The sequence below is a fragment of the Mytilus californianus genome, unplaced genomic scaffold (assembly GCF_021869535.1).
Source record: "Mytilus californianus isolate M0D057914Y unplaced genomic scaffold, xbMytCali1.0.p SCAF_17, whole genome shotgun sequence".
NCBI classification, from domain to species: Eukaryota; Metazoa; Mollusca; class Bivalvia; order Mytilida; family Mytilidae; genus Mytilus; species Mytilus californianus.
Window position 1 is genome coordinate 6,306,591 of NW_026262659.1, and position 72,089 is coordinate 6,378,679.

Here is a 72,089-nt window from a genome sequence, read left to right on the forward strand (position 1 = left end):
CGTTTCTCATTGTTGGATGCCATACGGTGTTCTATATTTGTTAACTTATACGTCATTTGGTCTCTGATGGAAAGTTGTCTCATTGTCATTTTTCACGGGCTAAATTGCCTATTAGGTTGTTCTACGAAGACGAAGACGAAGATATTGGACGTTATAATGTTGCAAACCAGCTTTTATTTATAAAAAGAAATAATTCTTTCATGCAATGCTCAATGCTCATTTTAACAAAGGAAGGCATTATATTTGTTAAAATTTTAAAACCAAGCGTTAGCCAGGTATAAAATATTGACAAATATAATGCCTACCTATGTTAAAATGAGCGTAGAGCATGGCATGATAGAATTATTTTGTTTCTAATGGGGAAGTTTAGAACTTGTGTATTTCGAAGCGGACATAAAATACACGTTCGAAAGGCAACCATTTTGATTGAGATATCCAAAACGTTCTAATAGATATAAGAAAATGTGGTATGAGTGCCAATGAGACAACTCTCCATCCAAGTCACAATTTGTAAAAGTAAACCATTATAGGTCAAAGTACGGCCTTCAAAACGGAGCTTTTTCTCTCACTGTCCGTCAATGGATGAACGAATGAGTAAATATATTGTAAACATAGCGTATAGTGTAGTAAAGCATACTATCCTTACTCTTTTGATAAATTGATATGGTAACACAATCATTCCACATCTTCTTATTTTTACATCATTACAGTAGTATAGAAAACAAACAAACATTTTTGAGATGTATTTCTATTTGTATCCATCTGATGACTTAAGCCTTTTTCAACTGATTTTTATAGTTCGTTCTTATGTTGTACTGTTACACCAATTTCCTAGGTTAGGGGGAGGGTTGAGATACCGCTAAGATGTTTAACCCCGCCCCATTCTGTATATATTTACCTGTCCCAAGTCAGGAGCCTGTATTTCAGTGGTTGTCGTTTGTTGCTGTGTTACATATTTGTTTTTCGTTCATTTTTTTTGTACATAAATTAGGCCGTTAGTTTCCTCGTTTGAATTGTTTTACACTTGTCATTTGAGGGCCTTTATTGCTGACTATGTTGTATGAGCTTTGTTCATTGTTGAAGGCCGTACGGAGACCTATAGTTGTTAATTTCTGTGTAATTTGATCTCTTGTGACGAGATGTCTCATTGGCAATCACACCACATCTTCTTTTTTCTATCATAAGGAATTAATGTAAGTACATGATATAAAGTATTTATTTCCATTTAAACTTAGTTCGAAGATAAGATCAATAAGGTATACGTATAGCATTCAAAAATGTCTACTCCCTATTTCGAAAAGTTCCCGTTTGAAATATATTTTAACACATGTTTGTATTGCAATAACATCTTTATAACATCTTTTTGACTCAAACATTTAATTTCTTCCGATGGGCAATGTCCAGATCCGTGCTAACGTAACTTTTCATAAATTTGTGGTTTCAAAACAAAACAAAACCGGGTCCTATACTGAGACAAAACAGGGTCCTTGTGTAATAAACAACATTGACGAAACAGGGTCCTTCCATTTTGACATGACCCATTTATTTCGTTCCATGCACAGAAATACAAATATTGAGGTGCTCATAGTGACTAGCCATGCAATCTCTGTGTTAATATCTTTCTTTCCGTACTTTTCTGTCCGTACAATGTGCACAATTTAAAGAGAAATTAAACAAATTCGTAGCAAGTTTCACTCAATTCACCATTTTCGGGTGCCTTTTTACTTATTTCTCCATTAATCTAGAACGGTGGTAGAAAATATTACATCACACAATCGAAAATAGTTATATGTGTATGTTTATTCTTCAATGTTATTAAATAACAAATAAATAAACAGAAATTCTACCTTTTCTCTGTCTGTTGATTGTCCGTCACCGTACCGGACATTAGATACTATCGAGTCCAAACATTTTTTGCCGGGGTAGTTTAGACACAGTGTAGCTATTCAAAGAGATAATTTGTTATCAACTGTCTGCATCAATAGTCAATTGTTAAAAGCCGATTACCCGTTTTACATGAAGATATATAGGTATATAACTGTTTTTATCATGTAACATTTGGGGTTTGTATTAAATTGTTATGCGAACGTTAAAATAGCGACCAAATGCAGCAAGGCATGATTACATATGTCATGTTCAAGTAAAAATCTCTTTTCATCATTTCCGTTAAAAGTATGGCAATTGTAACATTATTCTTATATTCAGTAGCGTATTAATAAAAATGTCAGAAGAAAACAAGATCTAATTTCTTTTGGTACACTTTCATTCTAATAAAATCCATTTCCATTTGTTCTTTAAAAAATATCTTTATTTTGAAGATGCAATTTTTTGTTGTCCTTTCTTGGATTATCATCATATTTTATCCACATAAAATTGATTTTAAGAATCGTGAAGAAATTTGTGACCAGTTTTTAAAAAGCATTACTGTTTTACATATGGATTCCCTTATCTATTGCATAGTAACTTCAACAAGAATAATCTAAACATTCCAAAGAGAGGCGAAAGATACCAAAGGAGTGAAATGCTTTTTGAGCGTTATTAACGTCTATTAACTCAAACACTAACTTAAATTCATAAAGAAATGTTATAGAGAAGGGAGTTAATGTGTAATATGTGAATGTTCTGAAGTTGAGTTCTGACAAAAAAAAATGTTGTGCGCATAATATCCGATATATCCTTGTTACACTCAGTCTATGTGATTTGATAAAGATAAAGACGGATAGTGTTAAGTGTCTGCTGAGGAACATATGTCTATTTGCATTAGCATATGTTGATATGATGCCAAAAACGAACCCTGTTGTGTACTCTAATGGTTATATCAAAATTTTATTTATAAAAAGATGAAAACTAAATCAATTCTTCGTTTGTTTTGAAAATGTTTTTTTTTTCAAACAATTTGTTTCCTATTTAACATTGTACTAAAACAAGTTTTCAATTAATACATAATGTTATCAAATTAAACCCTCAAACAATATAATACAACATATCTTATAATGCAAGACAAAACTGATCTAATGATTAACTATTGATTGAAGTTATATCTGGAAATATTTGGAGCTCTTGAGAGTTAATCCAAAGAATAAATATATTAGACAAAAAATGAGCTAAAAAGTAAAGCTTCTAAACGTCAATTTCTCATTCCAATTTGAGTTTTTCCTTTTTTAAGATATATTTTATAAATTAAGAATAGTAAAATCGCGTTAATTGAATCAATCAAGAAATGACTGAAATAAAGAGTTCAAACCCGATTGGATTAGGAGACAATTTCTAGGTTTCAAAATGTCTTAACCAATCAACAACTTGAGCCATTAATATTGTCTAATCAGGTATGCTACAACATTAACTCCGACAAATTTGCATCGCTCACTCTTAATACAGTCCCTGGGGAGACTGTAATACAACTGTACCTACAGAGATAGAGAGGATACCAAAGTGAGCAATAAAAAAGCCCAAATGGAGCAGGCAAACAACAAACCACAAAACACTATACTAACAACTCGATATTGAGCACCACAAACATTAATCCAGGGTGCTGTAGAAAAGGAAGTCGTTCTTTCTCAATCAATCTCACCAGTCGTGTTCCTTGTCTCAAGCGAAAATATGGTGATTGATCGCATTCTGTAATGTTAAAAGAAAACAGGAAAAGATCAAGGAATAATGGCTACAACAACTGCAACTAATCATCTATGGTCATCCATTATTAACAGATATTCGATAATGGTCAACCGAATAATAATGGCCACTGTACAACTTTCGACAAGACCACTTTATTTTTTACCATTAAGAACCATTGGTTTAATAGGCAAACTAAGCAGCAACCCTTAAATAATTTACAGTAGTTCATTTATGATGTAAACTTCATATGAATAAATGAACTAGTCGGCTAAAAATGGGACACATGATTGGCTACTCTCGGCTGAAAACATAAACAATCATATGACATATGTCTTTCGATATTTTTAACAATACGAGAAGATAATTCTTAGTAAATCAAACAGTAATAGTTTCTAATGACCGTTCAGACAATGATATAACAATTATTCATGGTCATATCCAAACCGAAATTCATGATAAACGGGACAACTTCTATTCCATTATGATCATAGTTCGTTCTTTTTTAAATTAAACTTCTAAGTTAGTTTGATATGTGCGTTTTTTGCAATGAAACAACGGATTTCAATGAAAATGATTCGTTCATAATTCATCGAAAAAACTTTGTTGCCGGGAAAATTATATTATAAATAGGCTAACCGTTTACTAAATTTCATCACAACTATAGAGATTAATTATATATATTAAGTAAAATGTATGACTCCACGTGCATGAGTTTGATTAAAAAAAAAGGATAGTTCGCATCCAGCTTTAAACTGTAATGTATTTTTGATAAAGCTTACATATTATTATTCCTCAAATTGTCTCCTTTACTGTTGTTGTTTGCAGTAACGTATCACACATTAAATACCCATATCGTCATCATCAATTATCAAGACGAATATTATTATTACATTGTATAGTTGCACATTTCCCTTATGTCTACATTGCTTTGCTTTATTATTATTTTCTTTGTCTTTTATTGGTATTTATTTATTATTTTGCTATTTATTGTCTTCATGAATAAAATGTTTCGTATCATACAATATATAAATTAATCGTCATTTTTATGTACAAGTCACGCATTTTATTTTATTACGTTTCATGAATATTTTGTTTTTGACAGAAAAAGAAGGCGAAGGAAGTGGATATAGCATCAGTATAATGTTATTTGATCTTTGACATTAAACTACACAAACAATATAGTTATGTTATAATCCTACGTTTTATGCTTTTAGGTTAGTTTAAGATGTGTCTTAATACATATCTAACTACATATGCTCACGGCATATATAATTTAGGTGACATGCAGAAGGTGTTTTTTTTTTTAATCTAAACATGTATACATCCTTTCCTGATGACGTTAGATCAAGAAAAGCATGTCGGACGCACAAAAGTTTTAATGTATTAATTAAATTTAGAGCCAATTGAAGAAGATTAAATGCTTAGTGTTGATATAAATACAAATATTAAAAAAAAATGAATTTAAAGTGATAAACATGCATAAGAGCGCTTAAGATAGTTAAGCAATGTACAAAAACCGTGACTTTTTGCTGAAAATGTTTTTGTTTATTTAATTTTTCTTTCTCAAAAGTAAGTGTGACTCCAATAATATATTGTGACCAATGTTTCATTACCTTTTCTTGTACGCATCCGAACTATTCAGAGAGTGACTTCGATGATATATTGTGACCAATGTTTCATTACCTTTTCTTGTACACATCCGAACTATTCAGAGATCATATAATCATTTAATCAGGAACAATGTAATTTCGCTGCTTCATATAAACACTAAATACTTTTAAAATTTAATATTTGTCATGCTTATAATTTCCAACCGACCTGCTCTTGGAAATATGTATAAAGAACAGGCTTTTTATATAAAGACCCAAGAGAGAAGGAACATCTTCTACCATTCATATTAAATACAAACACAACTTTACTAGACTGTAAACTATTTATAGATTAACGTAATATTGTTTAGAAATTTGTCTTTTTTTTCAGACCGGATTATGTTCACACGATATCTTTTGATTTTACTTGTGATGATTTACTTGCCTCCAATACACGTTTTGCACATCTAATTTAAGATCAGTAAATATTATAAAATCAATTCAAAAGCCTATTCTTGTATACCTTTTTTCTATTTTATTTCATCATTATTTCATTGATTACATACAAGTTTTCCATTATTGAAACAGTAAAAATATTTCACAAATTAGATTTAACATAAATGAAACTTTAGAAGACTTATAAGACAAAAACAAAATGTTTTCATTACATTCTCATATCCATGATAGATCGGTAACTTTGCTACATACAATATACAAGGTGTAGGAACAAGATACTTCTTTTTCGTTCTCAAATATAGACCAAATCTGGTTTTAATCGATTATTCAAAATCCATTATCAAATGTTAGTTCTATATTTTCAGCTGTTAGGTCAACATTTAAAATGTGTTTTAATTAAAATTGTTAAGAGGCTGATAGTACCGTGAAATGGACACCAAATGAACTTGCTTGTACTCAGAAAATTTATTCTTTGTAAATAATCGTGGTTTAATATTAAAATAACATTTGCTAATAAGAGACGAATATCGCAATACTAACTTTGTATATCTTTATATGTATAACTGATTAAGCTGAAAATTTTTTTTTAATAGATTTAAATTCAAAATACATCATCTAAAATGCAAATATCAGTTTCACTTTATTTGTTGATATACTTGCAATAGTATTTGGTTGATGCCATCTTCTGTCTTCATGTTAAATGCGTTCTTTATAATGTGCTTTGAGCTTTTTTAAGGTTTATATTGCAAACATGTAAACATATGTGAATAATTGAATATTGTATACAGTGTAAATTTCTTGACCGCTATATGTATCTGTTATCAATCTTCACTGGTGAAATTTTACTTTTGACGGACACAGGAATGTTATAATCAATTAAAGATTGATCTTTGACCTTAATTATTTATTTTCATGGGAAAAACAGATTATAACAAAATGAATTAGCAATATAAATACGATATATAAATAATTGCTACCATACGAAAGGTTTCTCAATATAAACTGTTGTATGTTCATATTAATATAAAGTACTAAGACCCTGGCATTTCTTATTAAAATATAATATATCCAATATCTTATGGTTTCCTATTTGAGATTTGCTGCTACTATGGAAACAAGTATTTTAGAATCACATTCCGAGCATTTTATTTATAATTCCAATCATTATTTTATTGACTACCGTTCTTGTCAATTCTTATTTGCTGAGAAACTTAATCGTTAGGTCTAATTTGAGGATTAGAGAATTTAACATATACCCATGGTTTGTGATTTTTTTAATGTTTGAAGTTAAAGACGAGAAATTTACAAATTCGTTTTTCTTGATGTCAAATCACCCAACGTGGCTCTACAAATTGTATATATATATCAGTTAAAACTGGGCTTTAAACTAGCATTTAAAGTATACTATTTCAGTGGTCCTATAAGTAACTTATATGTGAAGATAAGTAAACATGGTAAAATACGTAGAATATTTTGTATCGTTGAAAATAGTTATTTGACTAAATTGAAAGAATGATAGAAATGAGCCTTCGTCATTTATTTTAGACACAAATCCTTGCCATTTGATCTTACTAGGGCTCTGAAGACAGCAATCGGTAAAGGGTTTTGTTGGAGGATGTAAATTTAATAAGACAAAATATATCATATAAGCAGTAAAATTATTTAATGTTTGAACAGTGTTTTATTCAATTTGACTTTTACAAATCAAGCCTTGTTAAAAGAAATGTGGTGTAAGGCCCGAACTATTGACCCTTCCAGAGCAACTGGCCTGGATTTGGGATATTTTTTGTTTGTACTAGTTCCTCGTATCGGTGTAGTGCTTTGTGGTCTGCTGTTTTTCTATTCGTTTGGGTGATCATGACGTTTGTAATGATTTTAATAAATATCGTTTTTGAGTGAATTCCTATTTTGTCTTTAGTATTACCATTACTGGAGAATAAAAAAGAAAGTAAAAAATACAATGTAGAAATTGTGGGGGACTCCTTGACAATCACAGAATATTCATCAGTCGATGAAATAACGTACAATATTTATATCTTTAAGATAGTAATTCAGTCTAAATTCTTTACGAATTAGAAAAAAACAACAATTTGACTTTACCGACTTAGAAATGTGATTATAATATTTAAGCGCCAAATACTTAGTCACCATTTCACTAGGAAATATTGTGGGTAAATGTAATATTATTGATGCCTATTTGTCATTGATAGAGGGAACACGAAGAGTGCTAGGAGTCATGATAGATTTGTATATGTCAAATAAGATATACTACAAAATATATAGCACTATATCATTTTTTTTATGTCAATTATTTGATTAATGTGCTTTATTTAGCCCTACGATTCTCACGGGAGTTAAATTATTGTACGACAAGGTGACGACACAGTTAATTATTCAGTACACCCTGGTTTGATTAACTGATTCGTCGTATTGTATTAGTTATCAAACATAGTAATTTCATTTGTTAAAATAAAGTTTAAATGTTGATGCTATACATCTTTACACCTACACAATTTGTTTAAATGCATCATCTTATATCCAACATCATGTTTTCTGTATCTTAACTATTAAATTTGTTTTGAACGTCTTAGAAATCTTGGTTTCTTCAAGGATAAATTTCTCCCCTGTGACAGTTTGTATTCCCTTCTCTTGATTAGTACGTCATTTTTAATAGAGATTGTCCATTAAAATAAAATTAACTTTCGATAAACTGAGTGACACTTTATTTATGACGTAAACACATAATAACAGTTCAAACATGGATGTTAAAAATATATCATTACAAAAACAAAAAAGATTTGGAGATATAAAAACATCCTTTTACATGACATATTTTAATTGGATAAGTGAGTGCTGCCTTTTACATATTAAACAAGGCGATGGGGGTATGATTGTAAATTAAACAACTATCCAGCAGAGTTAAAATGATGCGTATGTCAACCTCTAAAGGTCAACGTTTTCTCCTATAGTAAAGTGCAGTATCATTACTCTTATTTATTCTATGCAGAATTATTAGGAATGCTTATCAAAAATGTAGATTTATCAGAATATTTATTTCGTAAAACAGAGACGATATTTTTCTGATAATTGATCGGTCATTAATAGTCTTTTGCAGTGCATCGCTCCGTACTTTTATACAGTATGCTGGTTTGTAAGGCTTCAATATTAATGCAGACACTACCTAGATTGTTTGGATTTCAAAGTAACAATACATCCAAGATACCATATGTGTGAATTATAGTTCTTGCCTATTTTCATGTGTGGGATGTATTATAGTTCTTGAACAAAATGCATGTCTATCTAATTTCTCTGTGGATCTTACTGAAATAAAAGTCTAAATAAAGGTACAATGGGATTAAAATGTCATGGACAGTCACAAATTCAACAAATCAAATACTATCCCCCCCTGGAAAATTAATTCAAACAGTAATAATATCAATTTATTTGTATTGTATCAATTATATTCATCATTCCGAGTCATAATAATACAAAGCACAAAACTGAATAATACTCGTACTTTATCTTTTTCTTTTTATAATTAACGAGATGAAAAGAGATATTAATCAAAACGTTCTACAAATTATCAAATAATGCAAAACTAGTTTTTCGCTATTCAAATCTAGTAAATAGATTAGGGAGAGACAAATCGAAGTAACAAACAGAATCTGAGGCCATTGCATGAACTTCAAAAGGAGCGAGAACGGGTACGTCGACAGGATAAACGTCTTCTGCTATATATATGCACCACTCGCCAAGCGAATTCACAATCAGTTAAAATGTGAATACGATCGGGAAAGGGACACAATCGGGAAAGTTACAGATCAGACAAAAGAAAGGTCAAAGATACCAAAGGGACATTCAAACTCATAAGTCGAAAATAAACTGACAACTCCATGGTTAAAAAAACAAAAGACAAACAGACAAACAACAGTACACAAAACACAAAATAGAAAACAAAAGACTGAGTTACACGAACGTCACCAAAACTGGGGGTGATCTCAGATCTCAAATTTCACGATATCTAAAGATCTTAGAACTGAAAACATGTCTCTAGTGAGTTGAGACACGGACATATGGTATCGATCAACCATTTCGTGATTGTGACCGTAAAACTTATGTAGTGTAAAAAAAAAAAGAAAATTCCAATATAAGTTTAGAATTTATATAGAATAATTACACCTTATATAAGAATGCTGGATTTTGATTGGTTGGTAGCCAGTGCATTTTTCGCATATTCTAACCTTTTTTTTCATTTCAAACGAATTTGCATGTTTTTCACCACTGCCGGTGAATTTGCCTCAAATTCCCCTCTATGTCGTGGTATTTGCCATTTTGGATATTCCTTTTTTACCTTCGCGGGCTTCTTCCCGCCAAAATCATTCGGATTAAGACGTTACATAAAGACAGCGCTAACGCGTATAAGTACATGTATAATTCCCGCGGTATTATGATAGTCTCTACTTATCCTCAAAATTATGCATAAACATATTTATGGGTTACAGCTGACTAGTAAAAAAATATTTCCTTTCACCAGTACAGAGAGTTTCAATCAAAATCTATTCGGTGTAATTAAACAGATATATCATGTTATTATTGAGGGGTATTTGCGAAAAATACCAGTCTTGGGACCAAATTTCCCTTGCCTAGCAGCTCGGGAAATTTAACAGTCCCTCGACTGGTATTTTTGGCAAATACCCCTCCATAATATGATATATCTGTTCACAATCGTATACACAGAGGTGATTCAACATGTATGAAACTTGTCTTTTTTTCAACAATTAAAATCAATTAAGTGTATTTTTAGTCCCGTATAAACGTTAAATAGATGACTTTTGAAAAGAAGCATTAGATTCTTAGAATGATATTCAAATTAACCACAATATACAACTACTGAATCTCTCTATAAAATGTGTGGTGTATGGAACATAAAACGAATTGTGAACAAACGACAGTAATATGAAAAAATAGGGCAAAAAAAGTGTGAAATGGTACCGGTGAATCTAGGAAATTCAGGAATTAAAATGAATACTAAAAGCATGTACAATATCAACACATAATTTCTTAATGAATCAAAGTGGAATATCTGTGGTGAAAATACCAAGAAATATTACGTGTATTTACTACATATTCTAAGGGACAATTAAAGGGTCAGTAAGTCATATTTACTTGGTATACCACAAACAGATCAAAAGAAACATAAACGTTTATAATGAAAAGTAAAAATCCAAACTTAATCAAAAATGGTCTTTAATTCCCAATGAAATAATTGGAAAAATGTGCATGCATGTTATTTTATATAACAATGAATGCAACCTCACAGTGACTTCAAAAGAAAACATTGCCATTTTCGGCAAACATGTTTAACTCTTTAAAATAAAGCTGAAGGTCGCTAAGCTGAAGTATTGGATATAGTGATGTCAATAAAATATAACATATGTTCTTCTCTTTTCCGTTTATATCACGAGTATAAGAAGGCTTTAGCCAGTGGATTTTAAAAACAATGTCCTTACTTTCTTCTTGATAAAACTAATTAAAAGTATAGAGACACCTTAAAATTCGTGTGAAGACATTCCTAATGAAACGAAGCAAATACAAATAAGAATATATCAGTATAGCATCCCTTCAAAGTTATTTGAGAGAGACTATGTTTAAAGAAAAATATTTATTCTATAACAATTATTACATTACTTTTTATGTTGTATATCCTATATATAACAAGTGGTGACACTTAAACGAAGTATTATTCTTGTCTCGCCCTGACTTAGTATAATATGAAAGTATTAAACCCAACATAAGCTTTCAAAAATGACAAACGTTTTCACCTTCAGTCCTAATATTTGACAATTAGTACTATTGAAATGAGTTTGTAAGTTATATTCGTCATATTCTACTTTTATATAAAACATATATGTTATGAAATGCATAAAAGAATTAGGTGTTGCTCTTAACTAAACGATGTTTAATAAGATCAAATGTTTACATACATGTATAATACTTCTACTTTTACTGAGAATTGTTATTATCAAATACATTTATTCAACTTTGTATAAGAGAGGCGAAAGATACCAAAGGGACATTCAAATTCATAATTCGAAAATAAACTGACAACGCCATATCTAAAAAAGAAAAAACCAACAGACAATCTTAGGTATTAGGTATCTTGAGAATATCTGAATATTTTTTTTTTCGCTGCAACAATGGTCCCCATTATGAAATCGGTATCATAATATTCCGTTATTCGGAATGATTTCCTGTGCATATCAACCATATCAACTCAAAATGTCCTTGATAACTTGTTACATAATACCAGTATTTTTGTTACAGTAAACATGTAACATGTATCAAAACACTCAACTTAGACCCGTGTTAAATTTTATTTGACATACCACGGAAATAAGAAAATTAAGCTTCAGTTAAAGAGATTACTGTGATATAAATTAAATAATATACATGATTATCAACGTAGAATATTAAATATGCATGAACGTAGTTAAACAAAAGCTATAAATTATCTAAGAACAAACTGTTGAACAAGATTATGTAGTCTTATGAATCGTTATATGAAATCACTATTTTTAAGAAAGATTTGAGAAATGGGTGTTCAGTACAAGAAGTGATATGCCGAGATAATAACTAGTTTAAGGAAAAAGTCACGAGAGAATCAAAGTGATTTAACTCGTATCCAGTTTAGCATATTTTGTCTAACGTATCAGTAAAATTAGCACTTTTATAATTTCCAAAGTATACGCTATAACAACTATTGGATGAGTTGGACAATATGGTAAACATGTTAATTATTTGTCCAGAACACAGACACGATTTAACAAAAAATAAATCTAAGGTTGTCGTTATTGGCTGTCTATTACGTAATATAGATACGATGAATAAGCGTTGATTCTTGAAAAAGAAACCATGAGCCCGGAGGGCGAAATCAATGGTTTGTTTTTCATGAATCAACGCTTATCCATTGTATCTATAACTTAAACTATTGTGTTAATGTCTTTTCAAAATTAAAGTCTTTTCTTAATTAGAGATATTGTAAGTGAGTTTAAATAACCATGGTATCATGTTCAACGATGCATTACTAAATATAAGATCACAACTCACTGGTTAGAAAAATACAAATATAACACAACACGTCTGCCTTTAAATTATCAGGCATCTGAATATTATCTATGTTTACAAAATAAGACATATTCGAACTTATTTCTATTAAAATTGAGAATGGAAATGGGGAATGTGTCAAAGAGACAACAACCTGACCAACGATCATATATATAAAGTATAAGTATGTAACCGAAATTTCTATCAAGAAGCCTAATTCTAGGCACATCACGATTAACTCGCATAGGAATTTGCGAATAAACATTTGTAAAATTATGTAGCAAAACAGATGAAATCTTACTATATTTATAAAACAAAAGTTGACTAATTGAATGTAATCATTTTCGTTTCAAATATGTGAAATAGCCAATAATAATCCAAAAATAAACAATAACACTCACTATTACATTTTGTACTACAAAATTATCCACAATTACAAACAAAATAAGAAAAACACAGAAAAACTAAAGAATAGGGACAACAAAGACAATACAGGGATTCGAACCTAAACCGACAAGTCCCTACCTTTAACTTGACTCTAACTCATTGATCTTAACCATGCTAACCTCGCGGCTACCAACTTATACTACTAGTATACGATTGCTTATTATGTATATATAAAGGTACAAGCCCTGTGAGTCCGTTGTATATCATATGTTCATTTATATATATAAAATAGACATTTAAATTGTAACCAATTGGTAGCCGAGAGGTTTCGTCGATATGTTGATGTCAGTCACACATAACAAATTTCAAGGACGCGTTCGATTCCCAGTGAAGGCATATAAAAATAACAAAACTTAAAGGAAAGTTTTTAAATAAATTCAATTAGTGAACAGAAATCAGTAAATTAGCCAATTCAAACTTAATGAAATTATGCACACAAAGGAAACCATTGAATATAATTTGGTGAATTCATTTCAGCGACAGATTTAGAAAGCGTTGATTCTAGAAAAAGAATCCACGGTTAATGAATAGGCTGACGTCACGACAATGGTTTAAATTCGTTTTTCGTATATTGCTTTGTGCTTACACCCCAGTTCTATTGTTATACTTCATAGTTTCTATTTCTGAAACAAGTGTAAATTGAATAGATCTATTGTTTAGAATGACAATGGATTTTGACCACAGGGTGTGACGAGCGGGGTTTCTGGAAACCCCTGCTTCTACATCCTGAAAACACAGTCCATTGTTATTCATTACAATAGAAATTGTTTATTTTTTAAATAGCATGAACATAAGAAATTACTAATAGTGTTCACTACAAGTTGTTTCAAGATATTAAAATACACATTTTAGGAAATTCCAATAGCGAAAACAATTTTTGATTCCAGTCATATGTCTCTATTCTTAAGCATTGATCTTAAAAAAAAAGGGATTCTAGCTCCCGGACCCCCCCTGGATCCCGGTCGTCGGGTTTCTAATCCAGACACACCTATCGCTCAGTGTGTCCGAATAAGAATGTTTGTTTATTCTCGAGAAAGGGGGAGGCTTTTTTTTTATAAAACCGTAACATAAAAAATACATTTATGATTACCTTCATTAAAGTCATACAGGTAAGTACTTTGGGTTATAATATTGCCTTTATCTTTAGTCTCTTCTACCAAATCCAACGCTTGACTCAAAATGTCGTCCGTCTTATACCCGTCCATATTGACAACTGCATACAAGGACCATGATGCATTTTTTTTTGTGATAAGAATGCACGAAACGGTCAACCTTGAACTTCTGATCCATATTAGCACCAGGATTTAACGGGAATATGCAAAACAGCAACTTTGACATTTGTAAAATCTACTCACTTGTCATAGTTTGAAAGAACATAGCCAAAGTAAGGTTACTAGTGGGGTTTCATGTAAAAGAAAAATATTTTTCTTATAATTCATGGTTCGATTTTGTCAATAAATATGCTATCCATTCTTTTTCATTTAATAATCAATGTTAACAAATATAGGGTTTAGCATTGGGCGTAAGTTAGTTTTACTCCTCGGGATACGGTGTGTCTGGATAAGAAACCCCTCCGGCCTCCGGCCGTCGGGGTTTCTTACCCAGACACACCTATCCCTCGGTGTATAACTATTACATAAATCAGGCTGTTGGTTATTCTAGTTTGATTTTTTTTTACAGCGCATCCGTAACATTTTTGAGGAGAGGACTACAACCACTATCATTTAATATGTCTAGGTACATGTACCCTCGGTAAAAGGTTTTCTGTTAAGAAGCTATATTCTATCAAATTAAAAATCATTCCATCTGAGTGACAAATTAAACACCTCTTTTTGTTTTTCGTCGTTTAAGATTTAGTTAAAGAATAATAATTTAAATGTCATTTCCATCTGACAAAAAATATGTACCATTTCTATTTTCATGTATTTATTTCGTTTTTGCATGTATTTGTTATTGTCGTTTGCCATTGTTGTACGATTATGAGAACAAATGTTTTGTCTCTGATAGTTTAAATTTGTATAATTCAATAGCTGTCAATGTCTGCAAATAGCATTTAATAAAAATCGTCAAGGAAAGGCTAAAAGAAATAAAACGGCAGTACAAAGCTATGAATACAACATTAGAAGTGAGACAAAAATGCAAATTTAAAATCAGTTAAATTGTATATAGTACTTTCATATTACTAAAAAATGCTGTTTGAAGACTGTTAGCTCTTCACTTCCAAAAGTACAATCCGATTAGACAAATGCTTAATGACAATATACTTCAGTAAAGAAAATCGTTTACAAGCAGCAAAACACTGCAGATAATTGTACAAAACTAACCTCTACCAACTACTCAAAATCAAACCAATAGATTATAAAGAATACCTTAGATTAGCCAATCAAATGCAAATGTTTTGATACTGATTAAACGAAAACATAATTACGTTATATATAGTAGCTAGATAAGCATGGTAACAATCTGATTTTTTTCAAAGCGAATTTAGTTTTACCCTTCCATTTCTCCTCATTTGTTAAGATATCCTGTAATATATTTTATATAAACTGAAAACATATGGAAGCTCATACACAAAAATATAGACAAAATAGCATAACTTAGTTTTAATGTATAATATTGCGTCAAATAGACACGAATCTAAATGGTTACATCGATCCTGTGTGAGAGACGGTTTTACAAAGATATTTATCTCGAAATAATGAACTAGTTTTAAAGAGTAGATGCATTCTTACAGAATTGTGTTTATGCAATGACGTAGTCCTTGCAGAACATAGCTCATCTCCAGACACATAGTAGAAAACTGTGGAAAATCTGTTGTATGGTCAATAGGGAAATAATGCAAAAAAAAACAACTTTTATGACACATTTCAGGTTCAGAAATTTTTTTTAGTAAAATTTTGGTATTATTAACCATTTTAGACCGTGAACGATCATGCAAAGCTTTACTTTAGTCGTGAAAGAAAATACATGACAACACAAAATAATTAGAAAATAGATTTCTTTAACCCATAAGTATACTTTTAATTGGTTTAAGCGTTACAATGATAACTTCTTAAGAACATAAATGAAGTATTTTTGATCTTTATATTATTAACAAGCAATGATATCGTTTAATTTATTTAAGGAGTATATAAGACCGTTATTTTTTGTTTGAGAGACCATGATTTAATTTCTAACCAAACATCCAATATTCTCTTCCAAAAAATAAACGCAAAATGTCAACAAATGAAATTTGTTTAAAATTTTCACCATTTTTGAATTCTAATTACAAAAATAAGCATTCAATTACATTAAAATTTGGCACACGGTTTGTGTAGACTTTAAAGTTTGTTAAAATGTCAAAATATATTACAAGCATGTCCATGGCGTTCAGATGACGTCACCTTAAAGTCAATACATGTTGTGCCCACTATTTAGCATGGAACACAGCACGGACCAATCTGAAATTGAATAGATTAATCGACGAATCTAGTCTTGCGGAATTCTCCCCCCATTCCTACTCAAGAGTCTGCTGCAGTTCTAGCAGAGTTTCTGGCGCTGGATCACGACTTAGCATGCGTTTATCCAATTGGGTTTAAATGTGGGCATTTGGACTGCAGGGGGAGCACTGTTTTGTTTTGGTTGACTTATAATAGCATGAACTGCTCGCGTTGTCATGCAGAAAAACTTCGCTACGAAGGTTCATTACGGGCAGCAAGTATGGTTTCCGAACCATATGAAAACAATGACGGCGTCTGAAGACACGTTTACGACCATATCTTTCAAACAGCATGTATATTGATTCATCGCGAACCCAGACTCGTTTCAAGTTTTGTAGGTTCCAGCACCTTATTCTGTTGAACCATCGGTCTCTTTCAAGTCGATGCCGGCGTCTCAGTACTGCACCAAAGAAATGACGTCTGGCTCGTAAGCCGTTTTTACTGAGACGGTTTCTGACTGTCTGTGCAGATATTCTAGGAGACTTTAGATATTTGATGCAGTTTCTGTTGCTGTCACGGTCCGGTTTCTCAGGTGAAGTACCCGTATGTGGCGATATTGGCCATGGGCTGCTGATGTGAACCTAGGTCAACCAGAACGTTGACGGTCATCTGTTGGACCGGACTGTTGTTACCGGTGCACGAGTATAGAAATCGTGCTCCGATGAGCATTATAAAGTCTAGCTACTGCATTCTGTGATTCATTGCCCAGAGACGACCAATGACGATGTTCTGGATACCTGCGTCTAGTCTTGGCATATCGTAGCATGTTCGAGAAACAATTAAACTGCATTCAATTAAACGGTCAAGTGTCGTTTAGACTGCTGTTATTGTTCATGTGCCCTTTCCTCGTCTAAACTGACACGAAAAGGTCACGTGCGATCAACAGCTAATATCAGGACTTTAAATTCAATTACCAGACATCTATGTTTTAACATGATCATGTCTCGAGCACACACATTGTGAGAATCCATATTTTGAAAACAAAGGAGTATGCCCGGTAAGACCCCGTTTTGGCCCCAAAATTTAGCATTTCAAAAATTTGTTCAAAATGTAAATTTTTAGAAATATATTGGAATGCAGAATACTTGTGTTACATAAATATGGGCTGTTTTTTTTTTACAATACAATGCACATGCATCAGGTACTAGCATCATCAATTCATGCAAAATTACTGAAATCTTCATAATTCTAGCATTTGTGTCTTAAGATTGAAATATATGTTGTATTTGATGATGATACAAAACATATATACAGGTTTGGGCAGAACACGAATGCGGCCACATCCATTTAAGACAAAAACCATCTAAAAAGTGACGTTTTGTGGCATATTTGGTAGAATTTCATATATAAGCTTCAATGAAGGCGTAGTTCTTGTCTGTTTATTTCGTTTTATTTTGGGTACATTTCACTTATGTCTCATTTGTCAGTATAGTCGAGATACTCGTGGTTCGTCTACAGTGTTTTTGTTTTATGTTGTTTGTTTTCATGGGTGTTTACTGTTTGGTCTTACATGATCTTGTCTTATATTACAGTTATTTTATTTTTATTTTCTATATGTATGTCAAAGTTAAGTTTAAGCAACTATATGTACAGGATTTGTTTTTGTTTATACACAGTTTTGATTTATAAGAAAAACCGAGATGGTTAGAAAATACAAATAATAACACCATTACAAACACAATTCCATTTTGATATTCTAGTCATGGTTAGAAAATAAATAAAATAATATCATTACAAACTCAATTCCAATTTTAATATTCTTGTATGTGTCTATAAATAAAACAAAACTATCTTATTTTTAGAAATTTACCTGTGATAATATAAACGTCACAAAAAATACGTCACTTTTTGTGACGTTCGTCCATTTATGTGGCGCGCAGTTTATATTTCGTCTGGGTGTCCTGGTGTACTGTCGTAAATTCATGGGAAGTGTCCGTTGTTATTCTGCGGTTTACATGTTGTAATGTACTATAATATTCTCTATTTATGTATTTATCTGTGCTTAGTGTTCTTGCGTTTGTTTGTACTGTATTCCTATCACGTAGTATTGTCATTTTAGCGGTATTTTTAACATTGTCGTATAAGCGGGCGGTTTGGCTAGCTATAAAACCAGGTTCAACCCACAATTTCTTCTTAAAATGTTCTGTACCAAGTCAGGAATATGGCAGTTGTTATCAGATAGTCCGTTTCTATGTATGTTGGCGTTTTCTTTTGTTGTAGTTCAGTGTTTCTGTTGTTCCGTTGTTTTCCTCTTATAGTTGACGTGTTTCCCTCGGTTTTAGTTTGTTACCCGGACTTGTTTTCGCTTAATCGAATTATGACTATTGACCAGCGGTATACTACTGTTGCCTTTATTTACATAAACTAAATAAATCGACTGAAGAAGACACTTAAGTGTTTAAAAAATATCAAAAATCTTTCATCAGATGTACTTCAAATTTCAGGCCAAAATAAGCCTTTACCGGACATTTTCCTTGGATTGTTGCAGTTTTTGTTTTGGTAGGGTAAATGATAAGGCAACCAACGTTTTTTTTTCAGCTGAAAAAATTAATGTGTTTTTATTTCATGCCTAATTTATTATATTGGCGAAAGCACGAAAACAGTGGGTTTAGTGGTCTCTCTCGAACTAAATTTAATGTGTACTAAACTGCATTTGTAGCGTAAAGTGTGTTACGTCTCTGTCCATCTACCTTACTTTAAGTTATATACAATGGCCTACGTACGAACAATAATATACGCCAAAGCACCAATCTAGATGATTTAACGAACGTTCCTCGGATGTGGTAGGTCATAATGTCAATCAACGATCTTTTCTGTTAATCTACTGATTTTGTTGTCTTCCAAATCGATACAACTCTGACCTGGCATGATTCGTATACCACATGATGCATACATAGCAGAAGAAACTTACCCTGTTGACAAATCTTGTCTCGCTCTGTTTGCAGAAAATGCAATTCCATCTTAGTTTTCTCTTGATCTGTATCTTTAACATAGAAATTCGCGAAATCTGTCAGTCAATTACTTTACATGAAGCACTAAAAGATAACTGCAAAAACTGATTCGTTCTGAGTCAGCTAATACGTCCAGGTATATTGATATTTATCATGCGTACAGTTTATTACCTTTGAGCGCAATAGTGAAAAATCGAGATTGGCGTGTCAGTAATGTCGAATCATTCAATGTCTCAATTCCGCCGCTATATAATAATTGCGTGGTAATCAGACGTTAAACCACAACAATCAACACCATAAAATGTGAAAGCGGCATCTGGCATTTAAAACCGGAAGAGAAAAGAATATCAAGTTTTCGTGTTAAACAAGAGGCAACGCTTTTTTTTTACTGATGTTCAAATATTAGCAATTATTTAGGAAGATACACATCAAATTAAAGCACAAACACTGAGGTTAATATAAATGAAATATCTCGCTGTACATGTATGCAATGAACTATAGGTTATTTATTTACTGGTAAAGACATATCGAAGAGAGCAAAATAGTCATCTGTTACAAGCCCAGTAATCAGCACTTCAGTGCTTACACGAGTTATCATTGATATGGTCATAGTTATAAATTAATCATTCACAACACTTTGAGTTTTACGAAATACTAAGGATTTTCTACCCCAGGAATAGATTACCTTAGCTTTATTTGGTAAAATCTTTCGGAATATTTGGTCCTCAATGCTTTTCAACTTCGAACTTTATTTGGCCTTTTTATTTTTTTTTTATATGAGCGTCACTGCTGGGTTTTTTGTAGAAGAAACGCGCGTCTGATTTTGTTTTTGTTTTCTTGCGCAAATACCCTACAATAGTGTCCACTTGTATAAAATATCCGATCTATTTTTCACTGTGCCTAAAAAAATCCATGGTTGAGACAAATATACCAATGCATAAGAAAACCCTTATCAATGGTCATCAAGCTGTCATCATGTTATATAATTACCGAGCAGAATCGCAAGAATTTATTTTATCATATTTTAATGTGTTTTTGTCCCTTTACCTGCACAAATTTAATACAGACACAATAAAACAACTGCTCATTGAATAACACTTATAACATGAACGGAACCAATTGTACTGCAGCAGATGCACATTTCAACAATTAATGTTTGAGGACAAAATATTTGAAAATTCAGAAACATATAAATTTATTCGTTCATTGTGTGTTAATTTGTGTTTTTTGATTGAGTTAAGCCTTCCAATTGATATTTTATAGTGTGTCTTTCTATGTTGTGATGTTATACTATTGTTTCAGAAAAGTGAGACGGTTTGGTACCATTAAAACGTTTAATCCCGCTGCAAATGTTTGCACCTGTCCTAAGTCAGGAATCTGATGTACAGTAGTTGTCGTCTGTTTATGTAGTTCATACGTGTTTCTCGTTTCTCGTTTTTATATAGATTAGACCGTTGGTTTTCCCGTTTGAATGGTTTTACACTAGTCACTTTTGGGGCCCTTTATAGCATGCTGTTCGGTGTGAGCCAAGGCTCCGTGTTGAAGGCCGTACCTTGACCTATAATGGTTTACTTTTATAAATTGTTACTTGGATGGAGAGTTGTCATTCATTGGCACTCATACCACATCTTCCTATATCTATAAACATTTTGAAGAGCTGATAAAACCAAACAGAACAGAAAGTAATGCCAACCCGTACAAGGAATGAGAGCTTTGCACGAAGGAGATACGTTCCATTATTAAAAAAAGAAAGATTTTAAAATATCATACCAGAAAATTTCAATCAAATAATACCCGTATGTTCATGCCTAACTGTTTTACTATGGAAATGAGTCTTTATCGTGCCTTCAAAATAAAGTAAGCGGCAATCACTTTCATTTTTACTACACTTTGAGTAAGTGACTGTGTAAGTTGTTTTGCAACATATCAATAATAAAGGTATAATAATAACTTATATGAGTTATATTTTTTCATTTTACAAATACATTGTGTAATGCCATAACAAAATCTAAACAAATCATTATATTTATGAAACCATCCGTAACTTTTGAGATACTCTTTGTCATTGGCTTAATGACCGAGGGGTTGAATATAAAAATCTCTTTACCAAATTGCAAAACAATTTATACCCATCACAATGTATGTTGAAAAAGTAACTGAAATATTGAAGGGTATCCGATTTTGGTCCTGTTGTTAGGAAAAAGTAAAATAACAAAAATACCGAACTCCAGGGAAAATTCAAAACAAAAAGTCCATTATGAAAGGACAAACTTTATTTATGACGTCATTTTCAATGTAAACCTAAGAAACGCTATCTGCTTCGGGAAACTTTTTTTTTATAATAAAGATAATAAAGATTGAGAGCATAATAATGTATACTTTAACCGATGAAAATACCTCATCAGGTTATCATTGTTCCTCGTGCATCAGAGAAAGATACAAAATACAAATATCTCCCTGATCAGGTGAGTTTCCCAACTGCGTTTCTGTCCTCATATCATTACTATTGTTCTTTTTGGTAATCAGATATACAAATTGTGGGGAATCGCATGACTTACAACATGGTAGCTTCCGTCAACACAACAGGGTAATGCTAGAAAAACGTTAAACATTTTGAGTTCATTAGTATATCGATTTTTTATTTTTATTATTGATTTCGTTTTATTCATTTTCTTACTGCCATTAAGGACTTCGTCCGCATACTAATTGTATCCTTTAAAACTAAATCGTATTCCAATGTTTGTTCAACACATAGACAAGAGGTTAGACCTGATCCACAATGTATGTAGATAAAGCAAAATATATTTTAACAAAACGCATTTGACTAGCAGGTCGAACAACGGATGTTCTTAAACCCTGCTGACTGCCATTGGCGATTGCCAAATAAAACGATCACCAGATGTAACAAAATAGATCTTAAATATTAATTTGATATCAAACAGAAAACAATAAACTTGCGGAAAAGATGGTAAACCGCAAACAAAAGGTGCAAAAATTAGTACACCATATCCGGATTTCGACAATTAATGTCTCTTCAGTGATGTTAGGAATCGAAACGGTATTTGGAAGGCCATATAATTTACCTCAATTTTGGATAGACTCTTGAATTTTGAAGAGTCGAAATAGGATAAACGAATCATATAAACCCGAAGGCAAATATAATACAAGCCCAAACGAAAAAATATAAACAAGTCTAAATTGAAAACAACGTTCAAACCTATGATTGCGTTGGATAAAAACCGCAATTTTTATACGTGTGCATGCAAAACAAATTTCATGGTAAAGGGGTCTAAGTACAGCACAAACAACAAAGTGTCAAAGTATATTTTAACAAAACGCATTTGACTAGTTTGTGCTGTATTAAGACCCCTTTACCAAGAAATTTGTTTTGCGTGCACACGTATAAAAATTGCGGTTTTTATCCAACGCAATCATAGGTTTAAACGTTGTTTTCAATTTAGACTTGGATAAAACAAAATATATATTGAACTTTTTTGCATTATTTTTTTACGACAACAATCGATAGAAATGTGTCTCAGGAACAATACTGCAAAAGCAAATCACAGAAAACAATATGTAAGGATACGTCATGGAATGTGTGATCTACTTGATGTTCCATTAGCTTCAAGTATACAGTTTTGTAATGTATCAAAGAAACATTTCTAAGGCAAGACATTATATCTTTTCATATGATAATTGTGAATATATCATTGCTAAAAACATAAAGGTAGTTAATGAGAACACGAAGATTGGTCTTCATATTGGGGCAAGTTCCTCTATTTCAGCTCTATATCAAACTGAACAGTTTCTGCAATATATTTCTTTTAAACATTTGTTAACATGCTGTTTCTTTTACACAGAACACATAAATATTTAGACTGTTAAGCCTACTGGTTATGAATAATAGTCGATTTCTTCCTGAATAAAACCATAATTTGCATGTTCCTGTATTAGTTTGTATGTATATATGATGAGGCAGTATATTTCTTTTAGTAGAATTACAATTTACAACCATAGTTAAAAACTCATAAATAGTCCACTGCAATCAGGCTTATTATTTCTAGCTACAATCTCTGAAATAATATGGTTTTATCAATATAGCTTATAAACTAGAATTAGGAATTTGATTTACAAGGAGTAATAATATGTCGTTATCAATGCTGAAACATGACTTAATTAAGATTAGTTTTACTTATAACATAGTTAGATTCATCACAGTTAGCACATGGGATGTGCTGATGATGTTAATACCAATTTATATCGATAAGAACCGATAAAACGACTTCAAACACCAGCGCTTTATTAAATAGTATAGTCGTAAATATCATGTATTATCACCAAAATTCATAATATCGGCGTATAACTGCATCAACAAAAAATTAATTATGATTAATCAAGTATCCCACTTTTCAGACCTATGACAAAACTACGGACATCGTGTTCAATTACACTTTATTATAGGACGCCCAATAACCTATTACAACATGTAGGATTGATATTTCTGACTATTTTTCTTGAGCTACAGTTTGCAAGTTACAGCTCAGGCTACCTTAGCTATACATGTATCTTGTAGTAGCTTGCACATTTTTACACTGCTTTCCAAATCATGTGGCGTCTTTTATTTGCTTGAACACAAGTTAGTAGTTATTGTATTATTATTTTTTTAGATTGCTTGCAAGCATCTTCAAATCATTTTTTTAAATACATGTCTCAGTTGTAACTTACTTTACATAGAAGTGTTATCATTTAACAGCAAAAAGTTCAGATTTTGGCAATTAAAACAGAAAAAGTCCAGATAGTACAGCAATTCATATTGTCATAAAAATGCAGCGATAAAGTATCAAATTGATGACAGAAAAATAGACGCATATAAGATTTCATTTCAAATCCATAACTTCAAAACATCTTCTGAAAGTGTAACTGCATCTGGAAAATTCCGGATAATGACAATTTTCCAGTTTAATCTATCAAAACTAATTGCTCTTTTCAGAACAAAAGAAAAGATGAAACATGTATTTATTACTTTTATGTAAATCAGATGTAATCGTCTCATTTCTTCGGGGCTCACGCCCCTCAGATATGAGAAGCTTACATCTTATACGTATAATTCGACTCTGATAAAGGGAGCTGTATGTGAACTTTTAAATAGTACATTAATAAAATTGGTAGAACAGCATTTTGTATTCTGTACACAGGTTAACATTTTAACATATAGTTATTATGAGATAAATAAATATCGTGACATCCAGCGTCTGATATAAATATTATCTGATGAAAAAGGAGGCAACAGATAACAAAGTGACAATCAAAAATCATAATCAGACAATAACAATGCAAAAGAACGACGAAAAGAAAATCAACAATCTTCAACTGGATACTACACTGAATCTATAGACTATAGCTTAATGTCAATTATATATTTTATCGAAACTTAAAGGTTGGACGTACTGTTTGTTATAATGCTGCATGCGCGTATTTTTTGATAGAATGTATTGACAGTTTTTCAGTGATTACAGTTGTATCTTACTATTATTCCTAATATTTCTATAAATTGGGATTTCATAGATTATATCTTTGATGGTGTTTTTTTTTTATAACTGAGTATAAAAATTTGAAGATATTAAAGAATTATTTTAATTAAAGATATTTTTCTGTATGGTCTATAAAAGTGTTTCTTGAATCAATATTTGCAATGACAACAAACCTAATAATGAAATGTTGGCGTTAAAATTTTATTTTCTTGAAAATCATAAACAACATTAACTGATGCATATTTACAATAATTGAGGCATGATTTAAATGCAGAAGTGCTATTTAAAGAAATCTTTCAAACATAAATAACTTTTATTAACTCATCAAGAAAACGGCAGAGTGATATCTCGAACTGACATTTTGACATTTTTACAAGATGCCTATCCCCAACATTGTATATGATATTGTGCTCTAATAAACAGTGGAATATGTTAGAGTTTACAAGATGCTTGAAGTTCCCTCCTGATTTTGTGTTCTAATAGCCGGTACAACAAAATAGATTTTTTACAATACGCATCCCTCCAACGTTGAATGTGATTTTGTGCTCTTATAGACAGTGGAACAAGTAAGAGTTTAAAAGCTGCTTGAAGTTCCCTCCTGATTTTATGGTCTAATAGCCTGTAGAACAAAATAGATTTTTACAATACGCATCCCTCCAACGTTGAATGTGATGTTGTGTTGAGATAACCAGTGGAACAATGTATTACTTATCTAGCTGATATGATTTCTGAATGGAAGAATCCAATTGATTATTGTGATACACCAATAATGCTTGTGGTTTAATCAAAGACAATCATTGGTCAGATAGTTGTGATATATCTGAATCCGATTATTCACTTTTATCAATTATCATTTCTATAAAGAGACAAATGGAAGATAGTATAATGATCTGTAATATAGAGCACGGTTTATGATTTAGTGGAATTTGAATATACAGAGTTGATTTGATAGTACAATTTAACTACATATTAATATTGTATTATAAGCTGATTTGCAGTTATGATTCAAACAATGAACATAACCGAACCTTTGACTAATGATAGTACTCGAGCAAACGCTACCTGCTTAGACAACAGCTGTTTTAAACCGTATGAAATACCAGCCCTAACTTTGGAATGGAAAATACTCATACCACTATACTGTCTAATCTTTGTATTGTCTGTTGTTGGGAACATACTGGTTATCCTGACGTTAGTCCAAAATAAACGGATGAGAACAGTGACAAATGTCTTCCTGCTCAACCTCGCCATCAGTGATTTGTTTATAGCTATACTATGTATGCCCTTCAACACAATACCACTCATTCTACAGAATTTCATTTTTGGGAAGTTTATGTGTATATCAGTACGTTATCTGCAAGGTAAGTTAATAATTGTCATTCATAGATATGTAAATAGTGAATCCCTGGATACCATAATGATTCAGATTATCCCAAATGTCTTTCTGGTTTCACTATGATGTAGGGTATTGTCATTTTGTATGGTTATACTTTTACCCCAGGAATAGATTACATAAGCTGTATTTCCCAAACGTTTTAGGAATTTTGGGTCGTTAATGCTCTTCAACTTCGTACCTTTTTTGGCCTTTTAAACTTTTTTGATGCAAGCGTCACTGATGAGGTTTTTGTAGACGAAATACGCGTCTGGCGTAAAAAAAGTCAATCCTGCTATCTATGATGAGTTTTTTTTTTTTATCCTTTACGGTTTTATCAGTTCTTCAACATTTGTATTAGATTTGGGTTTTCAAAAATATCGGCCGCGAATATCTTGTTGAAATGCATATCTGGTCCTGAATATGTTCTTACACGTTTTAATGAATATCGCTTTATAAAATTTCGTTCGTCCGAAGCGCTTCTCTGGATTTGCCTTCTGGAGGAAAGCTCAAACTTAAGCATTCGAAAGCCAATGATGCAAAATTACGTAGCCACGTTAGTAGCTATACGACCAAACCGGACATAAAAAGAATAGCCTAATTCATCTCAGGTCAATTTTGCATGAGGAAGTTTGAATTTTTTTTTTTTTAAATATTATTAATGTCTTAATGTATAAGCTACTTTATATAATTTGGAGTATATAAATTCATTCCAACTTTTGATTGAATCCATGTTTATCAATTTCACCTATCTAAGACCAAGTTTGCGGGAGTTTGGACCTTGGTTTTTGAATATTAAGAAGATATTTAGAAACCAAGGTTCAAACTCCCGCAAAGCTGGTCTTAGATAGATGGAATTGATAAACATGGATTCAATCAAAAGCTGGGATGAATTTATATGCTATATTTATATGGTTTCTAAATATCTTCTTAATTGATTAACAGTGAATTTAATTCGTCCTTTCATTTGGATGATGATTGTTAATGTAGTAATTCGAATTAATTCATCATAACGTGTACTTACATTTTCTTTGTGAAAACCCATTATCCGAATTTTTTTCTAGCAACATATTGTAACAATCAACTATTGACATGTTGACAATGCATAATATAAAACAAGCAATCATACAGGCTTTGTTTCTTCTAACTTCATGTATTCCTAGGTTCGAGTGTTGTAGTTAGATGAGTAACACGACGAGTGCCACATGTGGAGCAGAATCTGTACACGCTTCCGAAGCACCTGCGAGCAACCCCGATTTTTGTGTTGCTCAGTCTGTAGCTTTCTATGTAGTGTTTTATATGCTGTCGTTTGTCTTTTGATCGTTTGTTTGTTTTGTTTTTGCCATGGCATTGTCCGTTTATTTTCGACTTATGAGATCGAATATCCCTTTGGTATCTTTCGTCTCTCTTTTGAAACCTAGACGCTAGATGTCATTTATTTTGTCTTGTCCGCGTCTAGCAAAACTTTCAATAAGTATATGAGAGACTATCGCAGATCTGAAATTAATATCAACACGTGCATTTGTTTCTCTCACTTAGTTGATAGAGCTGCATTTCTTTTCATCTTCCTAAGTTAAGTTTCATATCAAGTTTTAACTTCTCTCAAAACGACGACCTATACTTGAAACTTAATAAACGACGATCTAAAAACGTAACTTATAAAAGCGACGATATATAAATACATGTAACTTTAAAAATTGACGATCTATTTACATGTTACTTTAAAACGAAATGAAGGAAGTTACTCTGGAACACATTAGCTAATTTCAAAGAAAGCTCTTATCAGTAATTTTCTGCATGCTGGGTTGGTCGTTATCACATCCTTTGTTACTAATTATCTGCATGCTGAACTGGAAATTATCACATCGTTGTAAAATAATAATGATTAGTGTTCATGAACTTAGTATTCATGAACTTTAGCCAGGATAACGGTACTGGAATGAAAAAGACGGAATTTGTTGTTGCAAAATTGTGAAATTATTTGATATTAAGAAATATATCTCCCTAATGCAAAGCTCTGATCCTTACACGGCTTTGCTTATAGTTTTAGTCGTTTTTTGTTTTATCAAGTTTTTGATTTTCAAATATTTTGCCTCGATCATAACTGAAGAGACATATCATTGTTTGGGGTTTGTGTTGCTCAGTCTTTAGTTTGATATGTTGTGTGTCGTAAACTGTTGGTTGTTTTTTGGTCGTTTTTCATTTTTTGCCATGAAATCGTCAGTTTGTTTTCGGTTTGTTTGAATGTCGTTTTGTTATCTTTTGCCTCTCTTTCACGGAAACAAAAAATCAAATACACAGCTTCTAATTACTGTTTGTCGTTAAAAAGTCTCAGTGAGAACAAGACAACATTAAAAGCAAAGAAAATTGTGATTTTGCAGCTGTTTTTCGTGAAACCATGTAATGTGGCATTTAAATAAATGAATATACCATTTGCAGCAAGTTAAGATTCCTTAAATCTTTACACTTTTGAATAATATACATGAATTGGTACTATGTTGCATTGATTCCTTGCATTGACCGTTGTAACATGTAATAAATATAGGGATCATTATTAGTAAACCCATTAAAGATTTCGTGTAATTTTTGGCACTATCTAACCCAAACTCCCTTGCATTTATTTACTTACTTGAAGCACTGTCTAACCCAAACTCCCTTCACATTTCTTGTTCTTTCTTGTAGCACTGTCTAACCCAAATTCTCTCACATTTCTTTCTCCGACTTGTAGCACTGTCTAACCCAAACCTTCTCACATTTTTTTTCCTACTTGTAGCACGGTCTAACCCAAACTCCCTCGGATTTCTTTTCTTACTTGTAGCACTGTCTAACCAACATTATCTCATTTCTTTTTCCGACTTGTAGCACTGTCTAACCCAAACCTTCTCATATTTCTTTTCCTACTTGTAGCACTGTCTAACCCAAACTCCCTCGGAATTCTTTTCTTACTTGTAGCACTGTCTAACCAAAATTCTATCACATTTCTTTTTCTTACTTGTAGCACTGTCTAACCCAAACTCCCTCACATTTCTTTTTCTTACTTGTATCACTGTCTAACCCAAACGCCCATCACATTTCTTAACTTACTTGTAGCACTGTCTAACCCAAGCTCCCTCACATTTCTTTTTCTTACTTGTAGCACTGTCTAACCCATGCTCCCTCACATTTCTTTTTCTTACTTGTAGCACTGTCTAACCCAAACTCTCTCACATTTCTTGTTCTTACTTGAAGCACTATCTAACGCAAACTTTCTCACATTTCTTTTCTTACTTGCAGCACTATTTAACCCAACTCCCTCACAATTCTTCAATTACATGTAGCACTGTCTAACTCAAACTCTCTCACATTTCTTTTTTCTATTTGTAGCACGGTCTAACCCAAACTCCCTCACATTTCTTGTTCTTACTTGTAGCACTGTCTAACCTAAACTTTCTCACATTTCTTTTCCTACTTGTAGCACTGTCTAACCCAAACTCCCTCGGAATTCTTTTCTTACTAGTAGCACTGTCTAACCCAAATTCTATCACATTTCTGTTTCTTACTTGTAGCACTGTCTAACCCAAATTCTATCACATTTATTTTTCTAACTTGTAGCACTGTCCAACTCAAACTATCTCACATTTCTTTTTCCTACTTGTAGCACGGTCTTACCCAACTCCCTAGCAATTCTTAATTTACTTGTAGCACTGTCTAACTCAAACTCTCTCACATTTCTTTTTCCTATTTGTAGCACGTTCTAACCCAAACTCTCTCACATTTCTTGTTCTTACTTCAAGCACTGTCTGATCCAAACTCCCCCACATTTCTTTTTCTTACTTGTAGCACTATTTAACCCAACTCCCTCGCAGTTCTTAACTTACTTGTAGCACTGTCTAACGCAAACTCCATCACATTTCTTTTCTTACTTGTAGCACTGTCTAACCCAACTCCCTCGGAATTCTTGTTCTTACTTGTAGCACGTTCTAACCCAAACTCTCTCACATTTCTTGTTCTTACTTCAAGCACTGTCTAATCCAAACTCCCCCACATTTCTTTTTCTTATTTGTAGCACTATTTAACCCAACTCCCTCACATTTCTTTGTCTTACTTGTAGCACTGTCTAACGCAAACTCCATCACATTTCTTTTCTTACTTGTAGCACTGTCTAACCAAACTCCCTCGGAATTCTTGTTCTTACTTGTAGCACTGTCTAACCCAAACTCCCTCACATTTCTTTTCTTACTTGTAGCACTGTCTAACCCAACTCCCTCGCAATTCTTAACTTACTTGTAGCACTGTCAAACGCAAACTTCCTCACATTTCTTTTCTTACTTGTAGCACTGTCTAACCCAACTCCCTTGCAATTCTTAACTTACTTGTAGCACTGTCTAACGCAAACTCCCTCATATTTCTTTTCTTACTTGTAGCACTGTCTAACCCAAACTCCCTCACATTTTTTTGTCTTACTTGTAGCACTGTCTAACCCAAACTCCCACACATTTCTTTTCTTACTTGTAGCACTGTCTAACTCAAATTATCTCACATTTCTTTTTCTTACATGTAGCACTGTCTAATCCAAACTCCCTCACATTTCTTTTTCTAACTTGTAGCACTGTCTAACTCAAACTATCTCACATTTCTTTTTCTTACATGTAGCACTGTCTAACCCAAACTCTCTCACATTTCTTTTTCTTATTTGTAGCACTGTCTAACCCAAACTCCCTCACATTTCTTTTTCTTATTTGTAGCACTGTCTAACCCAAACTCCCTCACATTTCTTTTTCTCACTTGTAGCACTGTCTAACCCAAACTCCCTCGGAATTCTTTTCTTACTTGTAGCACTGTCTAACCCAAACTCCCTCACATTTATTTTTCTTACTTGTAGCACTGTCTAACCCAAATTCTCTCACATTTCTTTTCTTACTTGTAGCACTATTTAACCCAACTCCCTCGCATTTCTTTTCTCATGCACGGCTTCGTAATTACAGAATTTCACAATACAAGTTAAATCAAAAATGGCGGAAATGAACATGCAGTTTTATCTTTAATTTTGACATTTTAATATCCTGATCATACAAGTAACGTATTTGTGGCAACACACTCAGAACATTCATAATTTGTTAATGAAAATTGCAGGATATTGTGCTTAATATAAATGGTAAGAAAACACGGAAAAAAAACAAATACATTTGTATAGTCAAAATAAGATGTGTAATAAAGATTATGGGAGAAAGACATCGTTACATTCTAATGGTAGCAACAAACAGGGGAATTTATTATAATTAAATGTAATAGATAGAAAATTATTTAATTTCTCAAGATACGAACTTTTATTCCATATATATTAGTGAAAATAACAACGTCCAGAGATTATACTAGAAGACTATTATGATAATATTTGGAAACAAAAAATGAATGTAATAAAACATCATTTAACTCTATCGTAGTAAAATTATTCATGACAGAAAAATTACTACGTGCACACGAAACAAGTGAACAGCGCTTTTATTGCCGTTCCTCATCTCAAAGTCTTAGCGAGGCCTTCAATATGGAGCAAAAGATAGTTGGATTCTTTTGCGAAGCACTGAATTAAAAAAATAATCATTGTAAAAAGTGTTTGCGGAAACTAAAAAACATAATGGTTCATAATATATCATATCATAATATCCACAATCCTTCAGCACTCACATGGCAGTTATAGCGTAAGGTCACATTAGCGAACTAATGTATACTACTCTTATTATCACATTTTTCCATCGCTAACTTTTAGTTACACATAGCAAAATATTATAGATCGATTGTTGCTTGCTAAACGTCCGTCGTGTGACAATTATCCCTGCATATTTTGGACGAAAATAGATTAACGAATTAAACATAGTATAAACTATACACTTGATGATCTCCTATCCATATTTAAAAACAATGGTAGGCATCAATTATTATGTAAACTGGGTCAAATACTAATTAGTAAACTACATGACATTTTCAAGGAGTGTGACACAATTTCGTTCTTCAGCCCACTTTATGAATATTCGCGTATTATTACAGTTTTTTGCTACCATAGGCTTTTCCCGCGTATCGATAAACCAGAAGATCATAAACGGCATTTTCTGAAAATTAAATATATTAACAGAGGTATTAATTTCATCAACTTATCGAGTATATTTAATGACTCTACCATTCAAAACTTTATACCTCCCTATTTTGATAACACAGAATCTATTATTTCGTATACATGCAAAAAAAAAAAACCAGCAGAAGTTTAATTTTAGATTATACGTCAGTAAAATCAGACATCAGTGTAGAAAATAATACTCCTCTAACTTGAGACTGTGTATCCCTATGGCCATGTTATTACGGGGAACCTCAAGACCGGGAGGTTAAACACTTTTTGAAAAAAAGGGTCAAAATATCGTCCTCATCTAAAATAGATTGGAAGCAGTGTCGTCAGTTGGAAAAAATCAGATAAAAAACTCTTGATTCTTATTTAAATAAATGTATGAACGTTGTGGATTTTCGAATATCACATTTTGAAAATAATTTAGAAATAAATAAAAGAGTACATAATACGCCTATTTCTAGAATAAGAAACAAACTTCATGTACTCGCAAAGCGATTTATGTTTGTTCCTGCCGACAAAACAGCCAACAATATGGTGATGGTAGGCCGTAAATACTACACGGACGTTCTTAAGAATAAAATTTTAAATTCTTCTACATTCAAGTCCGTGCGCTCCACAGAGAGTCATATAGTAAACAATCATAAAAAATTACCATAACCACATCACAGCTTGAGGCCTCATCTGAACATTTGAAGGTCCTTAATATGTATTGGTTACCTAAACTACACAAAAAACAGTAAAATATCGTTTCATCTCGGCCTCTAGTAAGTGTTCTACAACTAATCTTTCAGTTCTTTTAACTAGTTCCTTAACTACTTTCAAAGAGTTTATCATTAACTTTTGTAATAAAACATATGAAAATAGTGGAATTACCTATTTTTGGAGTGTAAAATTTTTATTTTATGTTTTAGATAGATTACGTGCTTTTGATGGTCCTTTTGATTCTGTTGAAAGTTTTGACTTTTCATTCAACTCTTTACACTACACTTTCACACATTCTTATCAAACAAAAGTTTTCCTATTTAATCAAATGGTCGTTTGGTAAATTTGAATGCAAATATATTTGCTGCAACTCATTGAAAGCCTTCTTCTCTAATGAGAAAGGTAAATATGCTAGATATACCTACTGGAGGTGTGATGAGATGATTGAAGCTGTTAATTTTCTCCTTGATACTATTTATGTACGTTTCGGCAATAAAGTTTATCGACAGGTTGTAGATATTCATATGGGCATCAATTGCGCCCCTTTAATAGCAGACTTGTTCTTGTACTGTTATGATTCATAGTTTTTGGCCAAACTCAGTAAAGACCCGTCTAAATTGCATTTAATTGATAAATTAAACAACACTTATCGTTATCTTGATGATATATTTTCGTTAAATAATCAAGGATCTTCTAAATATACTGCAGAAATCTACCCAAAGGAACTTACTGTAAATAAAGGAAATATGAACGGTATAGAAACTCTACACTAAAATTTACGACAAAAAGGATGTTTTTTCATTCTTTATTGTCGATTATTTTCCTTTTTTGGACGGTGATGTTCCTTTGGCACCATCTTACGGTGTTTATGTTTTACTACTCGTTTGCTATGCCCGTGCCTGTTGTGACGTTTTGGATTTCAATGAACGCAATCTATGTATAACTGGTAAATTACTAAGTCCGAGATTTCGTTACCACAAATTACTTAAAAACTTTAATAACTTTTTCCATAGATATACAGATTTAGTTTGGAAGTTTGGTTGTACCTGTAGAAAACTTATTTTTAACGGGATAGCACAGCCTAATTTTTACGGAGATGTTGTTTACCGAGCCCGTAAATTTAGATACGATCCGGGTAAACTTATCGATCCTTTAAATAAACTTATTCTGAAAGGTTACCAAATTCAACACAGTGACTATGATTAAATCTTTGAATATTGTTTTTATTGGTATTAATATTGATTTTGTTATCAGTAAATTAAAATCAAACTAAACATATGCATATGCATGGCTCTACAATCTGTCCATACATGTATCTTGGCTTTGCACAAGATCATGTTTTTCTCTGACTGTTAATAACGTCTTTACACTAAATTCATTGGACGTTGGATGTGTACTGATTGATATTTTAGTCTTAGATGCATGATTTTTTTTATTAGTTGTTATTGGCTTTGAACTAGCTGTCAGTAACTGCGAGTACTCTCAGATCTGTACATAGTGTCTTTTTGTTGTGGGGATGTATAAGTACCCATCCACGCCCACTCTGTGATTTTGTTAGATGTATTTCTGCTTTGTATCCATCTGATGAGTTAAGCCTTTTTCAACTGACTTTTATAGTTAAAAAAAAATTGTTCTTATGTTGTACTCTTACATAACTGTCCCAGGTTAGGGGGAGGGTTGGCGCCTTCAAACTAGTTTAACCTCACCACATTCTATATGTGCCTGTCCCAAGTCAAGAGCCTGAAATTGGGTGGTTGTCGTTTGCTGCTGTATATCATGTTTGTTTTTCGTTCATTATTTTGTACATAAATCCGGCCGTTAGTTTTCTCGTTTGAATTGTTTCACATTTGTCATTTCGGGGCCTTTTATAGCTGACTATGGGTTTTACTCATTGTTGAAGGCCGTACTGTGACCTATAGTTGTTAATGTTTGTGTCATTTGGTCTCTTGTGGAGAGTTGTCTCATTGGCAATCATACCACATCTTCTTATTTTTATAACAATTAAGACAACAGGATGGTAGATTGAGACAAGGGGAAATTTGAACTGCCACTGGCAAATTATGGTATGTTGGATGAGGAAACAAAGTTTGCCTCGCATCAGGTCACTTACGGACCCCTCAGAGAGTTGTTGCAAGGGTTCTTTAACACACAGAGAGCGTGGCACTCACCCTACATGAAGTAGCGGATATAACGTCCTCATTCCGACCAGCGTGGCTGCGTATTCATACATCCCCAAACTTTGAGCAAGGGTTCAACTGTCGGGACGGGAGAAGACCAGGGATATCATATGTAGATAGATAATCAAAACTGTGGGTGCGCTTATAGCGAAATACAATACTGCATTTAATGTGTAACTCAACTTTTGATTGAATTAATATAATATCTAAGCATGTTCCATTCGTCAATCATTCAAGGTCTTGTTAATTTTGACCTTTGACGGTATTGACTTTTCTCTTTAGCTTCTTCGAAAAACATTGGCTCTGAGCGTGTCTGATTAAAGAAATGTAGAATAATGAAATGCGCAAATACAGACAACGAAAGAGGTCTGAGACTTGCTTTATTAAAAAGACTTAGGAATAACGATTTGGTTTTAAATCAATTGTTTTTGTTCTAATGATTTGCAACAAACTATACAAAATAAATGAATACAATTGTTGGTCACTTTTGATGTTTCAATTCGCAATGTATTTGTGCACCATTGGCATTTCTCTTAACGTCTTCGCTTTAAGATGACCGTATATTTTATGGATTTAAACTGAAGATTTACATGTGGCCAACTTTTATATACAGTAAACCAAAATGATTTAAAGCAAGTGGCTTTTTAACTTGTAGGGTTTGCACGTATATGAGTTGCCCACTATAACAGCTGTGTGTAGCTTCTTATTTCTGCCACTAAGATGATGCATTCGTTCCAGTAAGTCTGTTTTAAGTTAATCTCTTTATATTGTTAATTGTTATACGTATATATGTTTTGAGTAAAGTAAATATATGAAATTCATGCGTCCATCTTCTTAATCATATTTACCTTTATTAGCGTTACTTTGATATATTAGCTGAAAGTTGATCTGAAACATGTGAACTCACAACAGGTTTATTGAAATAAACATCTCTGACCAAGAACGTCTACACCAAGGTACCCGCACGTCCTAATTATATTTCTTATACCATCATTTGGTGATCAAGTTTTATTCTGTAACTTAATCAAATCCACGGAAATGTTTGTGCATTACTGTTAAACTACTACTTAAATAAGAATAGGGAAAGACAAATAAACTTAAAGAGGGAGGTTCCATTCCCCCTGAATGTATTTCACGTCAAGGTAATTTTTCAATCTTTGCTAAAGTTTCAGTATCATAGTTTGATATGCGTACTTTGAGGATCTAACAATATAATGGTTTATTTCTAAACAGTAATCGGGATTATGTTGGAAGTAAAGTATATATATATATTCTTTTGGACACTAATTAATGTCATTGTCCTTCGACTCAATATTTTGTATTGAAATTTTGTGACCAAATATCTTCATTACATGTAGCAGCATGTAGCGCTGAATAACATAATTATAATTGATGTCATGGAAATCAATAAAATTGTTAATTGGGCCTACCTTTTACGCAGTGGCTATTCTTCCAGCTAGCGGGGAAAATAGGAAAGAATGTATATTCTTCCGGCCATCCGGAAAAGTAACTTTTCTCTGCTAATATGCTATTTTCTCGGCCATACAGAGCAATGAATGTGTTTTTCCATTCACTAAAAATCAAGTAAATTTACTCCATATATGTTAGTTTAATAATAAATAATTGAAACAGAAACGTTACTTTAACGTCAGTTCTACATTTCCTTTTAATGTTACTTGGAAAAGAGAGAAGACAGATACAAAAAGGACATTACAAAATCATAAGTCAAAAATATGCTGACACTGCCATAGCTAAAAAATAAAATAAAAATAAGCAACAGTATAAAAAACACAAAATAGAAAAATAAAGACTGATCAACACGAACCCCACCAAAAACTGGGGGTAATCTCAGGTGTTCCAAAAGGGTAAGCAGATCCTGCTCCACATGTTGCACCGGTCGTGTTTCTCATATAACTACAAACCAGGTGATAAGTCTTATTCGGTAGGTCACTTTCGGGGAAAAGGGGCTGGGATTATAGTTACAGCAATGGAACATATCCGTCATCATCTGTGAAACAGATATTTATAACGGTCAACCAACTCGTGATGGAGTTGCTTTAACGTTTCTCAGAGTCTACAAAATAACGTAAAAATACGTTCGTAAGTAACGTAATTTTAACATAAAATTTAAGTTAGAATAACGTTACATTAACGTTATTTTGTTTGCTGGGTAGTATACATCATATTCAGACTTGTTTCGTGCTTCTAAGGGAATGAGGGCCACAGATACCTCTTCTCTCTGTATGTTCTACCTATCAATTTCCTGTAAGTTTAGGAATCGGGGCAGTGGTTTATGGCTTCTAAGGGAATGGGGGCCACAAATACCTCTCCTGTTTGTATGTTCTACCTGTCAATGTCCTGTAAGGTTAGGAATCGGGCCAGTAGTTTATGGCTTCTAAGGGAATGGGGGCCACAGATACCTCTTCTCTTTGTATGTTCTACCTATCAATTTCTTGTAAGGTTAGGAATCGGGCCAGTGGTTTATGGCTTCAATGAACATCTATGATTCCTAAAAAAGATCATGAATTTATCATTTCCTTGGAGATTGGTTTCAATGAAATCATCAATTGATTTTGCATGCTTTTTGATTTAAATGTTTGATGATTTTTAAAACATAGAAAAAAAGAGAAAAGGATAGGCACATATAAACGTCCCCAAAAGTAAAATTGTGTTTATAATAATAAAACATAACATCTATTTTTATTGAGAACATAAATAAAACAGAATAAAATAAAAAGGCCGGGGTTTAAACCCCAAGCCTGCTATACTATTCCCAGCGCAGGCATATCAGTGCATGTTTATAGATCTCCGTTTTAGTAGAACTTATAAATCATGCAGCCAAGTATATTTGATTTAGTCGTTTTCCTGTGATTTGGTTTGCCTCCATTAATGCAGGTAAAGGTAATGGTGTATTTCCGTTTGATTTCCCGCTTCATTCCACTTAGTTTACGTGCAAAATCTATTGCTCTGGAGTCTGTTCTATAGAAATTTGATTTGAAGGCAATCACATTCTCTCTAACATTCTTTAGGACATCTTGCATACGCACTTTTGCAATCCGATACCTTATCTGGGACACTTTCCGCACAACATGACACTGCTGCTCATGTTGAACATTTGCGCATGTGCAAAGGAATGGCCGGGAAAAGAGAGATTATTTTACATATTCTTCTGGCTGAAACAAAAGATACTCCGTACTTGTTAAAGGTTACTTTCTATACACCCTTTCTAGTACAACGGTCGTCCCTTATCGGGGCGGATTCAAGCGGGGGAGTGGCGGGCGTACACCGTCCTAAAATTTGCAATGCATGGGTTGTCCTCAGCTTAATAAGGAATATTTCGATAATTTTACCTCGCTCCGCTCGGCCAAAATTTAAGTTTGCGCCTCCAATATCCTAAAATCCTGGATCCACCCATGGGGAGCTGAAAGGTTTCTATATACCCTGGATAGTACAACGGTCAACTTATTTTCTTGCAAGGAGTTCACGTGACTGCATAACTATGTCAACATTGTATAAAATTAACCATTTGGAAAATCGGTATTGACTGACATCTTTAAATGATTAGTAAACAAATTAGCAAATCTGTCAGAATTACTCGATTTACTCCACCATATTCTGCAATCTTAACGTCAAGCTGGTCACGTTTGCTGTCAAATTCTGAGATAATTTGGTTAGATTTTAATCAAATAATTATAGTACACCAACTAGAAAGATCATCCGGGAATCTTGCGTAGTATGATTAGACTGATTTGTTGACAGAGCAACTGTCTTTTTGTTCAACGAACCAATAACTGGTGTTACGTCATTTGAAGAAATTAAAACATATATCAGATTGAATGAGGTTTGGAGTCTAATTAGTGTGGAGAAACTTGAGAACTGATCAATAATTGAAAATTGATTACTATATTAGCATTTCGGTAACATCCAAACCCATATTTTGTAGACTAAGTACTTAATTTAATATACATGTAGTAAGTATACAAAAACATGTATAAGTAAAAATAGGTCTCTTCATATAGCCATAGATTAAAACAGTCGAAATAACTTGTAAGAACTTGCGTCGATAGTGCGTTCCTGTATCACCCGTCATGTACGTCGACATGCTGATACGTCAAACTCGTCATGCATATGGCAACATTTTGAATTCTTTGCTAATTTGCATTGCGGCCATATTGCCTTATCATGAGGACAGCCATTACAATAGGATTATACATGCCCCTAAAATAAATATACAAATATACAAACTCCTAAATCTCATCATCAATGTGTCCGCATATAGGTGTATTGTACATGTTTTTGCATTCTGTTCGTGTACAAATGAACCTTTTCAACTTTGAAAACTTTCGGCCTTTCCAGTTTAAAAATCGACAGCGTAACCGTATTATAATTGCTATATAAAATAACGAAATTCGTAAAAATGAAATATTCAAAATAGAAATAAAGGTACAAGAAGAGCTGTATCATGATTTGTCCGCATATAGGGAAACACCTTTCAGGTTGATTTTTCGGGTTAAATAACTTTTATCTGACTAGCTTTCTTGTGTTCCGGCCAAATTCTTTTAAAAACATGATGATTTCATCCCATTTCGTCAAAAGTCAAATTTTAATCATTTTTTTCTAAAAAGTACACAGCATATTTGTAAATATCCGCCCAAGAAATTTTTCAAAGACACGTTAGTTTTAGATTCAAGACGGAAAAAGACTTGATTATCCGCAAATTTAATATAATTTATATTTTTCAATCTTCAACAAAGGAAAGTAATTCAATCAAAAGGGCCGAAGTCACGTGGTGCAAACCCTATGAATAAAGTACCTAGGATTTTGCCATATGTGCACATTGAAAGGGTTTTCCTTCGTTACCTGTCATATTCCTAGATATGGTTTTCCTTCATTACCCATCATGTGTGTCGATAGGGTTTTCCTTGATCACCCGTCATGTGCGTTGATATGGTTTTCTTTCATCACTCATAATGTACGTCGATGGGGTATGATTCCTTCAAAACCCGTCATGCATGTCAACGAGGTTTTCTTTTATTTTCGTCATACTCACCAAGAGGGTATCCTTCACCATTCGTCATGCTAGTCGATAGTGTATTCCTTTATCCCCCGTTATGAGGGTCGATATGGTATTCCTTCAAACCCCTCTTTTGTGTCGATAGGGTATAACGTCAGTCCCTTTTGTGTTCGATGGGGTATTTCTTTTTTTTAATCATATGTCTCGACAGGGTAAGAACTATTCCCACATCTTCCCTTACATGCGTCGATAGCGTAATCCGTCATTACTCCCAATGCGAGTCGAAGAGGTATTCCTTTGTCATCCGTCATGCGCGTCGACAGGTTTTTTCTTCATCATCTGTCAAGCGCGTCGATGAGGTATACCTTTGTTACTTGTAATACGCGTGCAGTAGTGCGTTCCTTCTTCACGATAGGTTATTCCTTCACCCCCACAAATGAGTGTTCATCTATTATTTTCTCAATCGTCCTTTATGCACATGGACATGGTATTCCACCCGTTTTACGCATTGATAGGGTACTAAGTATTTCTCTATCTTCTGTTATGCACATGGGTATTCGTGTCTAAGCTTTTATCCGATTCATTTTCATAAGTCGGATCAGAAACATGTTAAAATTAGGATTAGTGTCAAGAGGATATGTCTCCCTAGCTAATCTAATACCCAATTCACCCTTTTGTATCAACAATAAGGGGGTATGTTGGACTTCCAGATGAGGAACAACTGTTACAGCCAAAGGACCCAAAATTATTAATTAAGACATTTAGATTAAATTATTATCAATTAGCTTTTACACGTATAAGAGTATTTTATTGGTGATAAGACGTTAATATATTGAGAACGTGAGAACGTGATATTTGATGAAAATATTTAAGAATATTAACAGCTGGAACAGCAAACAAACAACCTTAAAAAATTACTATATTGTGTATCCACGTAACTTACTAATAGTCTATGGGAACTGTTTGAATATTTATCAGAAGACGTTTACAAGCTGCAATTATCACGATTTTTATTCATAAACAAATTATACTTTTGAATATCTCATATATGCACCTGTTCTTATCGAATTGGATGATTTGATTTTGAGTTTCATTATTAATTTAGAAACGTAAATGTACTTTAGATTTAAGTGATTAAGCAGACATTGCAAAAGAAGTCAGATTAGAGTAAATGTTTTACCACATGAATGTATAATAACTGGGAGTAACTGAAATGATTACGTAATCGACCTTCTGTTGAAATGATAATCATACAAAAGTAACCGAAAGATTGTGATCCTTGAGGGTTTATATCTGGGTCTGGTCTGTTGCAAAGCAATATTTCTGCCACAATCGAACATACTCATTCAGTAGGTAGCGACCATCAGGTCATTAATTCCTGTCGATACCACATATTTGATCTGTTGTTATTCTATTTTCATCCCGAATATGTACGAAATATTTGCCACTGAGCATTTAGCAAGCAATAACAAATTTGAAACTAGGTACTTTGAGGTTAACGTCGCTATAAGATTTAGGATACTAAATATCATGTGTTAAGAATAATGATAGTGCAATAAAAGCTTGGTGTCGTTATATGAGAGATTAGGAGACGGCTGTATGGTGTTTTGTTAGGGACGGCTGTATGGTGTTTTGTTTGGGACGGCTGTATGGTGTTTTGTTTGGGACGGCTGTATGGTGTTTTGTTTGGGACGGCTGTATAGTGTTTTGTTTAGGACGGCTGTATGGTGTTTTATTTGGGACGGCTGTATGGTGTTTTGTTAGGGACGGCTGTATGGTGTTTTGTTTGAGACGGCTGTATGGTGTTTTGTTTGAGACGGCTGTATGGTGTTTTGTTAGGGACGGCTGTATGGTGTTTTGTTTGGGACGGCGGCTGTATGGTGTTTTGTTTGGGACGGCTGTATGGTGTTTTGTTTGGGACGGCTGTATGGTGTTTTGTTTGGGACGGCTGCATGGTGTTTTGTTTGGGACGGCTACATGGTGTTTTGTTTGGAACGGCTGTATGGTGGTTTGTAAGGGACGGCTGCATGGTGTTTTGTTTGGGACGGCTGTATGGTGTTTTGTTTGGGACGGCTGTATGGTGTTTTGTTTGGGACGGCTGTATGGTGTTTTGTTTGGGACGGCTGTATGGCGTTTTGTTTGGGACGGCTGTATGGCGTTTTGTTAGGGACTTCTGTATGGTGTTTTGTTTGGGACGGCTGTATGGTGTTTTGTTTGGGACGGCTGCATGGTGTTTTGTTTGGGACGGCTACATGGTGTTTTGTTTGGAACGGCTGTATGGTGGTTTGTAAGGGACGGCTGCATGGTGTTTTGTTTGGGACAGCTGTATGGTGTTTTGTTTGGGATGGCTGTATTGTGTTTTGTTTGGGACTTCTGTATGGTGTTTTGTTTGGGACGGCTGTATGGCGTTTTGTTTGGGACGGCTGTATGGTGTTTTGTTAGGGACTTCTGTATGGTGTTTTGTTTGGGACGGCTGTATGGTGTTTTGTTTGGGACGACTGTATGGTGTTTTGTTTGGGACGGCTGTATGGTGTTTTGTTTGGGACGGCTGTATGGTGTTTTGTTTGGGACGGCTGTATGGTGTTTTGTTTGGGACGGCTGTATGGTGTTTTGTTTGGGACGGCTGTATGGTGTTTTGTTCGGGACGGCTGTATGGTGTTGTGTTTGGGACGGCTGTATGGTGTTTTGTTTGTGTCATTGGGTTGCTTTCCCATTGACATGTAACTATCATCTGTTTTTTTTTCGTGTAATTGTAAGAAAAATAATATGTCCTTGTAGTTATCTATTCCGTTACATTGTTGTTTACAAAATAATTGAAGATACCTGCAACCTGGCCTTATGGCAAATGTTTACTCCAGACGGTTGTTCCGCAATGTAATATTACATATAACAAAGTACCAATAATAAGGGAGGAAAATGGCAAAGAACTATCGAAAAGCTTCGCTTATAAATACCAGATTTGAAATTGTCGTAAAACAACACTGTTGTGACCTTTCTTTATTTTTAGTATTTTCCGATGTGAGTGATTGTTTGTGCAAAATTAATATATATGGTGTTAGGAGTTTAATAGTATAATTTCAAATATATACATATACGTATTAAACCTTATCTACTAGTATTATAACGTTGGGGTAAAAATGTCTATTTTAAACAAGTCATTTACTTTGTGTTCACACGAAATTAAACGAAAGTAATACTTGACAAATAATCTATGTTTATAATGCAAGTTCGCTCATATTAATGAATTGCAACATTATGCTTTTTAGATTATAAAGTAAATAGACAAATCATTCGAACAAATTTATCTGAGAGTTTGATAATAATCATGGTAAGATAGCATCACTGTTTAGAAATGTTACATTCCTGTCTGGATCAATGGGTACAAAAGTCTACAAAAAATAATAATGCTATATATTTTATGAAAATTAATGTCGAAAATATTGAAATAATAAAAAGTATTAACAAAATTATCCAACTCCAAGGCAAATTCAAAAGGAAAGAAGTCCAAAAAAACATGACAAAATCAAATGCTCTACTATATCAACCGAAGAAACGAATGGAAAACAACTGTCATATTCCTGACATGGTACAGGTATTTTCCAAAGAAAATGGTGAATTAAACCTGGTTGTATAGCTAGTTCAACCTCCCACTTGTATGACATTTGTTTATGGTACACATGTAACAGATTCCAAAGGAATGCGACATCAAATCAACGAATTGCACAATTGTATAGGCGATAACAATTGATCAATAACATATTGCCACTCGATAAAGGTAAAGACAAATCTTAATGACATAGGACCAAACATAAAAGATTACGCAGAAAACCACTTGAGAAGCATATGAGTTCACAACATCTCTTGCGGTGTTCGTGTTGCTCAATCGATGGTTTTATGCATAGCTGTTTGTCTTCTCGTTGTGTTTCTTTTCATCACGGGTTTGTCCGTTTTTCTTTTCATCACGGGTTTGTCCGTTTTTCTTTTCATCACGGGTTTGTCCGTTTTTCTTCAATTCAATATGCTAATTGACTATCCCTATTGGTATAATTACCACTTTTTTAAGACGAATAAATTAATTAATGCCATCAATTCAGAAACACGTCAGAATTATTCGTTTTATATTTGTATACAGAACCTTAGTTGTTATCGAATAATCGGTAGTAATGACTCCTTTTAGTAAGAAAACATCATTTCCCTACTTTAATTCTTATGACATTTAGTTATCGGTTGACCAATATGCGAAGTAATTCTAGCAATATATCTCCTTTTATTGCAAACAATATGGGAAAACTATAAAAAAGTGATATCATCAATGTCGTTATATATTTTCTGTGTAGCCAATTACCTAATGTATATGGCGAAATCTGTTAAGATTAATAGATATGTTCCATTCGTCTGTAAGATTTAGAAACGCATTGATTACACAGACAGATCTTCTCCTTTCAGATAGAAAACTGAATTTCGTACTTTTCTTTCAAATGTGTAATTGTATAGTGTATATAGAGTATATGGTTTTACAGTGTTATATCTGACACCAAAGAAGATGATACAATACCATATCCCCAGTGTTATATCCGACACCAAAGAAGATGATACAATACCATATCCCCAGTGTTATATCTGACACCAAAGAAGATGATACAATACCATATCCCCAGTGTTATATCTGACACCAAAGAAGATGATACAATACCATATCCCCAGTGTTATATCTGACACCAAAGAACATGATACAATACCATATCCCCAGTGTTATATCTGACACCAAAGAACATGATACAATACCATATCCCCAGTGTTATATCTGACACCAAAGAAGATGATACAATACCATATCACAATAGAACAACAGAAAGTAAGAAAATGAAGGAAAAGAGCTTCAAATAATCACATGTCTAAAGAGAATGGAAAAAAAGTGGAAGCGAAATTAATTCCGTGGACCCGATAACTGCTATGATGATATAATCATTAACATTAACATGTTTTCAGAAATTAACATTCTCCTTTGCCGTATTTTTTATTTTGTACTCCTTTTTTATTTACATAAGCAAACTATTGCCAAGACAATTCTTTAACAAGTATTATTTAATCAATACAATATGGAGTTTGGTTACTATTGTCGGTTTTTGTTCGACTTATGATGTTTGATGTTCGGGAACATACTCCCAGAAAAAGGGGAAATGTCATTGTTATTGTTTTGTTTTCTTACTTCCTGGTTGTGTTTTTGATCTAAAATAAAACACTATGAATACCTAATTGTCAAGAGCCTGTATTTCAGTGGTTGTCCTTGGTTGTTGTCTTCTATATTTGTATTTCGTTTGTTGTTTTGTCATAAATCAGGCCGACGGTTTTTGCGTTTGAATTGTTTCACATTTTGTTATGGCGGGGCCTGTTATAGCAGACTATATGATATGGGTTTCATAAATTCATAAATTATTACAATAGAATAGAAAAGGTTTCTTGTTCAACACTTGATCAAAAGATATTATAAGAAAATGAAAATGTCTTCAATGTCTGAGCTGTATCAGCTTTACGCATTGTATGTCTGGAGATAATAATAAAAATAAACTATGTATATTAAATACTTTGGTTTTGTAATTTATCCTCTGTCACTGACGCGACCTTGGATAGACAAGAACACCAATGTATCCTATACTTATACATCAATTCCTTTGTAACCTTAGGGAGCTACCATTTGATTTTTATGGGGGGGGGGGGGGGGAGGGGGGGGGGGTGCTGCCTATTTTTTTTATTAGTTTATCCTGACTTTTTTTACATAAATTGTCATCTTACCTTTTTTTTTGCCATTTTTTTGCCAAGTTGCTCATCCTGCTTTTTTTTTTTTACTACTCAAAACTTCTGTCCTGCCTTTTTTCAAATTTCATCCTAGCCCCCCTCCCCCCTCCTCCCCCATAAAAATCAAATGGTAGCTCCCTTAGTTGTGATTAAATGACCTTTATTCTTCTGAAGCAACGATGATACGATAACACATGTAAAACTATTTAGATTTCTGTGGTAAGTTAATTGAATGACACTAGCTACATCTGGTTAGCTTCTACTGGAAACATTAAATCACCGTAGACAATAATGAAATGATAATTAATCACTTATTCAGTCTAAATTGGATAAATTGGGCTTCTCATCTGACATGATCTGGAATATATAAGAGACCTAATGTATTCATTACTTGATTACCGGCATGGCAAAACAACATCGCTCGCCATTATTTCGAATAGAATAGAACTTTTAACCTTTGTCAACCGAAAATGTCAGTTTTTTACTGAAATAAATGGAGAATGTGTCCCCATGGACACAGATGATGCCCCCGCTTGCATACAACATTATAAAGGGACATAACTCAAGAACGATACAAGTGACGCTACCCAAATTTGTACTTGATCTGAGTTTTAAGGTAATAAGTATTGTGTATAGGTTTCATAATGTTTGGTTGGGGCAAACTTAAGTTACAGAACGGAAACTAAAGATCTAGCAATTTTTCCATTTATGAAGGAACGGTAAGAGTGATGCTACCAAAATTCAATCTTAATCTGTGTTTAGTGGTAATAAGCATTCTGTATAAGTTTCATAACATTTGGTTGATGCAAACTTAAGTTAGAGAATGGAAACTGAAAAGTTTGCATTTTTTTCATTTATAAAGGGACATAAACTCTAGAACGGTTAAAGTGACGCCACCAAAATTCAAACTTGATCTGTGTTTTGTGGTAATTAGCCTTGTGTATAAGTTTCATAATATTTTGTTGAGGCTAACTTAAGTAAGATAACGGAAACTAAAAATTTTGTAATTTTTCCATTTATAAAGGGGCACAACTCTAGAATGGTTATAGTGACCCTACCAAAATTCAAACTTGATCTGTATTTGGTGGTAATAGGCATTGTGTATAAGTTTCATAACATTTGGTTGAGGCAAACTTAAGTTAGAGAACGGAAACTAAAATATTTGCATTTTTTCCATTTATAAAGGGCATAACTCTAGAACGGTTAAAGTGACGCCACCAAAATTCAAACTTGATCTGTGTTTTGTGGTAATAAGCATTGTGTATAAGTTTCATAACATTTGGTTGAGGCAAACTCAAGTTAGAGAACGGAAACCAATTTTGGGACGTACGGACGTACGTACGTACAGACGGACAAGGGTAAAACTTAATTCCTCCCCCCCCCCCCCCCCGCTACAGCGGGGGCATAAATATTGCAATATGCCATGATCATACTCAGTTAAATTTTCAATTAAAGAACTTATGCATTCATCACATGGAACTTTGTGTGAAATAAAACACACCCACTGACCTAATATTAAATATACACGGTTCCCACGTGTCCACTTTTAACCAATGATATTCATAAAAGTGTATAGGAGACACGATAAAACTAATTCCACTAACACTTCTTTATATTGAATTATATTAATATAATCATTTTACCATATAAATATAATTATTCAATTGATTTAGCTCTAAATAAAGAAAGTCGAACGCCGATTGAATACATTTATAAACTGGTCAAAGAATACTGTCTTTCCATTATATATTGCAAAGCACTGATTATAATTATTCCTATATTTTTCTCAGATTTTTAGATATTTCATGTTTATGATTGATTGATTGTTGGTTGCTTAACGTCCAGTGGCAAATATTTCATGCGTATTCAGGACGATTCATGTTTATGTAATAGCAGTATCTTTTAGACGCTTTTATAAATAGACGAATACCTCTTTGTTTATGGGTTCAATGATTTCAAAAAAGAAATTGTCTGGGGCAAACCGAGCTAAAATATTAAACTTTTGCAAAATATTACGGAAATGACCTTTCGCATACGTTTTTGTAATCCCGAGCTTGCTACACCAATAATTTTCACACACCTTTTGCTTTTCTAAGTGTATAAAAGGTGCATACATGTAGATACAACTGTTTTCTAGAAATCTTGTTATTGAAAGCCTGTGTAATGTGTAATGAAGAATTTCCGCTGAATTTTTGTCACACCAGTATAAAAATAAGGAGATGAGGTATGATTGCCAATGAGGCAACTATCCACCAAAGTTAAAAAAAAGTGGATGTAAGCAATTATAGGCAACCGTACGACCTTCAACAATGAGAAAAACCCATACCGTATAGTCGGCTATAAAAGGCCCCGGCATGAAAAATATGAAACAATTCAATTGAGAAAACTAACGGCCTAATTTATAACAAAACAATTTACGAAAAACAAATATGACAGACATGAACTAACGACAACCTCCTGTCAAAGGACCATTTTCAATCTTTACTTAAATTCAGAGTATCACAGTCTAATATGTATACTTTTTATTTAAACAGTTGATCAACAAATTATAAACGCCTGAATTTAGCCAGATTTTCAATTTTAACCTATTTAAGATTTGGCAAAACAAATTAAACTTATATGAAAATACCTTGATCGGCAACATGAAGATTCATGGAAATATGTAAAACAGTGAAACTATATGGATGTATTTATGATATAGACTCTTTGCAATGCAATTTTCAGTTTTTATATTTTGACCCTGTTAGTGAAACAAAAGAAGGGAAATTGGTCTTCCCTATTTATCGAGAAATAGATGATGTCATCATCCTTTGAATATGAATACGCAGAAAATAATATCATTGCGAACAATCCTTTGTCAACAGAAGTGATGTGTTACTATGCATTATACCTGTGATAAAACGATGTTGTCGTAAAAGCTATTAATGTAATTGTTACAATGTACTTTCATTAACTGATGCGATAGCATAGAATTCTTTCTTGTGTATACAAATACCGGTCATTAATACAGACTATCAGCATTACCTACGGCCTCATTCAACAATTATTTGTGGTCTTAGTTTTAGCTACATGTGTAAATCCACAAAAATAGGGGGGGGGGGAATACCAAAGGGAGGGACATTCAAACTCATAATTCGAAAATAAACTGACAACGCAACGGCAAAAAAGGAAAAATACCAAAAGACAAACAACACACAAAACACAGCATAGAAAACTAAAAACTAAGCAACACGAACCGCATCAAAAACCGGGGGTGATCTCAGGTGTGATATTAAAATGTGCATGATAACTGCAAATGTACCTTTGGCTTGTTTTGCTGCAACCTGTAACTGCATCAATATTCAAATTCATAATTCTTTAATATATATTATTTTTCTATTTCGAGTAGCAGTCTTAGTTCTTTAAGGTGTCTAGTCTGTAAACACATCATTTTCCCCTAGCAACAGATGAAAATAAATGATAAATCCTGAAAAATCCTCCCCCAGAATATCAACTGGTCGTACCCTAAACTTCTTTGGTGTTCAGTTTTGTGGGTATATTCGTTTTTCTTGCCATCGTAATATGTTGTTTATTTCTTGTAAAGCAATCACATATATCGACAACAGGTTTCTACAATAACTTATCTCATTATTTCAGCTTTGTTTATCTGTTTTATTAGAAATCGGTTGCTATTGAAGAAGTGGGAACCGATTTAACGTATTTCTTTCAGTTGTTTATACTTTGTTAAATTGTTATTTGCATTGTATCTAATACTCTGTAACAATTGATATCAATCGTGTAATCAATGATGAATATATAACTATTTAATTTCAAACAAATCATAATTTACCGATTATTATATATTGAGATTTTGTATGGTTCGATTCCTTAGAGACTATGGTATGATTGTTGTCGAAACGGTTTCTATAACCATTTTATTTTCAAAGTGGAATACTCACGATCATAATGTTTCTATGGTATTTTTTTACTGTTCAATGTTCAATAATCTTTCATTGTTCACCTTTGTGTGTAATCCTTAAAGACATTATTAGGATAAAACTCACACAATTAAGTAATCAAAACTCGCCAAACAAAAAATTGATCGGAACTAATATTTCAAAACTATTTTTTAACTTTTCATGTTCTGATAAATATTTGATTAGTTCGATATCGTAATCTAGTACTGGTCAATAATAAATCATGAATAAAAGGGATAAAAAAATCATAACAATCATTTACTATTAAAATTGACTTTACCAAGAATATCTATCGGACAGAATAGAATAAGTACGTTTCATATTTAAATGTTATCAACACAATCTGATGAAGTCTGCTAAAAACTAGTACACAAATATAGGTTTTTTATTTATCGCTTATATTGATGTCAAGGTAAAATGCCTTCAACTATGTTGCCATAAAGTCACTTGTTAACACTTCTGAACATCCAAGGAATAAACCGTGCAAATTTAATTACCTATTTGTGTTTTCAAGTAGGTCTAAGGAGTTTGCATTAAATTTGCTAAGTCAACAGCCTTCTTGAGATGTTTTTTCTGACTTGAACCCAAATGAAGTAATCGGCCAGTAATTGTTTCCCCTAGGAACATTATGATCGTGAGTATTCCACTTTGAAAATAAAATGGTTATAGAAACCGTTTCGACAACAATCATGCCATAGTCTCTAAGGAATCGAACCATAAAAAGTCTCAATATATAATAATCGCTAAACAGTAAATCATGAAAATAAGGAGAAATTGTATGATTGTCTATAAGACAACTATCAATCATACTGAGTATGTAAACAACTATAGGCCACTGTACGACCTTCAGGTATAAGACACTGTACGACCTTCAGGTATTATAGGCCACTGTATGACCTTCAGGTATAAGACACTGTACGACCTTCAGGTATAAGACACTGTACGACCTTCAGGTATAAGATACTGTACGACCTTCAGGTATAAGACACTGTACGACCTTCAGGTATAAGACACTGTACATCCTTCAGGTATAGGCCACTGTACGACCTTCAGGTATAAGACAATGTTCGACCTTCAGGTATAAGACACTGTATGGCCTTTATGTAAACCCCCTACCATGAAGTTAGCTAAGAATGGTCCCGGCATGACAACATGTGACGACATTTGAAAGATAACAACTGTTACAATTGTCTAGTTTATGATAAAAACAACTACCGAAAACCTGGTAGACAGCAACCAACTACATACACTGAATTATTATAGGCGGATGTAAGTGTCTTTTGTCATTTTTTATTTGGTTATGATGTTTTTCGCCTTTTTCTACATAACCTTTTTGTATCGCACTCTTGGGAATTTCAACTCCTTCCTTTTTCATGATGCATGTTTTAAAATGTCATTTACAATTTATTATTTCTTAAGATTACAAGTGAAATATTACAAATGCATTAAACCAATTTGAATTTATATATCCATGAACATCGTCTTGACGTCCTAAACATTACACTTGAGCAATCAATGTTCACGTAACAGTATCATTACGAAGCACATCACGTGACAGTAACTGCAATTTCTGCCTTGTCAACCGAGGACATAAAGTCTGGCACTGTATGACTTCGCTTACTGCAACAGTTTACAAATCATAAATGCTAAATTAATGCATGGACGATCGTGCAGTTTTGCATCAAGTGTACATTAGAATTATTTATTTATAGAAACAAATATTTATAACTGGATCTTCTTGTCATTATGGTTTTGATGAATAGTTGTCTCATTGGCAATAATAACACGTCTACCTACATTTATCTTGTTTTAGAAATACTTTCTGATTCAACATCACAAACAAGTGTTTTGTTTGTTATTCTCGGTTAAAGAACATTTGACCTTACAGTTGTATATAAATTCGTTTGCATTTGATAATTTTATTCTGTCCCCTTTCAATGATAAATAAGTAAACCATTTTGTCCGCACATATAATTTATACAAATTGCAACTATACAGACTGAATGCAAATAAAAGAAACTATACTTTAAAAGGTGTAAAAGCATCCTAGTCATTTTTAACACACATCAACTTCTTTACTTTTTTTTAATTTGCATATGACTGTTGAATATTGTAATGTACACTTTGTGTGATTTTAACGAGTAACTACATGTATTCATGAACATACAATGCTAGAAAATATGATTGGTCAGTTCCTGTTGTCGGAACAATACATATTTTGTCTATAAGTTGGTTTATAAATTGATGACAATATTTCTAATGAAACACATAATTTATTTTCAGGTGTTTTCTTCTGTGTTGGCTGCTTTACTTTAGTAACTATATCCTTAGAGAGATATTTCGCAATCTGTAGACCCCTACATTCCCGAAAATGGCAGACTCTGTCACACTCGTACAAGATTCTCGGAATATGTTGGATCTTATCGTTTATAGTGATGATACCGTCAGCTATACACAATAAGCACATACCTTTAATTTACGGAAACAGTATGTGTCGGGAAGAATGGGACAACACTTTCTTTGAGACCGGTTACACAATAGCACTGGTCATATTACTTCTTGTTGGACCCGTTATCACCATGACAGTTGCTTACATGTTAATAGCCGTAACGTTATGGATTGGAATGAAAATGGACACACAGAATGAATTAGGTACTACATTTTCTGTTCATTAATTAGTGTTATCTATTTTTTTTATATTTTTTTTCTCAATGCAGCCCCGCTATACATCACTTTCCTTAATAATAGAATAGGTCAAGTAATTTTGATGATCGAATTACATCATTTTTAGTGGGGCATACATGTAAAAAAAAAAAGAGACGTAGTATGTTTGCCAATGAGACAAGTATCCACCACATACCAACGGACAAGGATTTAAACAACTAATGATACTATACGGTCTTCAACAATGAATAAATTCTACACCGTATAGTACGCTATTATAACAGGCTCGGGCATAAGACTATTTAAAAAAGTTCAAAAGAGAGACCCAATTAACGGTGTGAAGTATGCTTGAAAAAATAAATGGAACAAATAAGGCAGACAGCAACCACTAATTAATAGGATCCTGCCTTCGGACATGCGACAACAGACTATATTAATTTACGTCCTCTTATTTGTACATTAACCGAAACGTTTTAATTGGTTGACCATCTAAACAATGGAGATTTTATTTCAGTTTTGCCTGCGAGCAATTTTGTATTCGTGTCCAAGTAACCTACCTAATCTTGTATTTAGACATTTTTTTCGAATTTATGATCTTAATCAAATACGTTTCTTTTTAATTTTTTTTTAAATTTATAACATGAAAACAATGTTGCTTTTTAATGAACTAAAGAAATATAGTTAGTCAAAATGTCAGTAAATTAGAAATACAAATATTTCACAGTCATTTTATATTCTTGTTATTTTAATCACGAACTTGATATAACCGTAGTTGAACATATCAATTTGTATATAATCCTTCATTTTTCTTGTGTGTACATGTATCTGTTTCTATGAATGAAAACAAAAGTTGGGTGTTCTTCAGTAGGACAGCAATTTGTCAGCCTTTCTAAATTTAAGATTTATTTTAACCACAGTAGAATAAGGGCAACTCAGATATAATAGTTTATTATCATGATGATTATTTTTATTATTAGAATCAACCAGTGGATCACAAAATGGATCTTGCAAAAAACCAGACGTAGTTCCGATAGCGAAGCCTAAAGGTCGGTACGATCTCCAACGTGGAATGCGACAATCGAACAGTGAAAGAAGTAGGGCGTCGAAGAAAAGGGTCATCAAAATGTTGTTTGCAGTTGTCTTTGAGTTCTTTGTATGCTGGACACCTATGTTCATAATCCAATCCTGGGTTATTATAGACGAAAGTTCTGCGGGACTCTACGTCACCAACGAACTGTCATCTGCGTTTCATCTACTTGCCTATGTGAGCACGTGCTGTAATCCTATTACGTATTGCTTCATGAATCGTAACTTCAGACAAGGATTTTTTTCTGCTTTCCGCTGTTTAAGACGTCAAAGGATTTATCGACAAAAATGCAGCAGTTTATCGTATTCAGGAGGGTCATACGTCAATACAAAAATTAGCAAGGCTGGATCGTATGAAAGGTCTCACCATTTTGAAAATGCTGTTGAATCAGAAGAGACATGAATGCTTAGTGTATTTAGGTCTAAATACACAAAAACAAAAGCTGTGGTTTAAAAGTGCAATTAATAGAACGACTTAGTATTGGTATGACCTCCCTTACTAAATGAATGAACTGAATTACAACTGTTGACATTGATTTTCAAACAACATTGTTTAGTTCATCTCATCGAAAGATATATTTTAAATGTCGATACAATCCATGTTAAACCTAAAGGATATCATAACTGGGGTTTTGAGATGTTTTTTTTAAATCATGTTTGCGTCTCCATTATACGATACAATGCATTTCTTATGTAAAACAAGTCGTTTCAATTTCAATAGAATTACGCGTACAGTTCAGGTCTAAAACGTCCGATACATAAATATTTCTCTGCGTGAATTATTATTCTTTTTTTAGTGAACAGGCTTCTTTAACTAAGAAAAAACTTTTTAAATTACTTTTATGAATATCATTTATACATCAATGGCTTCTAAATTTATTAAAGTGTTATTTTATATGCTACAAATGTATGAGTCGTTCGAATACGGTTTTGTAATGCAAAATACCCGGAATAGACAAAGTCTTAGAAATAAAGAAGGTGGACAATAAGAAACTATGAAAGTCCATGAGAGAAATAAAATTAAAAAAAAAAAAACAAACTTCATTTTCCTTGCTGTTTATAACAGTGAAGAACAAAAAAATGGTCCAGATTTAATATTTAGTAATATATTACTGAATTTAAGCTCATTGCAGCAATAAACCACATACCTTATTTACATAAGACCAATCGAACGACAAATGAAAAAAAAAAACAAAAAAACAAAACAAAAAACAAACCCAAATTCAAATTCTTTATTAGCCTTGAACTTAACGGTTCATAAATGTATACATTATAGTTATGACATTTATAATACTGTATCATTATACTTATGTATAACACAAAAATAAACAATTATATTTATTCACCAAGAGATGTTTTGTAAATGTAGTGTTTCCAAGGAGATAATATCTTAATGTACCGAAACGTTTGGGTCATATTATGACTATAGGTAACATCGTTGTTTGTATGTTTTGATTGGTTATTCAGTTTATGTTGTTTATATATATTTATTAATAAATTGTTATCATGTTAACATTATTTTGCCTACCAGAAATTCCAGCAATGGAGATATCAAAAGTATAAACATTATTTCAGTTTCAGACTGTGGATCTGGCAGAAAAATCAAAGCATTTTCCGTGATTATGAGCCTTTATTATTACTGATAACAACTTTTGGAATAGTTAAAATTGAGAATGGAAATGGGGAACATGTCAAAGATACAACAACCCGACCGAAGAGCAGATAACAGCCGAAGGCCACCAATGGGTCTTCAATGGAGCGAAAATATCCCGCACCCGGAGGTGGGCCTCAGCTGGCCCCTAAATAAAAATGTGTACTAGTTCAGTGAAAATGGACGTCATACTAAACTCCAAAACATATAAATGAACTAAAATAAAAAAAAAAACAAGACTAACAAAGGCCAGAGGCTCCTGACTTGAGACAGGCGCAAAAATGCGGCGGGGTTAAACATGTTTTGTGAGACTAGTTATTATGCGAACTACTCTTCCGTTATGCTGAATCGGTTACATGTATACGTGTACTGATGTCACATGAGGAGCAACATCTGCTTACCCTCCTGGGCATCTGAGATTCCTAAGGAATTTGGTGTTGCTCAGTCTGTAGTTTTCTATGTACTGTTTTATCTCCTTTGTGTTTTGCCCTAGTTTTGTCGGGTTTTTTGTCTTCGACTTACGACTTGATTGTCCCTCGTTTGTTCATGCTATGAGTTATATCACATCACATACATTTAACAATAGAAACGTTTGTTTTGAAGGTTAACCTCATTATGCACTGCTTCAAGTTGTAAATAGAAAACGGCAAAACCTGAAAATAAAGCAAAACTGCACATTCACATAAGTTGATATGTTTCCGTGTAAAATAATTTAAATTATTGACAACCATACAATCTGTACAAGCATCAGGTGGGGGAGTGAAGTTCAAATAGAATCTCACGATCAAGATATAACAAAAAAGAAAAAACACAGTTGAGTAATATGTGATGATTAAAAAAACATTAACAAAAACATATCGTTCTGACACCTTTCTATATTTGATTGATTAATTGATCGATTGATTGGTGATGGCTGAACGCTGCTTAAGCGGAAAGGGTTGTAGCTCGGCGATTAAATACTTGCATGTACATTTATATAAATCAAATAAATCTCTCTCTGTGTGGTATCGTATTAGCATTTGAAATACTGAATAAACACTACACATAACTTCAATCATTCGGATATTCACTAACAAAGAAATCCTTTACTATTTAACAAGATATCAAACATTACGAATCTTCATGTACAAGTAAATGATATTTAGATACAAGTTGGTCAAAATGATTACTTACGGGCAGTACAAAAGTAGTCAATATATATGGTAATTATAAGTGCGACTAAAAAAGTGATGATTGGATTTATTGAAAATGATTAAATGGTTCAATAGAGGCAACCCAACAACAAACAAAAAATAGAACAAAATGCATCTAAATGAAATGGTTCAATAGAGGCAATCCAACAACAAACAAAAATAGAACAAAATGCATCTAGATGTCAACAAATGGATCTCAACAAACATGTCATACAAAAGGTCGGTGGTTCTTTCTCCACCAAAAAAGCTGACAGCCACGAACTAGCACAATATTGTTGGAAGTGGCGTTAAACACCAATCAATCAATCAATCAATCTTCAACAATAAAGTTTCTAACAATATGCCAAGATCTCAGAAAGACGGTCATTAATGGTTTCGAAACTTGATTCCGATTTCCATATTGACCCCGAAGTATTATTGTATCTCATTCTATTTATTGAATTTCTCTTTACCTAACTAACACTGTTTATTATCAACTGCCACGAAACTGAATAGGTTTGAAAGATATTTCACAGAGACTATCAACAATAGTCTATCCACACCACATTCCTAACATGTAAAATAAAAATGAGTACACAAAGGCACTTGACTATATAATACCTGTATGAGAACCAGTTTAAAAAAATATCGATTGGTTTTCATCTAAGGAGACCACATTAACCCTACGTAATCCGTTACGTAATTCAAAGTTAAAGGGAATTTAAATAGCGTTATTTGTGGATAACCGAATGACAAAATGTTAAACTGGTAGTTGCTGCAACTAGAAATGATCTGCGTCAGGTATTATGGAAGGCAGATTACAATTTTGACAGCATTTTGTTAAATGAACCTTATACTATAATGGAATAAAAGACAACAACAGAAACTGAATGTTATAGGAATTTGTGAAGCGACATATTTATATTACTTTAAATTATGTTTTTAATTTAACTGTCACAAAATAATGGGAATCAATGGTGCACCAAACTTTGTTAAACACTGTGTTATTGACTTGCTGTAAAACCAATTCCATAACAAATAAGTCAACAATCAGGATGCCATGTGCATGCTTTAACGGAATTGACGCCTGGAAAAAAACATCAGATTAAAGAATTGGCGAGAAAAGAAAATTAAAGTTCATTCAACCTGAAAATTTAAGAATAGACAAGATTGGTCTAATATGTAGTGATTTATAATAGCCTTGGGGTTATTGTCCTAAGTAATCCAGTTAACAAATGATCAAACAGCATTAAAATCCGTATGAAATAAGAGAAAAAAAAACATTGATATACATATACTGGTTTGTGTTATTTGTTTAGTATACGTTTCTTTCTTCTTTAATGCATACTTACAATAAATGATTGTATTACTACCAATTCAGATTTTGGAGTTTTGTTTAAGATATAATTCACAAAAAACGAAACAAAAATCCAAACATTTTATTAACCTCGATTTTATCGATCCCTCTTCGTTCTCTAGGAAATTTCCCTTAAACAATCCAGTACATCGTTACTACTGGGTATTTGTAAGTACATGATTTCGAAAACTTCATTCGTATGCCGTCGGACAGTTCTTAGTATTGATAATCGAAGCATTTTGGTTACTAGTATATTGGTTCCAAGATTTTGTAAATCTTCTGATTCCAAACTTGTAAATTTAAAAATACAAGACTAAAATGAATGAATAACCGAGCAAATGCGTCCATACATGAAAAGGAGAAAAGTTGATGTCGCACGTCCTCCTTACTTTTAGTGATGTAAACAAAAATGACGGAAGATATCAAAGGGATCATCAAAACTCGTTAGCCGAAGAGAGTGATATTTTTCGTTGCTCTATTTGAAAAAATACCAACAAGTACAGGTTGCAACTTGTTTTAAAATACAATTTACAGCCACATCTAGCACTGAATTTCTTTTAAATTTTATTGAATTATGTAAAATCATAAAGTGATATTTTAATGATTAGATATAGACTCTCATCAAGCACTCAAATTTCAGTCGTATTTCATAACTTATAGATGTTAACCGTTTAAGTGAAACACATACAGCGCACATTTTGGTATGGATCTTTATTAAGATTTCGATCAATTGCAATTCATAAGAGGAGAGGAATAAATCTGCAATGAGAGGGAACTAGTTTAATCCATTTGAATACAAACCACTTGGTGGTATGCTTCATCTAAAAAACGATCATAGATATTACTAGGCAAAACATTGATGTCTTCTCAACTCACTAGCCATATGTTTCACGCTTTTGGATCTTTATACACCAGAATAGTCGTATGATCTTTATACACCAGGATAGTCGTATGATCTTTATACACCAGAATAGTCGTATGATCTTTATACACCAGAATAGTCGTATGATCTTTATACACCAGAATAGTCGTATGATCTTTATACACCAGAATAGTCGTAACTATGATCTTTATACACTAGAATAGTCGTATGATCTTTATATCCCAGAATAGTCGTATGATCTTTATACACCAGAATAGTCGTATGATCTTTATACACCAGAATAGTCGTATGATCTTTATACACCAGAATAGTCGTATGATCTTTATACACCAGGATAGTCGTATGATCTTTATACACCAGAATAGTCGTATGATCTTTATACACCAGAATAGTCGTATGATCTTTATACACCAGGATAGTCGTATGATCTTTATACACCAGAATAGTCGTATGATCTGCAATGTTACTGATTGTGTCCTATTTTCGATTGTGACATTTCGACTGAGTATGGATTCGCATGGCAAATTTTGTACTAAGTTTGGATTTACCTGTGTGATGCATGCATTATCATACAATTATAGCCTTTGTATGAGGTCGATACGAGGTTATATCGACCTAAGAAAAGCATATTGACTGAGGACGAAGTCCGAGGTCGATATGCTTCTTTAGGTCGATATAACATCGTATTGACCCCAACCAAAGACTACAATTGTTATATTATTTATCAACAACTATTGCATAAACAATGTAAAATTGGGGATTTCTAGAATGTATTTTTAGTAACATGCTGTATGCCCTGTGCAATATGCTGTTTTTGACCTACGAAAAGCTATACACAACAGTATTGGCGTGCAAACTGATTAAATACAAATGTACACGTGATCAAGTTTTAACGAATCACAAATCCTTAAAAATATTCGATTAATAATATAACAGGATACTTGTCAATGAGATTCCCTCAGTGTTTGTGTATTACTTTGATTTGTATCTTCTTGACGATTTTATGAGAATGTAACATCGGTGAACTATTGTAGCAAACATTGATTATTTTCTATATACAAAGAAGAAGTCTAAGTTCGATTGTCATTGAGACTACTATCCACTCGAGACCAAATGCTCGGGGGGACCAATTCAATACTTTACTGATAGGGTGTGCCGCTGGGGTTCTGTAACCCCACGCTTTTCATATTATTCAGATTATTAAAATCTAAAGCGTAGGTAAAAATGTAACCTTTTCCCATATTGGTTGGATTTCCTGGACGGGACGAGAAGCACATTCCGACATAATCGAGAAGTATCATCTTTTCTCGGAACTCAGATTCCTTATGTCATGTTTACTAACGGCAAGACTTTCGGCTATGACAAAAAAAACAGGGCTTTTCATATATAACAAGTAATTGGAAATTATTGACTTTATCATATAATTCTGATAGTTTTCACCACCTATTTGCATTTTTTCAAGCTGGAAAATGTGAATTATTCCAGCGGCACATCCTATCACCTTGTATATAGGAAGTCTAACCACCCCCACCCTGAGAGCAAACGACAAAGATGTAACAAACTATGGATGTTCAATTTTGTATTTATTTCCTGGAAATGGAATTGTAACTTTTTCAAACGATATACATGTACAGATTGATTGAAGTAACATTTTATAAAATGGGTAGATTTCTTTCAATGAAATTGTGTGATAATGCTGTATAAAAGATTGAAAAATCATAACTGTCAATCACGGCAAATTAGTCATTATATGGTCGTAGGTTTTCAAAGACTTCACACCCCAGGAATAGATAATTCGATTATAAATTTAGGCCATGTCACACATTTATTTACAAAGTCCTTAACGGATTTTGGAGTATAAGTCAGGAGAAACGAAGCATGTATAGAAGAACATTTACTGGACACAGCTATAAAACATAAGGTGTCTTGTGTAATTCTGGAAGCCAAAACAAAGTGTGAATTTTTTATGTTGAGCAGCAGCTGTCAATTCTTCAATAAATGTTAATCAAAATCTTTTCTGCAGTCGATGTTGTAGGTATGAAAATACTCGAATTGGTTATCTCAGAGTTGAATATTTCAATACATTAAATACATTAAAAAAGGATAATATTATTAGCTGCGTTGTCAGCTGGTGAAAATACAAAACGCTTTGTTAGAAGATATTATTCAAGTCTAGTTATCGTTTACTTAGAACGATTTTCTAGAATCTATTTTTCGAAATGTTTTATACGATTATTAAAAAGATTTATGCATATTCTGAAGAAATAATATTAAGATTTTTGTTATCCGCTTTCTCCTTTTGAACAAACATAGCAGTAAGAGAAAATGATTTTCTGATGACTTTACGAAATTCTGTCTACTTGATTGTAGAAGGTGGACGATATTTCGGTCAGTTCTTTAAAATGTAAATAACTCTCGGTCTATGACAATGACTGTGGTGGTAGTTGTATATTATTAAGTTGTATCAGCATCATATTTCAGTTGTTTTCCATTCGTTTGATGTGTTTGATCTTTTGATTTTGCCAATTGATAACGGACTTGCCGTTTCGCATTTTCCTTGGAGTTCGGTATTTTTGTTATTTTACTTTTTACTGTAATGTACATGGCTGTTGATATCATTCACGACCAACTGTTGAATGTAACTTACATAATGCCAGTCTGTAACTCTCTGTGTGCAAACTTTCATAAACATCCGGTATCCATCAACAGTCGTTAGTTATCGTTTAGTGAATACATATGGCTACTATGGGCAAACAAAAGCAAATATGTCTGGCATGCATTGGTCTCTTTTTAGAATAATATCACTTAGGTGAAGTATCAAAGAATAGCGATAGCGGAAACGTTGCTTGTGTGCCTTACACTTCTAACAAATGTAGAGCAGTACGCACTGTAAGTGATTAGAATGTTATCAAAGTGTTCATTATTTATTATTCTAATGATGTTTAATGGATTTTCCCTTTCTATCTAGGATATAAATGTATACGATGACGAAGAGTTTAATGTTAATTATTGCGAGCTTATAACTTATGATCTTTTCTAAAAAGTTCACTTTTATCCTAGAAACAAGCATGATCGTAAATCGTTTCGGTTATTATTTTCAAAGCCATTTCGGTTATAAGAAGATATAGAAGGAACGACCTATTTTTGAGGCATCAAAGTTAATTTCTGAGCTCCCAGATTAAAGTAGATTCATAAAACACAACAAAATCGCATAATAGTTCAAGGGTTTTAAAAAACAATCCGACATACTCTGTCAGTCGTTTTACACAACTCTGTTCTGTTACACATCAAACAGTTGTTTTAAACTCCTCTTCCAATTGACATGTATTGAAATATCATGCGACTTCAACTGTCGGCCGCCCTCTATAACGGCCGTTAGGATTCAATACATGTATAATTCACATCTATATAACATTTTAAATTTTAATTCACATAACCAAATAAAATAGATTCCGATTTAGAATATCATGTAACGAACCTTTTTCAGAAACTTACTTTTTGTCCTCTATATTTTCTTTTTTATCATACATACACATATACAAACGTTTGAGGAAATTTCCCTGTGCATATCACGGGCTTCTGGAATCACTTTCATTAGGTACAATCAAACAACCAAAAATAGAAACGTTTGAGGGTTACAAAAAAGGGCTGAATATTATAGCGAGTCGAGGCCAACCTGTCCTTAGGAAGATGCAAACTATGACAAATCACGTCAATAAGCACTTACTAAATAGAGTTTTGAATCGTCAGAAACTAGGGGAAAAGATAATTATAATTAATCATTTACTGCGAGATTAATGTTTTTATTTGGTTGTGAGAAGACGAAATAATTATAGTTGACCTACTTGGAAGGCCTATTACGAATGATTCCGACAATGGAAATAGACGTGTTATACACCATTTATAGATATGATAATGTATAACAAGTTTCAGTGGGATAGACAACCTTAGAATCGACATATAACGGAAGTTCACGACAGGGTGATTTTTCTCAAATATACGAGTTAGGTACCTTGTGTTATATTAAAGTATATGGGTAATTTTTCGTGAGACAAGTGCCTGTGTTTACACCATACAGACAGCTCCAACAGAGTGATGAAAAATAACTACTGACATCGAACTTACAAAATGTTTAAGGTCACTATCACCAATTGGTTGACCGATACGATTTGACGGTCTCTCATCTCACTAGCGACATATTTTCGCGGCCTTAGATCATTACATACCAAAATAGTCGTCAGAAGTATAAATTTACCCATTGTGTCCTTTTCCCAATGTGATATTTTAAAGTAATATGAATTCGCATTATGGGTCATGTATACATAGTAATAGACGAAACCCGGTCTCGCTCCTTTTGGAGCTCATGCAATTACCTAAAACTTCAGTTTGTATCCTTAATTTGTCTCTACCTAATCGGTTAACGAGATTTGAACTTCGGTAAGCTACAGTCGCCTTAATTAAACATACTTATCCTACATTTTTAAAACAAAACCATTATTACAAGTGTTGTTAAAAAGTTAAAAAGCTTATTGATATAACATTTTTGAAATATGACAGGATTTGCAAATTTAACATTTTTACACATTTTGAAATATGACAGGATTTGCAAATTTAACATATTGACACATTTTGTAAAAAAAAAGGATGTATGAAAATCACATTGCTTTCAGCGATGTTGTCAGTTAAATATACTCTAGAACCGATTCTGATAACTATACTCTATGTGTGTTTTTGGACAGTTCCACCCTTGATATCCTTTCTTAAGTTGTCTGTTTATGAAGTTAGAAGTTATTAAGAAACTAAGGTTTAAACTACCTCAGATGAAGTTGACCTTATATGGATTTGGCTATGATTTATAGGTCCTTTTTTGTTCATAAAGCTTTTCAAACGTTTCGGTTCCTATACATTCTTGGCGTTAACATTTTCGGTTTGGAGCGTTCATGATGACGCATGCATTTATAAAGTGTTGTTTTCATTTTTATCTAAACAAATCTTGACAGGTCTTTGACCTATAAAATCATTCTATTACATATAAATCGAAGGAAAACTGACAACGCCGTGGTATAGGTTTACCGATTGTACTACACCTCTAGGTAGACAAGAGGAACACATTATAATGTATATTTTTTTGGTTTATATCTATTCCGTGTGCCTAGGTTTAATTTTCCTAAGTAAAACAAGAAGCAATTCATAGTCGTAAATTTTGATTCCCTATGCTATGGTTCGTGTCATTAACCTTTTTAAAAATTATCTCTTGTATTATATATACACCCGTAGACGTTACTGCGATAAAGTATTATTATCTAATTTACACCATGATATCATGGTTAATAATTAAGAAGACTGGTCGTATAGTGTTTTGACCCGGTGTAGTTTAGCGGTTTGCCTTTTTGCCGTTTCGTAATTGTTTTGAGCTTAATATTCTTAGCTAAAATCAGAATGGTACTTTTCAAGGGTGTTGAAAGAAATTCCGTCACACACTGCGTCAGTCGTTTATCAAACCCTGTCACACATCAAAAAGTTGCCTTGGTACTGTTGTAAACCCTTCTTCCAATTGACATGTATTGAGAAACCATGCGATGTCAACTGTCTGACCTCCATAATGGTCATCATGTTTCATTTCATCTCAAATCCATCTTGATAAAATTTTATCACCAAATAAGATATATTCCAATTAAGAATTACCTGTAACAGACCTTTTCCAGAAACGTGTTATTTGTTTACTATATTTTTTTATAATACATACAAACATAAAAACGTTTGAGAACATTTCCCTCTGCATAGCACGGGCTTCTGGAATAACTTTCATTAGGTACGATGAAACCAAAGTTTCGAGAAACAATAAATAGAAGCTTTGAGGGGTTACAAAGAAAGGGCAGAATATTACAGCAAAAAGAATCACGGCCAACCTGTCCTAAGGGAGTTGCAAACTTATCATGGAACATGAACCTCTACACACCTGCTACATAGAGTATGGTATCGTCAGAAACTAATAGTCAATCAAGGTCTGTACATGTACTAATCCAGTGCTAGAACAATACGTACGTTTTGAATTCAGTGAGCACACAACACGTCACGTGTTTCTGGAATAACTGTCCACAAGTAAACTAGGACCTAAATGTTGGAAAACAAAATGGTTGAGTGATTAATAAATAAACTAATTTTATCAATTGTAAGGTTACGATAAACAACTGCTTTTACACATCGATGACATTCGCATTAATGACACGTTTTGCTACTTTGATTGAATAATTTACAATGTAAAAGTTACATCTAATGTGACTGCCGAAGAAGTAGTCTGTAAAACAATGAAGTACATTGTACAGCTATTATCTCCTCGAATATGTAATCTATTACAAATTTTTCAGATATTTTTGTATTGTTTTTTTAATGATTTAAAAAAGACTGTAACAATTACTTTTTATGTTTTGGTTGTTCTCATGAATTAAGTATCAGTGAAAAAGTTTTACCCTGCTTCATAGTCATGTGCCTGTGTTAAGTCGGGATCTTTGTCAGTGGTCGTCTTATTTTGAATCTGAATGTTTTGTTTTGTTTGTCATCAGAGAAGTTTACATTGGTGGTAGAATTTTGATAGTTTCTCTTAGTGAAAACATCATAGGCAGCCTGATAAAACATGTCTTTTGGCAATGAAAAATATAAATATAATTCATTTATTTCCAGTTTTCAAATTTTATCAAATAGTATGAGAATTGGCATGCACCAATGTTTATAGATTTGATAGTAGCTTTTGGTAACACAATAGACAATCTGCTTTTTGTGACGCTTTATTACCGGATATATATATATGTATTTAACATTAGTACCACACAAGACGTTACTATAGCAAAATCAACTAATGACCTTAGTAATTTTTGTTTATCCTCGTTATTCATGAGACTGGATTCGATCAAACTGCAATTTATTGTGTAGTGTCTTTATGTTTGCATTTTTTGTTTATATAGTGATGAATGTCTTTCTTCCTTGCATGGTCTAGGATTGTCTTATTTGTATATTATCCTACTTTTACCATTACATTTTACGTAGGATAAAATTAATATCTGTTCTGTTCTATTTAAATGCATGCATCTATAATGTACTTATAAAACAGCCAATGACTAAGCAAAATTTGATTGTCATCTCATTTAGGACTACATCTATGAATTCACATTCTGTCATTTTGAACCGTGAAACCACTTTACTTGATGATAAATTCATGTTTGGTTTCTATTTACATTTCATAACCAGGATGTTAGGTCAACATGTTTTGAAACTTGAAATTTCTAGTTTGAACATTTGTTGACATTTTTGTGTTCTTAACTTATAAGTTATAGTTTTAATTTATATTATATTAATATTTTCGCGCCAGTCTTTGGTTGTAATTTTTTATATTATTTACTAGAATCCACTGCATACATTAATTAATATATGTAAAAGGAGAGGTGGTATTGTTGCCACTGAGACAACTATCCACCAGAGATTAACTTTCTTTTTTTTAAACAAAACTATAGTTACAAGTTTTGTTAAAAAATGAAAAAAACTTAATCATATACCATTTTCAAAATATGACATGATTATTTAACATTACGCCAAATTTAATAAAAAAGAAGGATGTAAGAAAAACAAATTGTTTTCAGCGCTGTTGTCAGCTAGATTTATTCTAGAACAGATTCTGATAGCTATACTCTTGAGCTGTTTTTGGACAATTTCAACCTTTAACAGATCCTGATAGATCTGGCACAGACCAATCTTGGACAGTGTCTCGATCTGATTCTGACAGGTCTATCTCTAAAACAGGTTTGGACAGATATAATCAGTCATTAAATTATCTATATTTGTATTTTTATCTATCTGTCTACTTATTGGTTGATTAATTGATTGATTGATTTACTATACTAATCCAGATGTGTCATTGTATAGGATTGTGTAAAGTCATAAGTTTCTTTCATCTAAACTCAGGTATTGAACTCTCCCCTAAAAAAACCCAAACAAAAACAAACAAAAACAAAAACGATATGATGATTGTGTTATCCAAACATGTTACCTCTATTATTATTATATACAAATAAAAAAAAAAGTTTTTTCAATCTGATTTTAAACTTGAGGAAACATCAAAACAAATAGACATTCAAATCTTTCACGATGAAAGTTAATTCCAAAGAAAGTATACTCAAAGCTAGAAAATATGAATTGAATTTCGAAATTAAATACTGACAGTTTTATCCTATATAGAAATAAGAAGATGTGGTTTGACTGCCAATAGTACAGATTTACAGAGATAAGTTATACCATAGTTAATACTGTTAATTGTTTACTTCGTTTACTTTATTATTCATGGTTCATCCCGGATTTTTGTTGCGCAAAATGTTCAGTCCTGTCGATTAATTCCACATTTCGTTTTAACCCCCACTATGTAATCTACTGGTTCCCGCAATAACCAAACCAAACTTGAAAGGATTTGCACATTACCTTGGGAAGTATCATTAGTATATGTAACATGTTTTATTTCACGCTAACTTAAGTCGAAATAGTAGCAATTCTTTAGATAAATAGAAGCGAAAGATACCAAGAGGTCATTCAAAACTCATTAGTCGATAAGAAACTGACAGCGCCAATGCATGGGTTTAATGAGTGCATTGTACTACATGAACAAACAAAATCAACACATGGTCTAACTAGCTGGACATGAAGAACACATGAAAGTGTATTTCATATTGTTTTATATTTTCTTTCCTTCTCCGTTTTCTAACTTTAAAAAGGAAGCAATTTATAGTCGTAAATATGATTCCTTCTGCGATGTTTCGTGTTATTTACGCGAATAAAAGTTATCTCATATATTATGTATACACTCACGGACGTTAGCGCAATGAGATATTATATCTACTTTACATCATGCTTTTGTTGACAATAATTTAGGAGACGGGTCTTTCAGTTCTTGACCTGGTACAATTCATCGGTTTGCCTTTACAGCGTGTCATAATTGTTTTCAGTTTAATACTGTAAACCAACTTTATTTCGCGTTTAACACTTTCTAGTCCAGTTCGCGGCTATTTGATTTCGCGATTTTCTAATTTACTTGATGTAGTATAATAAGGGAAGATCCAAGTTTTACATATTCGCGACGATTTATATTCGCGTTATTTTTGTACTCGTGAAAGTCGCGAAAATAAATCGCTCGCGAAAATTAGTTGGTTTACAGTATTCTTAGCTTAAACCAAAGTGAAAATTTACACTTTGAATCTATTCGCATTTTGGCATCCCAGGGCATTCAATAAGTAAACTTTTTGTACCGTATACATTTTGTATTTATCACTGTAAATTGAAATAAAACTTCTCCAAACGATATACTTACGCCTATAGCTATCAAAGGACAATGTAATATAGTAGGCACATTTCTTTCAATGAAATTTTGTAATAGTGTAGTACAAAAGGTAGTGAAATCACAGCTATCAATCACGACTAACTGGTCATCAAATGGTCGTAACTTATCCAACACTTAAAAAAGGTTTTTGACACCCAAGAAAACGATAATACCACTATAAATGCAGGCTTTGTCACGGATAGGTTGTAAAAGTATAAGTCGCAAGGGAAATTGACAAGGGCCAATGGTTTATAAAATTGATAGTGGCTTCTGGTAACACAATCGACAATACACTTTCTGTTATGTCTTATTACCGGATATATATATATATCATCGACAGATTTCAACACAAGACGCTACTAAAGCAGAATAAACTGCTGACCATAGTTATTTTAGTTCATCCACGTTTTTTTATGAGATTGGTTTCGATCAAACTTTCATATCCTGTGTAGTGTTGATGGAATTGTCATTTATGTTTCCCTTTTTGGTTTTTTTTTTTTTTTGGGGGGGGGGGGGGGGGGGGGGGGGGGGGTTATAGTGCAGTGTGCCTTCCTGTCATGCATGGTCTAGGATTGTCTAATGTATATATTATCCTCCTTTTCTTTTTTACGTTGAAAAAATGTTCATATCTTTTATGTTCTATAAAAAATACTATAACCTCCATGTATCTAGAATGTACTTATAAAACACCAAATGTCATCTTATTATGACTAAACAAAAGTTGATTGTCCTCTTATATACGATTGCATATATATATTTACATTGCTGTCATTTAGAACCGTGAAACCACTATAATTAATGATACCTTCATATTTGATGTCTATTTACATTTCATATTTAGGACGTTCAGTCAACATGTTTTGATCTGTAACCTTGAAATTTTCAATTTGAACATTGGTTGAAATGTTTGTGTTCTTTTCTCCTAAGTGATAGTTTTCATTGATCTTACATTAATTTGTTACGTCAGTCTATGGATCTAATTTTATATTATTACCTAGAATCTGCTGCTTACATTGGCCAGTATTTAAACATGGAATGAGCTGTAGAATTGAAAGCAAACTGGGTTTTCTGCTTCTTGAAGGCACAAGATTTTAAAATCTTTGGTTGAACGGTTCATAAGTATTTGCACAGAAAAAAACATAAAGTGCCATTTTCAAATAGATCAAGGACCATAACTCATTACTGTATATCCTATTTTCATGTTCTTGGACGATACCACTTTGGCATAGCAGCTGACTTATACGTTTAGAAAGCATATACTCTTATACTGTTCTCGTATTATCTTCTATTCATTACTATATATGCATCTTACTTGGACTGGTGATGTCTCACTGGAATGCTTCTAAAAAGTAAAATCACAAAAATACTGAACTCCGAGGAAAATTCAAAAAGGAAAGTCCCTAATCAAATGGCAAAATAAAAAGCTCAAACACATCGAAGGAATGAATAACAACTGTCATATTCTTGACTTGGTACAGACATTTTTTTATGTAGAAAATGGTGGATTGAACCTGGATTTAAAGCTAGCTAAACCTCTCACTTGTATGACAGTCGAATCAAATTCAATTATATTGACAACGATGTGTGAACAAAACAAACAAAAACAATAGGTAAAAATGTCACAAATAGGGGTAAATAGTCCAATTCGGTAGGTCACATTCGTGAAAAGGGAACGGGATTGTAGTTACGACATAAGGAACATATCCGATATCATCTGTGAAACGGATATTCCATAACGGTCAACCAACTCGTGTTGGCGTCCGTAAAATTTACAAAGTGATGATTTCAACTTCACCATTTGGAACTCTTGGTTTAAAAATGAATATTCACAATTGGGACGCTGAAATCATCTCTTTTGTCGAAAGTTTTGTTTTCAACCGACCCTCATAGTCAATTTCTAGATATAAGTCATAATCAAATGGCAAAATCAAAAGGTCAAACACATCAAACGAATGAATAACAACTGTCATATTCCTGACTTGGTACAGGCATTTTCTTATGTAGAAAATGGTGGATTGAACCTGGTTTTATAGCTAGCTAAACCTCTCACTTGTATGACAGTCGCATCAAATTCCATAATATTGACAACAATGCGTGAACAAAACAAACAGACACATAGGTAAAAATGTCAAAAACAGGGGTACAGCAGTCAACATTGTGTTATCATCTTAATCACTATAAAAACAAACAAATGTAACGAGAACATAATGCAGTCTAATGTATTAAATTTTTGTTGTTTGTTTGCATTTTACTATTTTTAATTTTGTGATACTTTTTGGGGTATTTGTTTACTGTTTAAACTCGTGCATGTTAACATTATACCAACTTAAAGAACAGGGGTCTGCTCTTTACACAAAAACCTCTCCAACAAAGTAATGAGAAAGAACGACTGAAATCAACACCACTTAACTTTTGGCTATATTTTTGTCCTTTTGGTTGATCAACTCTTTAACGTTTGTAGCACTGGCCTGGAGCATCACTTAAGAGACATTAATTGTCGAAATGGGCATCATGTGCAGTAAATTGGTACAGTTTATATTATTTTACGGTCACCACCACGAATTGGTTGACTGATACGATGTGTCGGTGTCTCATCTCACTAGCTGAATGTTTTCGTGGTCTTAGATATAAAAATACCACTATAGTTGTCTGATTTGTAATTAAACCGATTATATCCTATTCCGATTGTGACATTTCTATGGAGTGTGATTTCGCATGATGGTGATGCATCCATAGTATGAGACGCTTACGATGTCAACGCACTCGGTCTCGCTCCTTTTTGGAGGTTTATGCGATTTCCTCAAACTTCTGTTTGTATGCTTGATTTATCTCTTCCTAATCGATTTACAAAATTTGAACATCTGTAAAATTAATGATATAGCATTTTTAAAATATGAATGGTTTTGAATATTAAACATTTGGACAAAATTAATTAAAGAAGAGTGTAAGAAAAAAAAAACACTTTGCTTTTAGCGCGACGCTCGGTTAAATCTACTCCAGAACAAATTCTGATAGTTATACCCTAGAGCTGTTTTGGATAGATCTACCCTTGAACACGTAAGTGATGTCAGCGAAACGGAAATATTAAGCTGCACACAAACATTTTCTTTTAAATCAGATTTTAAACATGAGGAAACAACAAATAATAAAGAAATCCACATCCTACCCCATGGAAGTTAGTTCCAAAGACAGTATTTTTAAACCGACAAAAGATGAAGACTCTTTTGAATTTGAATATTTAAGACTGATAGTTTTACCCTTGAACAGATTTGGACAGTTAAGATTGTATTTGGTAAAACCTGTCGGAATTTTGAGTCCACAATGCTCTTCAACTTCGTCATTTATTTGGCCGTTTTAACTTTTTTATTCGAGCCTCACTCGTGAGTCTAATATAGACGAAACGCGCGTTTGGCGTACACCATTTTAATCCTGGTATATTTGATGAGTTTATTAAGTACATTCTGATACTGTTAATTTTGTATTTTGTTTATTTTATTATTCATGTACATTTTAACAATACTATTAAATATTAACGTTTAGGATCAAATGTTATGGAATATTATTCCTGCATATTTATTAGGGGCCATGGTTCATCCTTGATTGATGTTTCAAAAATATTCTATCCTGTTTTA

At 32.9% G+C, this 72,089-nt stretch overlaps 1 protein-coding gene across 1 annotated transcript; it reads left to right on the forward strand.

The window, feature by feature from the left end:
- The first annotated feature begins 25,498 nt into the window (after window positions 1-25,498).
- On the forward strand, window positions 25,499-55,252 carry LOC127726291 (cholecystokinin receptor type A-like). The gene is made up of 3 exons (XM_052233611.1): window positions 25,499-26,533; window positions 52,570-52,938; window positions 53,928-55,252. The coding sequence occupies exons 1-3, from the start codon at window positions 26,173-26,175 to the stop codon at window positions 54,437-54,439; spliced, it is 1,242 nt and encodes a 413-aa protein (XP_052089571.1). The 5' UTR covers window positions 25,499-26,172; the 3' UTR covers window positions 54,440-55,252.
- The last annotated feature ends 16,837 nt before the right edge of the window (window positions 55,253-72,089 follow it).

Excerpts from the sequence above, each read along its gene's own strand:
- LOC127726291 (XM_052233611.1), top strand. The coding sequence starts at position 26,173 with ATGATTCAAACAATGAACATAACCGAACCTTTGACTAATGATAGTACT. Across the intron at positions 26,534-52,569 it reads ATCAGTACGTTATCTGCAAG|GTGTTTTCTTCTGTGTTGGC; the intron begins GTAAGTTAATAA and ends ATTTATTTTCAG. Across the intron at positions 52,939-53,927 it reads GGACACACAGAATGAATTAG|AATCAACCAGTGGATCACAA; the intron begins GTACTACATTTT and ends TTTTATTATTAG.